At 45.4% G+C, this 60,948-nt stretch overlaps 1 protein-coding gene and 1 long non-coding RNA gene across 3 annotated transcripts; both read right to left on the bottom strand.

The window, feature by feature from the left end:
- Positions 1–3,317: 3,317 nt before the first annotated feature.
- Positions 3,318–32,342, bottom strand: FBXO32 (F-box protein 32). Of its 2 annotated transcripts, none has more exons than XM_090283396.1 (9): positions 31,974–32,342; positions 26,011–26,123; positions 25,129–25,178; positions 23,866–23,958; positions 12,193–12,286; positions 11,191–11,375; positions 6,591–6,773; positions 5,214–5,357; positions 3,318–4,807 (listed from the first exon to the last, which is right to left on the bottom strand). In XM_090283396.1, the coding sequence occupies exons 1-9, from the start codon at positions 32,087–32,089 to the stop codon at positions 4,718–4,720; spliced, it is 1,068 nt and encodes a 355-aa protein (XP_090139522.1). In that variant the 5' UTR covers positions 32,090–32,342; the 3' UTR covers positions 3,318–4,717. The 2 variants fall into 2 exon arrangements, with proteins under 2 accessions (XP_090139522.1, XP_090139523.1); XM_090283397.1 differs by lacking the exon at positions 31,974–32,342 and adding an exon at positions 26,730–26,771.
- A 16,467-nt stretch (positions 32,343–48,809) lies between these two features.
- LOC150004020 (uncharacterized) lies at positions 48,810–51,520 on the bottom strand. The gene is made up of 3 exons (XR_016512266.1): positions 51,354–51,520; positions 50,720–50,786; positions 48,810–49,026 (listed from the first exon to the last, which is right to left on the bottom strand). It is a non-coding gene; the product is annotated as an uncharacterized LOC150004020 (long non-coding RNA).
- Positions 51,521–60,948: the final 9,428 nt, after the last annotated feature.

Raw genomic sequence — 60,948 nt, 5'->3', positions numbered from 1 at the left:
TTTTCAGGAAGTTTTGTTTGCTGAGTGAGTTCAAGGACACTTTGAAAAATGTGCAGCACACAAAGTCTTGAATATCATGGTTCCTTGCTCCTTGCTGCCTCATGGAATAATCCCCCCCTTGCTTAGTAAAGATGAGGTTTAGCGGAGAGCAAACTTCTATGAGATAGAAGCTCATGGGATGGGGTCCACAGCAGGTACCCGAGGACAAGGAAAAGGAGGGGGTGAATTAAATGTACCTCTTAGTCTAAAGGGAGAGGAACTACCTGCTCGGTAATCATCAGAACCTCAGTTTCTAGAAAGCAAGCCTGGTGCTTCAGTCATTGTCTGTCTTAGGGCCACTTTTGTAATTAACAGGTTAAGTACCAGGGAAAAAGAATTTGTCAAACATGCTGCCTACTTTCTGGCCAGCAGGCTGCACTCACTAGAATACTGGACTCACAGCAGAGTCAGAGGTCTGTAAAAATATTATGTGGCTCCTTATTCCTTTAGGGAGAATCAGGGACTTAAAACGTGGGGAGACGTTAATGGCTAGATGCCTAACACTGGACCCTCGCGCTTGCCTTCCATAGTGAAGGTCTCGAGAAGAATCTCGTCGGTGTCATGTGTCTCCAGCCACACCAAAAAGTGTTGGGGTGGGGGCACAAAGTCAAGGCCTCAGAAAGTCCCAGGTTTATGCGCAGGTCCACCACTGGGTACCAGGTGGGCTGAGGTATGTCTCCTGAATGGTCTGGACTCATGACCTCATCTTGAAAGGCCAAGAGAGTGCCAGACTTCAACGTCTCTAACCTCCCTTCCAGCACGCAGGGCTGGGGGTAAAAGTTTCCCTCACATGGAAAACCACGGAGGGTTTACTTTCCTTAACAAAACAGAGAAGACAGCATCTATAGAAAACGTTGAGTTTAAAGGAATTATGATCTTGTTTGTGGAAGACATCAAGGGCCCAGGATATATCAAAGAGCCGCATGCCTGCTTTTGCCTAGAGGTTCAGGGTGTTTTTGAGGTCTGTTTAAACACTAATAGGATTTTAGGCCAGCATCCAGTCAGAAGGGATGGTTCACAGACTCAGAGAGTTGGAAACAGATAAAAAAAAAAACAAAACCAAAACACAGATGTCAACATAGAAACTAATGATATAGTTTAGTTAGAAAAAATTCACACATAAAATTACAGTTAAAAAATTCACACATAAAATAGAGTGTTTGCATAGCAAGACATTATTGCCCTACAGCCTGGCAGAAAAATATAAACTCAGGTGCATATTTTATGATAAACATTGTATTGAATGCTAAGGATGATATACTGTTGAACATGTCTTGAAATGATTGACCTTGTAAATCACACCACTTGCTTAGACAAACGAAATTCCAAACTCATTTTCTTCTTCCACATAAAAACAACAGCAACGAGGAGCCTCTGTTAATAGCAAGCTTGTCGTGAAAGTTTTTGAATCCACAGATGAGAACTGTGGCAGTAACGCAACACACACTCACTGCCTTACTCCACCATCGCCGAGTAAAGCCTGCTCTTGTGCTGAATTTTGCAGTATAAACCCAACTCATCTAAAGTATCTTCTCTGAGCCACTTCAATATAAAATTGATCATCACTAAACAAATGTCATCATCGCACAACTGACGCCTTGTAGTTTCTGCCTCTCGCCCTTCCACGTGACTGATCCATCTGCTCAAAGTAACAGCGCTGAGTAATAAAGCAATATAGTTTAAGATGTCCCTGGACTTTCTTCCGGATCTTGCCATAAAGTGAATGCTCCTAAACTTCGCATATTCTCCTCTCCTCAAATGCTATTGTCGTTCATGCTCGAGACTCTAGGCTCATTGCTCATAAGCCTTTCAGTCGGACCAAATGATAACACCCCTGTGGGTTTGCTCATAGTGCCTGGACAAAATGCTTTCCTTCTCTGTAAGTCCACATTTCACATCTGACATCAATTTCAAACGCTGCACCACAGGGTTGGGGTGGGGGCAGGTAAGTACAGCAGAGAGAGTTAAGAGTGTTCTACCTCTTCCAGCAATTTCCATTGTCCTGACCCTTCTGGCTTTTAGACCAGCAGTTCTGAGATGGGGAGTCTATGTTTTTGTTTTTGAGATCAAGGTGTCCCAGGAGGGCTTGCCAGTAGACATTCTGTAGATGATTAGTGCCCAAGGAACACGAATTTTCTTTTTATATCATGTTACTTACATGGGAGGCTCTGGCCACACTTCACAGCTACCGCGTGGGACCAACACAGATGCTCTGTGACCGCTATGCTTGATCCTCCTGCCCTCGCACAAACCACAGCTTCAAAGAGACGCCATTTCTAATTCTTTCCCTCTTCCTCTCCACCTGCCATTTCCTTCTCAGTCTCCTCTTTCAATGAAAGAAAACCACAAATGTCGGTTTCTTTTTGTTTTTTTTTTTTCCTTTAAAAAATGTCCTTGACTGTGTTACACACCACCTCCAATAAGGCCAGAGGAGACGGAAGAGCCCAGAGGCACCTTCTAGGGAAACATCTCAGAAAACGGGAGCCCTCTCACTTGTGGCCAGGGGTCCCTTGCGCACGTGCGGCTTGCTGCCTGTGGCAGTCATGAGCATTGTGGACAGTCTAACCAAGGCTGGTTTGCCGGCTTTGTGCTGACAGTCCAGAGCAGGTGACGTTTCTGGGACTGCAAACCTGAAGGTGCCCAGGAGCTTCCATCTCTTTGACCAACATGAAGGGGCGGAGGTCACAAGTTGGTGGAAAGATGTGGGAGGCCATGAACACCTAAACCTGAAGAGTCCATCCCAAATGTCAGAACACAGACATTTGAGAAAAGCTGTCCGAATTGTGGGAGCTTTTAAATTCGCCGTGTCACCTTGACAGGGGGAAGGGGAGGGGGAGGGGAGAGCAAAAAGCACCTCTCAGTATTACAGTGGTTTGTGGCCCTCCAAAGCTCAGCCTTACCCAACGAGATTTTATTGCTTAATATTTAATTTTTCTCATAAATTCACTTTACTTTTTTTCTTCTTGGGGGGTGATAATGAAAAAAATATTGAGAAACCCTGGTATAGGCACAGCCATTGCAAAGTGAGGGGCACTGACCAACAGTTGGCTTCTCTTGCAACCCTGAGTTGCAGGTTGAGGGAAGGGCTCAAAGAGGCCCTGCATCACTAGCTGGTCCCTCGGCTGGTTTCTCTTCAGCCAAATCATCTGTCCTCTCTTCAAATCACCCCACGTTCAACCTCTAAGGATTCGCTGATCCTCAGCATGAATGTGAACCAAGTTCCTTTTTGCTTCACTTATTTCCCAAGAACATGCAGGGTGGCAACTTTATTTACAAAAAAAAAAAAAAAAAAAAAAAAAGGCAAAGCAAATACAACAGCAAAATATGTACATTTTTGTAGAAAAGCCAAGTTCTATAAAAAGTAAAAAACCAAAACACTCCCCCCCACCCTACCAGGAATATTTGACAATAAACTCCTTACATCCTGAGACTTTTTTTCTCCCACATCGTTAGCTGCTGGGCTTGGCCTAGCAAGATACCCTGGGTACAGAGCATGTTTAGGATGAGCTCAGAGCACCTCTGTTCCCTATTTGGCTGGAACTTCAGGCTTTATTTTATCATCCTTGCAAGAAGCCCTAGCTCAGGTTGACCACATTTTGATGTGGGAAGTAAAGTCCTCAGCTCATCACACGTCAAGAGGAAGAGCAGCTGGTAAAATGCCTCACTGACACGGCAAACCTACTTTACAAGCCTTTATCAGCACTCTGGCTCCGACCAGTCCACAGAGATACGCTAATGCTTATCCGTGAAGATACCCCAGGAAGCAGACAAGCCAGGGTGTTCAACAGGAATAGGAAAGTCTTCACAGCTACGGGGTGACTTCATTCTGTCTTTTCTGGGACAGGGCATCCTCTGTGACGGTTTTTAATTGGCCATACGTTGTCCCAAATGAGCGACGGCATGAGAGAAAACAAGGCCTACATGTTTTGGGGGTTGTTCTAGAAGAGAGGCAAATCCAAGACTGCCCCATGCACCTCAAAAGGAACAATGAGGGCTGCCTCCAAGATCCCTTCCTATTTTAAATCGCCTTTTATCTGATGAGAAAACAAGAAAAACAGACACTGCCTACTGGACGACGCGCTTTGTCAGAGATCACATGTGCTTTCCGAGGTAGACTATTGTGTGATATCTTCGTAAGATAAGGCCCTACGTACGCCCATGCGCTTTAAGATGGGTGGTACTTTCCTTGCCTTCTTAAAACTAACCCAAAATCATAACCAAAAGCCCGGGGGTTTCTCATCTGTAGTTTTTCTTCTTCTTTTTAAAGCAAAATTTCACATTGTAAACAAAGCGTGTTCTATCTTGTATTCGAGTTTTGCCCTCTTCTTCTGCATTTCTAGGAACTACACAGGCGTTTCAGTGAACTTCGAGAGAATTCCATTTCCTCCGGCGACACAGAACTCCTGCCCTTATAGTCTTGCTGGCAAATCGTTAGGAAAAACGTTTATTTACAGTATGTCTGCTTTTCCACACCAATTCTAATGAGAAGTCTATATTCTTAAATTCCCAGCCAGCGACTGCGTCTCTCCCCTCCAAACGTCCTCTCCGTGACTTATCTCAGAAGCTTCGAGCCAATGTTTAAAATGTACACTATTTACAAATGAAGTGTCCAAACTCTGTATTCCCAGCCACCCCGTCAGCAGGGGAGCCCTTCTGAAGTGTTGTCATGTGCTGCGATTCAGAACTTGAACAAGTTGATAAAGTCCTGGGGAGAGAGTGAAATGGAGCAGCTCTCTGGATTATTGGCTGTGCACGGGTGGTCAGTGCCCTGGAAAGGAACATCAAGGTCAGGTTTGAGTTCTCAGAAGCATCTCTTTGGCTTGGAGCACCATAAGGCATTGCCCAACCTCAAAACAACATTTCTCGCCAAGAATGCCATAAATTCTGGAAAAGCTAAAGAGCTGTGCGCACATGCATGCATTTGTGCAGAGATGGGAGAATTTGGGGGTGAGTGGTTGGTAGAAAAAAATGAACCTAAGGTGGGGGAGGGGGGTGAAGAAAATTAAGGTCTTTGAAAGTTTCTCTCCCCAAGGACAGAATTGGTTTTGCCTCCACCTTCGGCTGGAGGTTGTAGTAGTGCAGATTAGGACAGGATTTGGTGCTGTCATGGCTGGTGCTATTGGCTCTTGGGGTCTGACCTAGGGGTTTGTGGCAGCCACCTCCGAGACACATACCTTCCAGGAAAGGATGTGACAGTGTTTGCAGAGCTGTAGGGTATCTCCATACTGCTCTTTCCGTGGGTAACATCGCACAAGTTTAAAATACATCTTCTTCCAATCCAGCTGTCCTTTGTCTGACAGAATTAATCGTTTGCGGATCTAAATAGCAAATAAAAGTCATTGCAGGAGAATTCAGCAAGAAGAGGGTGTGTGGCTTTCTGGTTCTGTTTTGCTCCCACCCCTTTCCCTCCTTTTTCATCTCTACCCTGCAACAGCTAGGGGAAAATAGCCAAGGTAAAAAGGAGTATCTTCTGATAAACAGTAGCTTTTAAGCAGTCTCTAAAAGGAACAGGCGGTCGATGCCATCTTTCTGGTGAGCTCTGCTGAACTGCATTTGGATGGTCCTTTGAAGTTTAGGTGATCTCAATAACCCACGTCAGTCTTTTCTTTGCTATAACTTGAGCGATCATTTCCAGGGAGATGCAGTAACTGCTTGGCATGGGGCTCTTTTTTTATGTCTAAATATTACAGGCTTCATGAGCAGAACTTGTTGAACTCACACTTCTATATAAAGAAGTTGGAAAAAAAACTGAGGCAGCATGGGGAGGGGGAAGAGCCTAGAACTGGCGTCAGAAGGCCCAACCAAATTCAAGGCCAGTTTCCTCAACTAGAGAACCCCTTCACTAATTTCAGTATATCCCTCTGCCATTTGTGGCCTCAGTCTTCTCAGCTGTTTAAAGTGGGTATCCTGATATCTACCCTTCCCTGGTCATTAAAATAAAATGAAGCCCTGGCTCGTGTGGCTCAGTGGATTGAGTGCCGGCCTGCTAACTGAAAAGTCGCCGGTTTGATTCCCAGTCAGGGCACATCCCTGGGTTGCAGGCCAGGTCCCTGGTTGGAATTGTGCGAGAGGCAAACCACAGGATGTATCTATCATATTGCTGTTCCTCTCCCTCTCTTTCGCTCTCTCTTCTCCTCTCTCTAAAAATAAATAAAATAAAATCTTAAAAAAAAGTGAAATAATATCTGTAAAAGTACTTTAGCTGTAAAATATAAAAATATAAGTTGCTTTGTTATAAAAAAGAAAAAGGCTGGTACCAATTTATAAAATTTTTTTGAGAAAGTTGTAAAATGTGGATAGGTTAAGAATGTGTGTGTGTGTGTTTCCATCAAAACCACCACCAAAAAATAAAAATAATAAGACAAAACAAAAAACAAAACCCAAAACCTCACACGCGTTATTTAGAAACTCCTTGGACTGCTGTTTTCCAGTCCAACCAGGAAGCTCTGGGGGGTGGGCACCCACACTTCAAGCATTGAGAAGATGCCCAGGAAGCCGAGGGTGGGGACAGAGGAGGGAGAGAAGGAAGGGGTGTCCACTGCCCCACTGACCTGCCTCTCGGAGAAGTGGTACAGGCAGAGCCTCTTCCACAGCAACCGGTCCTCGCTGAGCACGTGCAGGTTGGGGGCCACCTGGCCCAAGCTGACCAGGTCGCGCCCGTCGCTCAGCCTCTGCATGATGTTCAGTTGTAGGCACAAAGGCAAGTCGGTGAAGGTGAGGCCTTTGAAGGCAGGCTGCGGGGGAAAGCGTTATGTTAGGTCTTTGAGGGCAGCAGTCCACCAGGCGACACCCTCCAAGGGCATAGCTGTCTCCTCACCCTCCCTCTTTAAGCTGGTTTATTGATCAGAAATCAAAAGCAGCAATTCTCCCTGCCCTAAGCACAGACGCACGACCATGGCTAACACCACAAAGAACAGCCTGGACTGGCTGGGGCTCGATGGTGCCGGAGAGATTTTCCTGTTTCACAAAGCTTCATACTTTGACTCTTAAAGATCCCTCCAGTAGCACATGTTGGATTCTCCTGCTTTAGTCAGTTCACTTGGTTACGAGATTTTCTACCTTCTGGGAGGGCTCACTGCCCGGGACAGAGCACCCTCCCTGCTGCCACTTGCCTGCTGAGCACTGATCCCTCAAAGCACATTAGAGCCTGAACACACAGGATTCCCGGGGCGGGGGGTGGGGGGTGGGTTACGTGCAGTCTCAGCAATTCCATCCTGTGTCCCCTGCGAAGCAGGACAGGTGTGTAGAGGGAAGGTGGGCAGTGGCAGGAGGCCCTGGAAAGACGGACTATGGAGAAGACTGGGAATTGGCATGGGAGGGACGGGGTGGACAGGCAACAGATCTGGATCCCAGGTACCCTTGGAAGTCCAGGTCTCAGTTTCCCTGTGTCTGAAATGAATCGGTTTAGAAGATTCTGCAGATTCCTCCCAGCTCCAACAAGCTCAGATTTGGAGCAGTTTCAGCCTCCGTAACTCATCAGAAGTGTCTATGACTCGGCGATTTTTATCGCTGGGGCTGCTGGGCTGAACTTTCAATTGTTTGCAGAATTCAGGGCTTTGCTGGGCTGCAGAAGGCCCTAGGCCTATTTGTCGTTTATCATCTGCTGCTGATCATAGGAGCTAATAAAACTGCCAGGAGATATTCTTTTTGTTCCCAGCACTTCAAAGCATCTACTTTTTTGGTTAAAACTCCCAGGCCAATTATTATATGAACTCCTATTAAAGTCCACTTGGCAGAGTTCACTCTCAAATTTTCAAACCTGAACTTTTCCAAAATTCTTGCCCAGACCCCATGCCGAGAGCCCTTACTCCTGATAAATGGTTAACTGCCTGTGTGCCTTCTTCTTCTTTGAATATTAACATTTAAGAGAAAAATAAGTTACTCTTGCTCCTCCAATCAAGCATGTGGTTAAAATCCCTTATGTCTGACCTGTCCCATATGCTTCAAAGCCCTGCCTCACTCACAGCACACTGTGATTCTGTCTCATTCCTCCCTTCTACACACCAGTTCTCTTCACTTTTATCCTTTATTACATTAATTATTTTGCCAATAAAAAATTGGCTCCATAGAATTATGAAATTTTGAAGGAAAACAAGATCCTGATAGAACTTTGGCAACTAGGAAGCAATTACTATAAATGTCACCTTAACATTTTCATATCACATACTTTCTTTAATCCAAACTGTTAAAAGGTAAGCTTTTTAAATACAGTCTGGAGTGAAGTAATTAAGTTCCCCCCCATCTTCCTGTATCTTTTTTTTTTTTTTTCCCTCTGGAGAGCTGGGCATTTGTATGAAAAGCACTTCAGGGCTCCGTGGGCTCCCTGCTGTAAAATCATGCAGCTCAGAGCCAAAAAGGGCATGGGGAAGGTGAATAAATCACAGGCTCAACAGACAGGTCTGGTTCAATCCTCATGCTACATCTTACGGTGGAGAGATTCCCACCAGATTATTTCTAACTACTCAGTCATTTATAAAATGAGGAAAAGCGTATCTTACAGTGTTGCCGGGAGGAATGGAGGAGGCAATGCATGCGAGTCCTTACTTAGCACAGTGCCCAGTGAATATCACCTATTATAATGACTTCTACTGATAGTTATTCACTAGATGAGTTAATATACAGGGTGGGGCAAGAGTAGGTTTACAGTTGTTCATATTGAAAATAATATAATAATTAATAAGTAATGATCCAAGAGTAAACTCTGTGTTTCGTGTATGTATTCACAACTGTAAACCTACCCTGTACATAAAGGACTTAGAAGAGTGTCTGCCACAGGGAGAGCCCTTAATAATAACAACAGCCGGTGCATTTACAATACTTACTGCCCGTCAGGCACAGTTCCCAGTGCTTTCCATGTGTTAACTTTGTAAACTTCACACCAGGGCTATGAGATACACATTACTGCCCTGTTTTCCAAATGAGGAAATTGAGATATGAAGTGGCTGAATAACTTGCCCCAGACCCTGCAGTTGGTAAATTGTCATCATCACCCATAAGACAGGGCGATAGTTTCTTACTGTATTCCTCTGAACTTTGAACAAGTACTTAGGCAGGCAGTGAGAGGAAACTTCCCTTTAATCATTCATTTATTCAACTAAAATTTATCGACTGCCTTCTGCTCTGTGCCCGGTGGAGGGAACAGAGCAGGGAACAAGATGGCAATGTCCTTTCTCTGTGGAGCTGGTAAGCCAGTGGATGGAGACAGGAAAGGGAATCCTCGTCTGAGATTATATCAGATGGTTAAAAACTGATCTGAAGAAGGTGAGATGATAGTGGCTTCAACAGACTGGACGGTCAGGGGAGGGGACAAGCTTAAAAGGCCTGAGCCAGGACAAAGCTTAGAGTGTGCCTCAGTGAATAGCTTGGCCTAGCTGAAGTACCATGAAGAGAGGGAGGTGAACTTCAGTGTTTGATTGGGCATGTGTGGGATTTCTTTGGATTTAAAAGGCTTGCGAAAAGCTGAATCACTGAATAAATAGAAGAAAACTAGTTTGGAAAGAAAAAATGTTTGGAAACCATTGGTGTTAAGAAAGCTTTGCCATTTTAGGAATAAGGAGTCTAGGGTTCTGGCCCCAGCTCTGTCCCTAATTGTTGAGTTACTTGGGGGAAGTCACGGGGCTTCTCTGGTCCCACCCCATGAAGAAATAGCAACTATAATGGCTACCTCCAAAGAGTGTTTGTGGGTCAAGTAAAAGGGGCTCTGGGGGAAGTAAGCCCACGGATGTGCCAGGTGTGTGGGTGGATGTGGCCAAGGCGAGGACAGAGGCCAGCTCTGGGCAAGCGTGACCGTCCAGATTGGTGTCCCAAAGTTGCTGGAGGAAAAAATGCCTTTGGGACGGATGGGACTTGCTCCTTTATATCACTGGCTGGGTAATTCTCTTCTGGGCTTAGAAAAACAATAAGTATTAAGTCCAGGCTACAGAGAATGCCAGAAATCAGGGAGAGTGTAAGTGGGTTTTCTATGAGAGAGAAGCTGGAAATTTGGGTCTCAAAATCGCATTGCAATACTATGCCTACCTACACTTGAGAGATGGGACTGGAGTAAATTATTAAAATAAATCAGATAAATGTTCACTAGAAGATCTCATATTTTTTAATAATCGTCAGATAATTGAGGCGGCTTTTGAAAGATCACGTAGGCTTGTACCCTGCGTCGTGTATGCGCGCGTGTGTGTTAGTGTCAGTGATTCTGAGGAAGCCACAGAACTCTGAGGGCTGTTTCAGCATTTCAGAAACTAAGGCACAGAGAGGTTATTCACAGTCATGTCAAGAACATTGCATTTTGAAAACTTTATAGAATAAAAAAAATTATTGAAAAGAGGCCAAAGAGGTTCTTTTCACATTACTTTCTTGAGAGGCGGGCAGACCCAAACTTAATCAGCTCGGATCCCAGAACCACAGAAAACAGTCGTGGTCCATGATGAGAGATAAGTGAGCCCAGGGCTCCGTGAGCCGCCTGAGCGCCTGTCCGTGGCTGAGCCGCAGGAGATTATCCCAGCGTCCTTCTCACAGCTTTTGTGAGCCTCGGCCTCCTGCTCACTGGTAAGAGGACAGGAGCTGAGGGCCAGGTTGAAGCCTAAAGGAAACTGCTGATAGCAGTTAAGCCAGTTACTATAGGACTTATTTTTTTCCACTTTGAGTTTGACTGCTCATGCCTTTTCTGACATGTATGTACACAGTCTTTAATCAAAGGCTTCCTTTGTCATAACTACTGAAAATCGGAAGTAGGATTTTAAAAGGCTGGCACCCGTTTTCCCAGCCACTGCTATCATAGCTCCGTTGTACCCAAGGCAGTGTCCCAAAGCTGCAGACAACACATGCCTTTGGAGGATCGGCCAAGGGGAGAGACCTGCAAGGTGCACTGAAGATCTCAGGGGTAGAGCCCACATCTTTCCCAAAGCCGACTTTCTGGTTTTCCCATCATGCTTCACCTTTCACATACCCTGAGCCTGGTTTGCCACGTTCTTCTTCCCACCCTCCTTTTATCAGGAAGCCCCCATCCAGCACTCAGTATAAAGCATCAGAACAGAACGGTCTAGGCTCCTCCATCACCAGAGTGGAGATAAAGTCCTGGCGAGGCTGCCTGGCATCTCGGCAGAGGAGCTGATGGGAACCCTTCCTGCCTGGACGAAGCCGGGCGGTCCTGCTTACCCTGGTGATCTGGATGTTGTTCAGCTGTTGCTGCCAGTGGAGAATCGTCTCCATTCGGTACACCCACATGTTAATGTTCCCGACCAGCACACACTTGCCGACTCTTTGGACCAGTGTACATAAGGATGTGTAGAGGGTCTGGAGCAGTTCTCTTATTAGTCTAATGTTTTGTTGGTCTTCAAGGACTTGGGTGGGGAAGACAAAAAGAAGTAATAGTTAGGCCACTGGAACACTCTACCTTGTATAAGTGGGCCTTTCTTCTTCTCTATCCTGCTCCAGTTACCTGGGTATTGCCTCTGGGGATCTGGTTTTCTTTCTTCCCGGTGTTTCTTCGCTACTTGGCCAGCCTCTGCCCTCGAGGTTACTGGGTAGGGTTTCCATTATCTAGGTCCCTCTTTGTTCTCCTCTCCCTAGTTTTCCACAAAGACTTTCTCTTTTTCATTGTTCCAGCAGCACCCGTGGCTCACCTGATTTGAAAGCAGTTGCTTTTGCTCAGCCGTGCCATCCCTTTTAGGTGGTCAGTGGTAGGAGCATAGGGGAGTTGGGAGCTTGGGTTCTAATCCTATGGGTGACTCTGTGTGATTATGGACACATCACTCTTTCTCATGAGTCAGTTGATTCAAAAACCTAAGGTTCCTTCTGGCTCAGAGAGTCTATGAATCTCTTCTGCCTTGTACACAGCTCAATTTTCCAGGAATTTGGGATCTAGAGGCTCAGTAGCCTACGTGGGGACATGTGTTTACGCTGTGAAGCCTGAGAGGCTTACAGCAGGAGAGAAGATTTCAGTAAAAGGAAGGGAGGGTGATGCTCTTACTCTTTGCCATGGGCATAAGTTGTACCTTTTTCTGAACAGGGATCTGGCACTACTGAGCAGCATCTGGAGTTATTCATGTCCATCCACCCACACTCCCTTAAATCTAATGACATGTCCACTCTATTGGAAAATCCATCTGTCTGTCCCCATGCCTATAAAAAGGAGCGAGAGAGTGAAAGAGAGCTCACCTTTCAGTACCACTTTTTCCAAAATGTTCATGAAGTTCTTTTGAGCAATGCCACTCAGGGATGTGAGCTGTGACTTTGCTATCAGTTCCAACAGCTGTGGACAAAAATAGAAGTTGTCAGGCTTAGAATACGGAGATATTTTTTCTCCTCTAATCTTCGCGTTTGAGTCACATGACACACAGATACAGACTGAGGGGGAGAGAGAAACAGCAGGCAGGGCCACGATGCAATAAAAAGCAGATGCTCGAAGTGAAAGACAAATGGGGGCAATTCAAAACCCAGGAATCAGGCTGAACATTTAATTGCTTTTTTCTTTTACATATAAAGAGTTTGGCTACAGCCGGGGCTAATTCATTCTGCTTGTCCTACTTCAGCAAGTGCAGCTGATGTACTCTGAAGGGAACAAAACCTCCTATGACCTGCGAGTGTTTGAGTTCTGTATGATCCCTCCAAGCAGGGATGCTTCTCCCCCAACTTGAACTTCTTCCCCACCGGCACCGACTGCTCTCAAGGCACCTAAAAGCTCACTTTTCAAGGAAGTGGCCTTTTTATCAGGATGTCCCCTGCTTATGCAGCAGTCAATAAAAATCCTATTCACTGCGCTCACATTCTATAGGAAGAATCCAGTCACTGGAAGAGAGAGAATTTCAGGGACACAGAGTATCTATTTCTCCTGAGACTAGGACCCTTGCAGCTCTAGGGTTAGGTTCAAGTCTTGGTTGACTGCTTATTGTCTCTGTGACTATGGGCAAATGACTGAATTTCCTGGTGCCTCAGTTTCTTCATCTGTACTACTAATACCACTGAAAGTCACCAAGGCTGTTGAGCGCTTTAAATGAGGGCATGTACCTACAGCCCTGAGCGCAGGGGCTGGCACTAATCAGGTGGGAAATAAAGGTGCATCTGTTCATTGAAGGGGTACGTCACATCCCCACCAGCCCCATTATCATCAAATTCGAAGAAATAAAGATAATAAATTAAGTTGGTCCATCCTCAGCCCAATCTTTCTTCCCTCCTATAGCAAAGTTCTTTACAGATGTGGCAAGATCTTGAAAAATTCAAAGATTCTATTGTTGAAAACTGAAACCTGAGACCGGAGTGACCCATTTAACAGATGGCAACACGAGGCTGGAGAAACGAAACCTTACCAGTTACCCCACAAGCAGTGAGAGGCCTCGGCAGAGTCCTTCTCAACACACTCCGTGCCCTCCCAGTGATCAAACAGAAGAGGTTCATGTCAAGTGAAAATCATCTCCCCAGAACCCACCGGGCCCCCAAGAAAAACTAGCCTTAGACTTAAAAAGTAAACTCGGGTTAGCAAACCAAGATCTCCGCTGTACTTTAAAGCTTGAATCTCTGCTCCTAGGAAACCTTCCAAGGGAGTGTCACCTCCCGGCCAGGCCCCAGCCCAACTTTTCTTCAGGTCAGTAAACACTGAGCCTGACACTGCGCTGGGTGCTGGAATCAAGGCTGAGGGGACTTGCAAAGTGACATTCTAAAAATTGGGCTGCAGGGGAGAACTGAAACTTCTGGATCAAAGCCCCAAGCATTTCAAAAAAACCTCTGCTTCCAAAGCATTTGCTTAAAAATGCTGTCCTGTGGAGCCCCTTGGGAGCCTGTCAAACCACGTACAGACTTTTAATTTCCTGAGCATAATTTTACTTTAAGTTAAAAACTAAACACCCGCAAGCCTTTTCCCTGCCTGGCTTATATTCTTCTCACACATGCTGGCAAAGATGCCGTCATCCGACTGGGAGAAGGTGGTGAGAAGAGGCTGCAGCCAGTCTGTTAAGATTAGTGCCGGTGATCCTGGGTTGGAGGTCAAGGCCACGCTTATGGGCAGTGGCCACACTGGATGCCCTCTGCCTGTCTGGCTCAGCTCTGTCACCAACCAGCACATGAGAGTCGAAAGAGGAGTGAAAAATGGCACAAAGGGACTGGCAAAGCTGTTCACTTATCTCCCAGACCAATAAGATTCAGAAGGCCAAGCCGATGGTCTATTAATACCCGAGCCTCACATGACCAGCACAAAGCATGATGAAAGAAAACAAAGCCTTGAGTCGCTCTTGGAAGGGCAGTCGGCTGTGCACTGTGACTCATCAGGGGGTTGGAGGTGGGTCAGGTGGGTGGGAGGAAGGCGGGCACGGCTGGGTCTGAAATTCATCCCAAACCAGATTCCATGTGACTACCATCTCATGAGGGTGTCACTTTTAATCTTGTCTAAAAATGCACGAATCACAAGGACAAGAACACTCTCAGAGGTCTGACTATGCATTTGAGGGAAAAGAAAAACCCTTTGGTCCAGCTGAGGTCTCTCAGGAGGCAGAATGCAGCAGCAAAAATCTGTCCATGGACAGCCCAACGACATGTTAACTACACTGTGTTTAATCCTTTCTCGGGGGAAAGTCCCTCTTCTCACCTCCAGGGCATCTGTGGGGTCAGGAGGAGACCCAGACTCTAGCTGGGTGACCTTTACAACTGCCACTCATTTAGCAAGTATTTTGAGTGGCCACTCGGTCCCAGTGTTGTGGTAGGTGACGTGGAGATCAGGATACAGACACATGATCCTTCAACTCATGGAGTTTATCATCTAGTTTATGATGTAAGTCATTTAACCTCCCAGAACCCCAGTTTCTCTATTTCTAAAATGGAAATTAAAGGACTACTTATATCAGGCTTAGCAAATGTTTTTCTATAAAGGGCCAGATAGTAAATATAGTCTTTCTGGGCCAGATGGTCTCTATTGCAATTTCTCAGTTCAGCAGTTGTAGTATAAAAGCAGCTGTAGACAATATGTAAATGAATAGGTGGGCCTGTGTTCCAATAAAACTTTATTTACAAAAACAGGTCAGGGGGCCATATTTGGCCCTTGTGCCATAATTTGCCAACTTCTGCTGTATATACCATAGAATTCAAGAGTGAGGGCTGCAGAGTCATACTGCCTGCCTCAGTTTCCCCATCTGCAAAACATGCATCATAATATTACTTATTTCAGAGTTGCTGTGAAGATTAAATGTGTTCATAAAGCACTCACAGCACTTATAAAAGTGCCTGGTACTAAGAATATACTCAGTAAATATTATTAGTTTTTATCATAATACAGAGAATGTGACTGGTAAAATTACTGCCAGAGAGGACATAGTGAATTAGGGTAAAGTACAGTTGATTTAAAGACTTTCAGAACTCCTGTATTTCAGTTTTATGTATTGTCAACCAAATGCTTAAATGCTTTCAAAGTTTAATACTGCTTTCAGTCATTTTTATTATGCTTGGGATATAGTTAATACCTCTCTATCTGTTGATAAAAGTTAATGTTGATAAATTTTATGACTTATGTAGGTGCATCTACCATGAAGTCTTATTTTGCTAATAATAATGGGTATGTAGTACAAGAGAGTAACTGTGCTAAGCACTTTACATGTGGGGACTTGTTCAGTCTTCAGTGGCAACCCAATGGGGGTGGGCTCTCCATTTGACAAAAGAGGCTACTGCAGCTCAGAGAAGTCAAGTTACTCACCTAAGGCATACCAGCAGTAGGAAGTGGTGGATCCAGAACTGGAGCCCAGATATGTCTAACAGAAAACACGTATTTTGATAGCTTCCAAACTTCAGTTTCTCAAGGCCAATCAAATTAGCATCTAGGGCCAAACTTTACTCTAAAAATAGCAGCAGTACCATAGATTGTTATGTTCTGGGAAACAGTGTCTGGAAATTGCATATCAATATTACCTTGTGATAGGTAATCAGCTTTTGACATAAGGGATAAATAACAAACAGAAAGTGTTAATAACACGTTCAGGATGAGGCAATTGCCTTGGGTGAGCCATTTAGGCCCATCTTCCTTATTAGCATAATGCTATAGACCCAGAACCAACCAGTAAGTAGGATTGTGTGAAATTCATGGTCAAGAGGACAGAATTCATTAATTTTATTTCTGTGTCAAGAGAGCTGTGTGCCTAGGAGGCTAGAATTGTATCTAGCAAATTATTTACCAAGATGGCTTAACCCATTGGATTCTTCGCCCCTAACCACCAGGCAAAAAAAAGAGAGCAGAGGGAAATGTCTCTTTTGGAAGTGGCTGTTTTCTGCTGGGCAAATTTGTAGCCCAGATGCCAGTAATTTGCAGCTGTGTTTCAGGAGGGTGCAGCCATGGTGTCATGCCCATGTGGGCAGCCAGGGTGTGCAGCATGATCTGCAGTGACTAGCTATGCAGCGACAGGGATGGTTCTGGGCTCCGGGAGGAAGGCGTGGTGGTCACCACATACCGAAACCACATCCTGCCCTTCAGCGTCAGCTCATGCTCATTTGGGGCACACTGAGGAGCAGAAAATTCTAGTTGCAAGCAACATCGTCTAGTGAATCTCAGAGCGGATGTCAGTCACAGCTGGAAGGTGAACGGGCAGGAGGGAGCCTTCCCTCCTACCTCACGTCACCCACAGAAAACGCAGGCTTCCTATCTCTGCTTCCCTTCAGTTCATCTGCCACAAATAAATCAGCTCACGTCACTTCTCCGCTTGAAACCCTCAGATGGCTTCCCTTTTCACTTAGAAAAAAAAATCTGATCTCCTTACTGAGAATGGCAGGGCCTCCCTGGTCTGCTTCTTGCTCCTTCTCCAGCCTCGTTTTGCACAGTGCTCCCCCCACTTATCCTGCTCTGGCCACACGGTCTGTCGCTGGGTCCCTGAACAGGCTCAGCTCATCACCTCCTCCCAGCCTTTGCCCTTGTCATATCATCGCTGGCTCTGTCCCACCCCTCGGGTCTCAATTCAAATGTCACATGCTCAGAGAGACCTTCTCCCACCATCCTGTATGGAAACCTCTTCGTCTTACTATGGTTTCATTGTTCTTCATTGTTCCATTTTTACATATCTGAAATGATCTTGTTTACTCACTTGCTGATTGTTTAACTGGAATACGAACCTTGAGACAACAGGCATTGTTTTGTTTATCCCTCTGCCTCAACCTGGAACATGGTAGGTACTCAACCAATATTTCTTTGTTAATGCGTTAGATTAGAATCATGGAGTGGTACAGGCGGAAGGGACTTGGGATAAATATACCCAATTTTCTCCCGCTATAGAGGAGGAGGCTCCTCATGGTGGTCAAATGGCATAATCAAGTTCAATGGTAGATGATCTAAATGGTTAAGCTGCTATCCTTATGGGGTCTGGTCCCATATCGATGCCCCAGGAGTAAATTACTCACAGTGCAAACATATCACAAATAATTTCCAGAAGGGGAAGCAGATCAGATCTAGAGGGACACAAAATAATTGGGGCTTTGGAGGCATTAAAAAAATAGCAGCTGTCCTACCTGTTACTTTGAAACAAAACCACACCAAGGTTAACCACCAGGCTGTCACCCAAGCAATTCTATTTTGCATAGGATATTAAGAACATAATTTATCCCTAAATCCCTTTATCTCCTATGACAGGGTGCTCTGCAGTTTGAATTCTATGTCTGATTGGAAAACATGCCACAGGATTATTAAAAGTAGAAAAGGAGCTTCCAGAAAGCCCCTGCAATTTCTCACATGCTCAGTACCCACGCCAGGTGCCCATAGGAAGATTACATCTCTTGCAATAAGCCCTTGGTTACATCAGGCAGTGCCGCTGCCCGCACCGGGTGCTCTGCACTTACAAGACCCTTATTTATTCAATGGATAAATAAAATTTAAAACAAATTAAAAACCTGGAGAGTTTTGTCCTGACTTTGAGCTTGAACACTGACAGGTTGGAAGAGGGAAAATTTCAGTTACATTAATAATCTTCAGGCATGTCAAGATTGGGTAAATATTATTTGCAAGTGAAACAGCTCTCTAACTGAGGGCGTTAAAATCCTAAGAAGGAGGGCCAAGTTTACATGAATTAATTGTATTCTCAGCCGAGAGAAACCTGCCTCTGTCTTCCATCCATCCCAGATATTTCTGAACTTGCATGGTGCCCTCCTCTCCGTTGCATCAGTCTGAGCAGCTCTGTTGGACTCAATGGTCCTGCCTAAACTGGGCTCCCTGTCTACTCCTGCACTCCGCACCTCTACCCTGTGACCTTGCGGATGGCTCTCAGCCCTTAGCCCACCATCTCTCCCTTCCACTGCTGTTCTTTCCCATCTCAGGCTTCTCTTCAGGGCATTTGTCCCTGCAAAGCCCTGCACCTTCCTCTCCACCTAGCCCAATCCTGGCCGTCCTTGAAGGAAGGAGGCACTCAGGTTCTACCTCTTCCAGCATGCCATCTCCCAGGCTCCTTCCTCCACCCTCCAAACAGGGCCAAACTGAACCTGACACTTCCGTAGTTGTACCTGTTCCCCCAAAGTAGCCCAGAAGCTCCTGACAAGCAGTGGCCAGGTCTTACATGATTCTCAAGTGGCTATGGCAGCGGTAGGTGTATGGCATGTGTTAATACAGAAGTACTGGTTTAGGGAGGCAAAAGTATTTGCCCCAAGCAATTTGCTCTGTATGCGGACCTAGCAGCAGGATGCTGCCGGCTCCTTGCCATTGGAGAGTTCTTCCTTTAGTGGGTCCCTGGGGGCTTTCGGATCCTAGGTCACAGGGACTTAAAATAAACCTCTGTCTTACCCTCAACCTCAGCAACTAGGGGCATGGTGTGAAATGCTCTTAAGGACCACCCTCCTTGAATGGGAAAAAGTCTGTTGAACTGGCACTTAAAACTCCGCTCACCTGTCTAGTTTAGCATACCCTCCTGTATTAAGCACCCGACTTAGCCTAGAAACCTAGGTAGACTTTTAGCATAAAATATATTTCTGGGCCTGTGGTTAGATTCTGAGTCCTCGAGAAAAAAAGTTATACAAGATGGGCACACCTTTGATCCAGAGGTCTCCAAAGTGGGATGGGAAAGAAAGTCATTAAAAAAAAATTCTATCTCTGTATTTTACTTCATCTTTAATTTCCATTTTTGAGTGTTTTCTAATGCCTGAAAATAAGACCCTAAAGATAATAGTAACAGCAACAACTGATACTCATTGAGTGTTTACCATGTAACAGGCACTGTGTAAAAGTGTTTGATGTGTTTATATCCAGTTTAATTCTCATAGCAACACAATGGAGTAAGTACCATTATTAGCACCTTTCAAAGGCATGTGGTTTGCAAATGAATGTATGAATATACATACATTGACAGCACATGTTTTAATTAGTTTCTACTGTTAGGAGTCCATGGTCAAAAACACCACTATCTGGTCTCTCAGCCTGCCCCTGTTTCTTTGAGGCCCCACATCTGTGGGAACCCTTCTACTTCTGCAATGACTCCATCACTTCTGTGGTTGTGTGGGCAACCCCTCACTTCTTCAGGTAGCCCCCCACTTCTGCATGCACTCCTTTACTTCTGTCACCATATCCTTGTGTCTGTGAGTGTCCCCACTTCTATGGGCACCCAGACATTGCAGGATCTGCTTATCTAAAATGCTTAATAAGACTCAGAAGGCTAGGAATTCCGAGAGAGGCAGACTTTTGTCCTGTAAGTCACTAGCAGCCTGCTCGGCATTCACTGGCAGACCTGCCCTGCACCCTCACTGTTAGTGCCCTGCAGTGGGTTCCCACAATGCCCTACCATCTCTGCAGCCATTTTCAAATGGGCTCAGGGCTCTGCTCTTTTGACTTTGTTGCCACTGAGGTGGCTGGCCACCTTCCCTTCATCCCAGCTTCTCAGTCCCAATGGCAAAAGACAGCACCAGTTTTATGACCCTAGTGGCAGAGGCCACTGTCCATCAAAGGAAGGCCACCAACTGTGTGCAGCACCAAATGAATGCAAGGTCACTGTGGCAGAGGGGCCAGGCTGCTCATGCACATCACGGCCCGCAGGAGCTTGGCAACAGCTCGCCCTTAATTGCAGGCATTGGGTTTGCGCCTGAGTCATAGTGCCATATTTCAGCCTTTGTTTGCCAAACCGCCAGTCCACTTAAACTAAAACATGTTTTTGGAAAAGACTTTTCGGGGTGGCAGGAATGCAGAACTTGCTGGAAATGTTCAAATGGACTCAGAGTGGTAATGCAGAAAAAAATTAAGAAGCGCCTTGGTTAGGTTGTGACGTTCTCTGCTGCAGAAGGACAGGGGCGTGGGGGTGCAAGCTTTCGCTTGTCCTTCCTGATCTGCTAGCTATGGGGGGTGGGGGCGAGGGGGTCCGTCCATCCCAGTCAGGAAACCGGTACTTCGGGTTCTCCAGGACCTTCCTGGTATGAACATGGTCTCTATGGTTACTATCATGTGGCCACATTCTCATTCCATAGAGAGAGCTGGGAGGACCAGGTCAAAGGCCATCCTGGCCCGAAAGCACTAAAGCCCTAAGGCCTTCTCCTGTGGGCCTCAGTGTCTGGTTTAAAAACTTAGCATGCAAAATATAATATCTGGGCCCCCGAGTAGTTTCTGAGCTGGTTTGCGGACTTGAGAACACCCTGGGATCACCTGGGAGATAAACTTCAGTAGCAGTGCCTGGGCACCGCTTCAGTGAATTAAATCCGTCACCATAGAGGTGGACTCTGTAGACCAGCCTCACGGGCCATTCTCTTCACAGAGCCATGCGCAGCATGCGGCCTCTGAAACCTTCCTCTTTACTGGGGACTCACTTTCTCTGCTGGCCTCCTGTGTTCTGGGTGAGACAGTCAGCGCTTCTCTCCTGCGGTTCCCAAGTTCGAGTCCCAGTACCAGCCCAGTCCCGGCAACCCCAGGGGAATTTCCAAAATGTGTTGGTCTTGAGGCACGGTGCAAACAACTTTTTAAAAAAATGACCATTCATAAACGAGTAAGCTGCTGCTCTTAAAGATTTTAAATAATCTTTAAAGCCCACAGGTAAAATTGTATTTAAGCCACTGTGGGGGGCGGGGGTGTGAGGAAGGGGTAGCAGCAGTGAGTGTAGCCTTCTGAAGACAGCTTAGGTACAAATGCTGCATAAAACCCCTGCGATGGATATTCAGATATTTTGATACTCAAAATTCCACAAAATGTTTGTGCTTACTGATAAAAATGATAACATGTTGCATAACAGTGTGGGCCATCCCTTTTATTCCCTCTGCATGCCTCCTTTTCTGGGGATGACAGCCTGCAGGAACACATTTTGAAAAAAATGTACTTTGCCTTTAAAGAGATTAAAAAAAATTTTAAAGGTCTTCCAGTTTCTTACTGGAACTAAGGAGTCGTTGTAGCATTAAGAAACCATTAGGTCAAAGTAGTAAGATGTGGATAACATGCTGGCAAGCAACTTTGCAAAGTTGGTTTAAGGATAAGAAGAATATATGAGAAGTGTATTGAGTTCCTCAGGAGAAAAGCCTCAAAATGTGGTGCCTATCATTAAAATGTTTTAAGCTCTTCATAAAAATAACATATTATTTCTCAAATTACAGAGGGCACTAACAGTGAAGGGGGGAAAAAAAGACTGTTCTTTCCAAAACAGAACGATTCTTCCACTACTTCTGAACTTAACAGATCTGAAAGCATGCAGCAGTTTCTCACACTTAAAAATCATTTGGAAGTGCTCATGATGCAGTTTGCAGTTAGACGCTATCAGGACAAGTTCTCTGTGCTGAGTCTTCATCAACTGCAAGATTTCCTGGTTAATCATTATTATTATTTTTTTTAAAGTAGAAAAACATTGGTATCAACTAAATTAAAAGGTATTTTAGGAGGACTCAGTGGTAATTTTGGTATCTAGGTAATAAATATCAGCAGCTGACTTTGCACAATAGCTTCGGGTCTGCAGAGTATTTCCACACAGAATATATTGCTGAGTTTCCCCGCCACCCAGTACGGCTGAGATTAGTCTAAGTCCGTCTTACAAAGGGCAAAACTGAGTCTTAGAGAGGCTGAAACAGTGAAGGTAGTGGGGCTGGGAACCTGACCCCAGGACATTTGACTATCAGACGTCTGCTTGCAGAGAACTTATTGTCGCAATTAAGAGTGTAGACTCTATGCCTGCCTGCATTTCAGAGCCTCCTTCTGTACTTATGTAGCTTCATGACCTTGGACAAGTCATTGTACCTTGCTGTACACCTCCCTTTCTTTAAACAGAGACGGTAAAAGTACCTACGCTTTGTGGGGTTATTGAAAGGATAAAGGAGGATAATGCATATGATTGCATAAAACGGATTTTTGCTATCATGATCCTTGTTTCTTTCTTGAATTTTATTTCTTGTGAAAGGCATGACAGGTGGGAAGGAGAACCATCTAAAAACGGTCCATGTTGCTGACCAGTTTGTAATCAAGATGCCAGAGCTGGGTGTCTGGCTCTCACACTTAGAGGATGGAAACTATTCATATTCTTAGCAACAGTTTCCAGATCTTCCTGGGCCTGTATCCAACCAGCCTGGACCGGGGTGCAGGCTGCAGTGACCTCCCTGAGGTGGCAGAGTCACACCGAATGACATGAACATTTCATCAAGACGGTCTCCTATCTGCCCTTTTGGACTGAAATAAGGGTTCAGCTGAGGAGTAGGCAGCTCTGCTCATGCGGTCACAGGCTCAGCGTAGAGTTTCTAATCCATAAGGGGCCTGGGTTTTCATCAGGTCAGTTGGGATGGCTGCCTTGCATCTGCCCATATGACAGGTGAATGATCCAGGCCTCAAGGGGCCTGAATGTCATTGCTCTGGCCGAGCCTTTGCAATCATCTGACTCAATAACATGGCACGGAGAAGCACAACAACCCAGGAAGAAGAAAATAAAAACCAAACGAACCAACACCCACACGGGGAAAATTCCCTCCTACTTCTGAGTCTAAAACCCAAACAGCTGCTACCTCCCAGGTTGAACCACTGACAAAATCACACAAGGTTTCTTAGGGGGAGAAACACTCATAAACCAATTAAGAAGAATCCCTGACTTCAAAGTCATGGTTAGACTTATTTGCTTTACTATCTTCATCACTAATATTTTGCTAAAGCTCATTAAAAGCAAAGGGAAAGCAAGGGGCCCAAACATGTAGTTTCAAGTTTCAGGTAAACACAGGAGTGAATATTGTTATCACAGGGAGTGGAGGTGGAAGGGAGTCATGGGAAAGAAGCACTGAGGTGCTTTGAACTCATCCCGCGTTGTGGTCTAAACCCAGAATGCTTTGGGGTCACCTAGAGTCAGCTGCAGTAGGACAAGGAATTGGACAGTGAGAACAATCAGAGGTGCAGAAGTTTTTAAAAACAAGCCAAGGTGCTTTATGGCTTGTTTACTGCTGCGTTCTCTCTTGCTAATGTCGGTGCCAGAGCCTGTGCTGACTGCTACAGGCTCCCATTTATCCATGGGGGCTGGGAGCGGCTCACTTGAGGCATCTTGGCAGTCCTCATCTGCGGGGGCCAATTTCAGGGACATCTTAAAAAATTTTTTTTAAAAAATTTTTATTCATTTTAGAGAGAGAGGAAAGGAGAGCGAGAGTAAAACACCAACTCGTTGCTCCATCCATCCAAGCATTTATCGGTTGATTCTTATACGTGCCCTGACCAGGGATCAAACCCACAACCTTGGCAGATTGTGATGCTGCTCTAACCAACATCCTAAGGATCCACGTAAGAACTTGAAGTATACTGGGGGAGGGAGAAGTTGAGGAGTCCATTTGCTGCTCTCCTCAAAGCCCCCAGGGTCCTAAAAAGTTACTTCCTTGGGGAAACTACTTCTAGACAACCAAAAAAGACAATTCAACTTGAGAGAGGCTGGATAAGCCTTTTGGGTTCTTGAGACTTACCCGTACAACATAGTTAAATCTTCTGGAATCCAGAATGGCGGTTGAGAAGTCCAGCCTGTTGAAAGCTTCTCCCAATGTGCAATAACCATGGCGCTGAAAGTGAGGAGAGGGGTGCAGAGGTTACTACAGAACGATCCACCTGGACTGGACTGAACAAGCCTGATGCCTGTCTTAGGGAACCGAGACCACTTGCTCTTTTCTTGTGTTATGACATGCTTTTTCTGGGAACCCTCTGAAAGTCACAAATGTGGGGGGATGGAGCCGGCAGCTGCTTCAGCCAGTGACTCGTGGGTTAAACAAAGCTGTTCGTGACCTCTATCATTTGGGCCCTTGTCCTCTGCATGCAGTCGCTGGGGAAATTCATAAGTAGCTGCTCATCAAGGAAGGGCTGGGATATGTGATGCTTGAGACGATGGTGGCTGGTCATTGGAACGACTCCTGGGCAGAGAATCAGACCTGCCTGCCAACTCTGCTGGCTCCCTCGCCTCGCATCTCTAGTGCTTTCCTTAATTTGATCATCAGAAGCATTTTTAAGGCTTCATGAAGAAGCAAAAGAAGTTTTGATCTTTGACCTGTGAACCCACGAGGAACTGGGAGTAAGAGCTCTGCCTCATAGTCCCAGCTCAGGTCTGAGTATGCGGGTGGGCTCAGGTGCATCACTGACCCCCTCAAATCACACATGGAACTAGATGTTTCTATCCCTGACAGTGATAGAAATCTTATCCTTCTGTCCTACTGCTTTGTATCCTAGTTGTCGGAGCAAATAAATGCCTGTGCAGAGAGAAAATATACACAAAAGGGTTTTGTTAAGTGCCACACAAACGTAGCTATTACCGTGTCTTGTCCCCTTCTGCACCACACTGAGTGCCTCACACTGAACAGGCACTAAAACTTCTGCTATATTTAGTGACTAGCTTTTCCAGGGTAAACCTTAATAACTGAGTTGAAGTCTAAAGAGACCCTGGAACAAAAAGAAGGCATGGTCCTGAGGCAAAGGCCAGGGCTTTATAATAATATATTTGAGGTGGGCACTTTTATAAACGTTTTGTCAGATGTTATCTTCCTGAATGATTGGGGGTTCCACCTAGTGATTTTTGCTTCTTCTCTCTCTGTCTCTCTCTACTGGTTGGCTAGTTAGTGGGTTGCTCATCCCTACCACCCACGAAGGCAGTCATGATTTGAAATAACATTGCCTAGTTCCCCCTGCTCTGACAGGGAAGGCACAAAGCTGAGCATACTCTTTAATAAACACGTGATGCTCACCTCTTTAGTACTTCCTTTGTGAACATAGATCCATTTTTCTTGGTGAAAATCTACAGAGATGAAAAGAAAAAATACCGAGCTTTAACATGCCCAAGATTTTAAATTTGTTCCTTTTTCAATTGTTCCAAACTGTAAAAAGTTTCAACAAAAAAAATACCAAAACTCTCCTGGCAATCTAAGAGGATGCAAATGCCTAATTTCTGCACTGTATAAATACTGGAGTTATAGTTTACTCTGTCTGAAGCACTCTAAATCTTTGATACATAGATTTAGTATCTGATAGGTCCAAATTAAAAAAAACAAAACAAAACTAATACCCAAGTACAAGTTTGTCTTATATGCCAAGCCTACAGCTCATACAAGGCCATAAAAAGTAGAAATAAAACAGATAACATGAAGGAACCATGCAGGACAGACTGATTAAACTAAATATCTGTAATTCTTGCTTATTAATTTATACTCTGTTAATACTTACACAGAGCATCTAGAAATGTTACCAGTATTTATACAAGAGGGAGAAATCTATTTTCAAAGCCTCAAAACCAGTTTAAAATAAAAGTACATACTGGAATTGATTCAGCTGACCATATCACTGTATAAATAACTAAATTAACCATGCCAAATATAAGTGACAAGCAGGAAAAAAAACCACCCCAACTAGCAACTGACTTCTAAACAAGACTGTAAAGAACACGTTAATCTTGCTCATAAAATGCACAGCCAGATTTCTGAGTGCAAAGATCCCAGTATCCTCTGTCAATGACACAGCAAACACTGAAGCAGATAATCTGACATGCGAGGTGTGATTATTTTCTCCCCCAAACAACCAATCATAACAATCTCCAAACAGCTTTCTTCTGAAGTTCAAAACAAAGGGCTTACACTGAGTTTTGGTTTTGCTGTTCAGCATGTCCTTCTTTCTCTTCTTGGCTGCAACGTCATAGTTCAGGCTGTTGAAAAGGTTCTCCTTATTGTATACTTCCTTGTTGCAGTAACTAGGGAAAACAAGACAGGAGGGGGTGTGCTGTCGCAGCTAGACTTTAACATGAGCTGTTTCCCTAAATAACTGACTGGGTTATGAAACACGGACACACACGCTTCTCAAACCCAACAATAAAAATCCCTCAAAAGAAGTTTATCCAGGCACAGATGTCCCTCGCGGAGGATCAGATATTGTCACGTCTCTGTGGAAGGCAGGGATGGGGGCTTCTGCTTCTTTTGAATCCCCAACAGTGCCTGCCGTTGTATTGGACACACAGCCCTGCTCTCTCGCGCGAAGGGCCGTACGGGGTGCCACAGTATTACTTTCAGCAGAAAGAATGAATGGAGGGAGTGGGAGACGGCCCCTTGCTGGTAGCCCTGAAACGCACAAGGCCCTCATTTTGCAAAAGCACCCACCCCACGCTGCTTTTTAAAAAGATATAATTCACCTACCACACAATTCTCCTATTTAAAGTATACCCAAGCTTTTTTTAACCAGCATGCTTCTATCAAGCCTTTAAAACACAATCACATTTACAAAAATCCGACTTGCAAACTCCATTTCTAGGAGATGTCCCATGACCCAAGCTAGTTGTTTAGTTTCCATGTAATGGACGAACACGAGGCATCACGCTGCGAGGTGAAGACCTTGGGTCCCAGAGGGAACAAGCTGAGCTCACAATTCATAAATTTATAAGGACTGAAAATGCAGAACTGCCCAATTACCATGTCACTGGAGGGTGCGCAGGCTCAGCCTGGGTCACGTGGACTTTTCCCTCATAGGCTGAGCCATCATCTGGGGGGAATGACTAGTTCTAGCCTACTATACAATGTCATTTCAAAGTCAATCCACAGCGTGTCCACAGAAGGGATGCAGGAGAAACACTGAGGTAGAATCAGAAAGTGTGTTCCCAACTCTCCCGACTCCGAAGGGGCATGTATGTATATGTAAAGCAGGTGTTAGAATGCCAACTAGTAACACATAAATTAGGTTTTAAAAAAATTAACCACCAATATATTAGAGTACTTTCATTTTCTGAGTTCCTCTGCTGCATTTAAAATGTGATTTGATTTCTATCTTTTCTGGACATACAACTATTGGCTAAAATCAGACACAACTGTATTTCTCCAATCCATGGGCACGGTGTAAAGGACAGAAAAGAGGGTTTGAAGCAAGGTCCAGTACCCTGCTGCTGCAACGGTCTCTCAAGCAGCACTTCAGAAAGTACAATGAGTAACTGGCCAAGATGCTTGCATGTGACATCACCAACAATATACTCAGCGTTTCTAGACCCATCAGGATAAGCTCGGTGGATAACCAATCGTTTGTTAACCTTTCCCCGGAAGGCCCTGCTGAAGACCATTTACTGGGCTTTCTGATATCTTTAGCCTTCTCTTTTTCATTCAGGGAGACGGGATATTTTTAGGTTTCAGAGAGGTTACTGCAGATATGTCCTCTCTTACTGCCTTCAGCAAGCCAAGGGTGAAGGCTTTGGGCCAGGCTTTGGGTCACACATGCGTGTGTGCTTGTCCACTTGCACAAGGATAGGGGTCCAAAACCACTAACCAGGCAATTATCTGCTCCAAGGTCAGCAGAGGAAGAGGGGCAGAAAAAGGTGGGGGGGGGGGACTGCACTCTGAGTCCTTAAAGCTAACTTAAGAGATTTCAATCAAAGTTGAGGAGAGGGGAAAAAAATGGAAGGTCACTTGACTGATCCATGAAGTACGAAGGCCGGGAACAGCTTTAGAAGGCAGTTAGGATATTTTGTGTGCAAAAATACCACAGGAAGGCTTATTTTTAAAGAAAACACACACATGCACCACGAACAAAACCCTACAGCCTATATTCCACACATAAGGAACCATAAAATGAAGCTGTCTTATTCTCTTCTGCTCATGTAAGGCACAGCAGAAAATTTTCAGAGTCCGGCCATAGACTGGAACCCTTCCTTAGAAATTGTAAATATTTATATTTCACCTTATTCTTTTCTAATTGGAAACATTCCTCCAGAACATGTGAGCCCCTGCCTTCCCCACAGGAACGACAATAACCTACTTTGAGCCCAAGCGACTCATCCTCAAAGCTAGTTTCAGAAGAATTCGACATAACTTACAACGCTCTCTCACTGTGGAATGCAGAAAAGCTTTAACCAAAGAGAAACCCTGCACTTTTCGCTTGGTTATTAGGTTCTGGACCCCAGAGGTAGCGGGCCTGGAAAGGAGGGTTATGGGGTTTATTTATGTTGCCTGCTTATATATTTTCTTTTATGCAATAATATGTTCAGTTAATGGCTATTTTGAGAGTGTAATTATGTCCATTTCAGGGAAATGCAAAGCCAATGGAAAATCACAACAAATTTTTTTTTAACATGAAAGGTCACCATCATCTAGGAACACGCGACCTTTATTTACTTATTTTAAAAAGCAAAATCATTTAAAGAGGTTGCTTTCTTCATGAAATGTAATCATAGCCAGTGGGCTGCTATTTTGTAGCAACTTCTTACTAACGCGGATTTGTATAGGCACAGGTCTAGTATAAGAAGAAAGGTCTCTCCTGGCCCAGTCACGCATTCCAAGGCACTCGAAGTCAACTTTAGAAAAGGTGGGAAGACCTGAAAGTAAGACCATTTTGGCAGCAGAGATAAAGGGAAGGAAGGAAAAAAACAACCCCATTTCTCATTTTTTGCAATAACAGGCCATTTAAGAAAGCCGCGGCTGCCCCAAAGGGCTCAGTTGAAGGTTATGGCCAATGAGATTTCTCCACTCATCTGTTTCATCGCATACCCAAACTGTCAAATTCACAGGGCTAGTACCCGGATGGCTTGGTAGAAATAACTGCTCAGTGTCTCAAGCTCTTAAAACAGAGCCGTGCTCACAGTAAGCACTCTTAAAAATCTTAACTATTATTTTTATTTTCTTATGCCCTACTCATCCAGTGCACCGAGGTAAACTTCCCGCTTCCTGGTTAGGCCTTAGCTATACTGGAAAGCAACATTAGACTTTTCAAAAGCAGGACTGGAGGCTTGAGAAGGGTGCCTGAGGCTCAGAGAACTGAGATGACTCAGCGGGAGGGGGGGCGGGGGCGAGGGCAGGGAGGGGGGTTGTTGGGAGAAGGGCTGTCCCAGGTGCCTTCAGCCATCACTTCCTTGAAGCGTTCTTGGGTCACCCCACCTCATTCTGAACTCTTTTCTTGACTTTTAAATCTGTCCCACCAAATTTGACACTTGTCATTTCTTCTCTGTCTTATGTAGTTTCAACTTTTTTTGAGAAGGGTCCCTGCTTTCAGCTGATCTGAGATCCTCCACGATCTCACTTCGGGGCACTTAGCGGCAGTGGGCTCCGTAACTTTCAGTGGCTGGAGGATACCAGGGCCTCGGATGGCAGAGAGAAATGCACAGCAGAGCCCAGAGAAGGTGTGCTGTACAGACATGCTCTGATCCACGCTCAGCACCAGCCCCCAGGCTGAAACACTCCAAATGCACTCTTCATCCCTGACTCTTGTTGGGGCAGCTCACAGAACAGCGCGTGGAATCAGAGAAGTGTACCATGTCTCTATAGTCCTCTGTTTTATACCACCCCCCCTTTTTTTGAAAGGGCCTGCCTTTTGTTTTTTCCTAACAGGAGAGGCATTCAGCTTCACCTGTGCAGGCAGGCACTCAGCCCAAAGCTGACATCACAGAGAAACATCACCAAGACTGAAAACAGTGGGGATATTTGAGACTACAAACCCAGGTCTCAGAAGGCCGACTGCTTTTGAGAAGTTGGCCGACTTCTCCTGCTAACTAAGGAAGGGATTGTTTACAGTTGCTGGGGGGGAAAAAAATTACAGGACTCCACAAACAAACAGCCAGCTGCTTTGCTGGGAGCTACCAAACGATTCCTAAACTCTGACTCATCAAAGAACCAGAGGCAGTTGCTATATTGATCACCATTTGTGATAATGATGGTGAATCTGACAGCTCTAACTCAGAAGGTATGAAATGGGAGGAAGGAAAGGAGAATCATGAAGGGGACAAAGGGGATGGGAAGCTACAGATCTCCGTCTAGGTTAAACTTCTGTGCCAAATTAAAACCATCTTCAGGTCTCCCATACTGTGGAGAGAGAGGTACCACTATTTACTTCAAAAGGAGAGTGATACTGTCTTATCTCCTGGAGCAGGTACAGTGGGAATATTTACATGAACCAGAGGCTCTGGATTTTGAATCCTCTCCCGCTGAACCCAATGGTCTGCTTCCCACTGAGGAACATCCTACAATTATATTTGGATGAGTCACTGCGACACAGCTCAGCAGATCACTGCTGCACCTCTCTAGAAAGAATGTGAACTGTTATACAGAAATAAAGTACCAAACTCTAATATCATCGTTCCTTAGGAATGAGGAAGAAGGAAGGAAGCTTGTACTCTACTAGGACAGAATAACTTAAATGTAATTGGTAACTTGAGCTCCCAAAAGACAGTCTGGTAACAGCAGGTGATCTTTTTATTTTTATATGAGCAAATTTTCTGATTTTCCACAAATAAAATTTCTTTGCGGTGCTCCCCAAACTGCCCAGGATCTGCCTAAAAGTATCTTTAGCATAGAGGTCAGTATGTTCTTGTCTCTTTTGGACATGCCTTCAAGATTAAATACTAGGTCCCACCCCCCATTGGGAGACAGAGTTTGATGCTTTACAAATCACAAACAGATGGGGGGCTCTGGAGGTCAAGTGTCAAAATAATCATATTTTCTTGATAGCTTTCTTAAAATTAATTGTCAAGAGGTCAGCCAAGAGGTCCCATGGATGTCTCTGTAAGTGGGAACCTGGCTATTATTGATAGAAAACTCTCCACTGAAGTCAATTTGAGGAGGCGAGGGGCAGGGGTTTTAAACCAAAGTAGGAGGAAAAAGGCACCCAAGGGTGACCCGTGTGCCCCACTTTACTGATCTCAGCTGGGCCAAATGCCAGGGATCTGGAAGTCAACAGTTAAGAACTGACAGATTCTAGACGACCTAACTTGGTGCTTCTGTGCAGTGAACCAAGTGGACTCCCGGCTCAGCGGACGTCTGATTTCCCACCACACAGGGCTCAGCCCAGCCAGGTGGGCTTTCTGCCTTTGATAAGCACCAACTGAAATAGGGGTGCACTCACTATACAAAGAAAATTAACCTAAAGCGTCACCCAGGAAACAGGTGCAAATATTAGGTCCTCCCCAAAGCAGAAGACTTGTGGGTTTCACCCTCCTCCCTGCCTCCTCAGCTCTGCAAATCCCACTCCTGACCACCGCTTCGAAAGTCCGCCCTGCAAGCGCGGATGCCCCAGGGCCATCTGGCCGCCCCTTCCTGGTTACTCATCATTCCTGCCCACTCTGTGGTCGCCTGTGCGTGGGAAGAGCCTGGCGGCGCTCCGGACGGAACCCGCACTCAATGCCGTCACCTGACTCACCCCACAGTGCTGGGGCGCTTGGAACCCCGCCACCCTAGCGGTGAAAGGCGCGCGGCCCACTCGCCCGCGCCCCCACATTTGCAAACTGCGCGACTCCGGTGTCCTTAAGGCAGGGGACCCCTCAAGTTGTGTTCTTCAGTTTGTTTGTGGACAATATCCGCATTTGTCGTCAGATTCTCAGAGGGACCTGAGGTTCTGTAAGGAGTCGTGCTCACTTGGAGACGCTGACCTTGAACAAGAGAAATCAAATTCCCCGAATCCTGTGCTCTGGTGACCTCTGCAGAAACCAGACAACCCACTTCACTCCCATCTACCGGGTCAGGGTCTCCCTCCTCCCCCTACTGCAACCTCGCCTGACTCCCATTCACCTGCCTCGCGCCCCCGAAACCAGCCTGGGTCTATTTCGCGGGGGCTGGAAGTTGGTGGCGGATCCGCTCACCTGCTGAGGTCGCTCACCAAGCTGCCGCTCTTCTCATCCAGGAAGCGCTTCCAGCCGTCGGCCGTCTTTACCCAGCTCTGCCCCGGGGACCTCCAGTCCTGTCCAAGGAACGGCATGGCACCGCGAGCCAACGCCACCGATGTACGCGATAGACCGGCTCGGCGGCCTCGGGGACGCGCCGCCCTGGGCGGACGTTCGGGGTGCGGGGGCGGGCGAAGGGGCTGGCTGCAGGGAACCGGCGTGTAGGGCTGCGGGTTTCGGGGTGAGAGCGGAGTGCCTGTGCGGGCCGAGGGCGCTGCGCTGGGGAGGGTGGCCCGGCGCGCGGAGCTCGCAGAACGCTGCTGCGCCGCTTTCTCGGTCGCAGTATTTATCCTGGGCCGCTGGCTGCCGCTCGTTGTTGCCGGAAGAGCCGCCTGCTCTTAGCCCGGCCCCCACCCCACCCCCTTGGCTCGGAGGCCACGTGGCTTTGTTTATGGGCTTGTCTTGTTTTCCGACGTGCCCGTGGCTCCTGCTCCTCTGGCTGCTGCAACCTGGCGCGGGTGGAAACTTGAAGCCGAGTTGCGAGGCCCGGGAGGCCCGGGAGGCCCGGGCTCCCACTGTCCTTACGCTTCTGTCCCCTCTGCGCTCCCTCCCCGCCCCCAGGGCGCAGCTGCCACCGCCCGGGGAGCAAGGCCCGGCGCTCGGGAAGCCGCGTCCCATCCTCCCACAACTCCCGGGCTGGCGAGGAGCAATTGAAGGAGGCCAGAGAGGCGTCTGGGTCACTGCGGGGCGGGGTGGGGAGGGGGAGCAGCTCCCCTTTCACCCCCGAGCTGTCATACTCGAGATCGGTAGTCAAGAGGCAGAGCAGCCCTCTGGGAGCCCTGCCGGCACAGCCCCGCCGGAGCAAGGTGGGCGGGGCGCGGCCTCGTGACCCCTCTCAGTGCCTAGACCCCATGCTTGGACCGAGGACGGACAGCCAGCACCCCACTCTGCCCCCGAACTGCCGTAACCGGGTCCCGGATTCGCTCCCAGGCCTGTTTCCCCGGGTGGCAAAGGAACGAGGAGCGGCAGGCCCCCAGCCCACCCTGAGCGTCCTAAGCCAGCAGTGCCGGCATCCGTGGCGCCCGGCCCAGCAAACCGCCGCCAGGAAGCAAAATAAGGCTGACCTCGCCCTGCTCACTGTCCGAACCTCCTCCAGGGCGCTGGGGCTCAGGCCTTGGCTTTTTTTTTTTTTTTCATTTTTTAATTTTGGTTTTTCAATTACAGTTGTCCCCTTTTCCCCCAATTTCTCTCCCCCACCCAACCCACCCCCAGGCCTTGGCTTTTAAGGACCGTTGTACCCCGCTCCCCTTCCCGCAGTTCGGCATCCTTTGGGCTATGAAGTCCTGTCTGGGAAATAATGGGGCAAGAGTTTTAGTTCTGGTGAGCTCATTAAAAAAAAAAAAAAAAAAAAAAATCAAAATTAAATACCCTGCATGCAATCTAGGCAATCTGTGCATGAAGCTATTCGGGATTAGGCGGCAGCTCGGTGTCCATGTGATGGAGCTCACGGTCATTGTGCCCACATTGTGTGCACCGCTCAGACCGCCAGGCCAAGCTGGTCCTCCCCGTTCAGTGCCTTCAGAAAATCTCAGAGGGTCCTCCGACTCTGTATCTTCAGTCCAAAGCTATGACACATACTTGCTTCTGTGATTCTCACATGCTCAGCCATGATAGGGCTTCCCGTCACAGAGAAAACCAAGGTTCAGAAAAGTTAAGTAGCCTGTTTAAGAATGCCCAGCGAGTGTGTGGTGGAGCCCAAGCTCATTTCCATGTCTATTGCTAATTCCACCTGGAGACGGATGACTAGGTTCAAATCATATTTCCCCACTTAAATAGCCATGTGACCTTGGACAAGTTACTTACAAGCTCTGAATAGTGATAGTACTTACTTTAAGGGGTGTGGAGATTTGAGGTCATCTGTATAAAGTACCTATAATGATGCTGACATCAATGGTAAGTCATTATTATGTAAAGTTGGCACTTCCATCTTTGACTTTCTTAAGGCCCTGTCTGTCTTCCCCATCAAATTTTAACTTTTGAAGTCATGCAGCATAGCTCACTCAGCTAATTTCCAGGTATGAGAAAATGTGTCGATTGGAGCAAATTGTACAATGAAATGATAGTTTTCATATTATTAGTTACTATTTATTATACTTGAACTACAGAAATGAGTCTTACTCAGTTCAGAAAACTAGACTTTCCAAAGGTAGACTTGGTACAATTTTAGTTTCCCTCATAAGGCTGTCTAGAGAAATGGCAGAAAGGACTGAGGAACTTGATAAATATGAAGTGCTTTGCTGCTTCTAAACCAAAATGACATTCACTTATAGCTTTGGTGGAGGGACTGACTACTTTTCACTGAATTGTGATGTTTTGTTTTTTCAGAGTTTCTCTTTCTGAAAGGGTATTTGTGTGTGTGTGGTGAAAAATACTTATCAGCAGTAGTTGTAAGTTAAAAATAACTTTGGCTGTTGGGTGGGGCAGGAGCTGGAATCAACCAAATTTGTTGGCTCACCCTGTCCAAGTTAGAGCAACTTTTATGAAGGAAAAGCTGGAGGAACTTAGTACCTAAATTCAAGTTGTCAGCATTGTCACAAGGAATGCATGTTGAATGCCACAACAATTTGCATATGACCTTACACCCAGTCTGTCTAGGGTGGAGCATCCTTGAAACAGTGTGAAATACATCTGTTAGGTGTGTTTGAGCAGGAACTGCCAGCTGTGTGTTATTTTTGGGTCTCTGGCTGCCATGAATCGGTCAAACACATGTCACCAAAAATATGCTCATTACTTTAATGAGAATCATTTGGTATTCCTTAAATGTGGCCCTGGTTCTGTTTTTGAGAGAGGGTCAAGGACATTGTGCTATAATCCTCCTTCTTTCATAGCCCAACTGTTCAATTTTAATAAAAGTTCTTTTTCCTTTTTGATGAGTAATAAAAATGATTTGGAGACTAGATGGCTAACTTTTGTATGATATAGGGAAATGAATGAAGCCACAACTTTACATCAGTAACCCTAACTTCCAATATCTTTTTTTAAAAACATAAGTTTTAAAATGAGGATGTTAAGTTTGTTATAGTAAATTTGTATGTTAAGTACCTTATGGATGTAAAGCTTTAAATACTGTGTTAGTGCCTGAAATTGGTTAAAACAAAGCCTACCTACAATCCTTCAAATGGTATCTTGAATGGTTGAGTAGAGAATTTTAGTGCTGAGATTTCTCAAATGCAAAAATAGCTCAGACTAAAATTCATCCAGACATTGTATCTGGTGGTTTACTCATGATTACTAATGCTCATGTCACTTTGCAAAGCAGGTATTTTTTTCCGCATTTTACAGATGAAGAGACTGAGGCTCAGATATGTTTATCCACTTACTAAAAGGTCTGCTTAAAATCCAAGACAAACTTTTTGAAGTTTTCTAGTTTACTTCCCTCCTTTTACCCATGACTAGGCTACGACCCAAAGAAGAGAGAGTTACTGGAACACAGAGCTGGTTAGGAGCAGTCCTGGGAACTGGGCACCATGAGATCAGATCCAAAGTGTTAGAATATTCCATGAATCTTGTTGTACTGACCAATGTCCCTGAGAAATGTAAATTTCAAAGTAAAATTCAAATCCTATGATTCACATATTCCAGTGATTGGATTTTATCAGAACTTCTATCAATAAGTTTGGTCCAAAGAGTACAAGAAGAACAGTAATGGGTATTTTGACCCCTAAAGAGGCAACTATTCAGTGTCAGCCGGGATCCTAGAGAAATAGCAGAATTGAACAAGTAGGTGCTTTTAAGTCCTTACCTGACCATCAGACCGAATGCAGATCTGCAGCTTGTTATATTTTGACAAATTGTAATCACTGCTTGTTTTGACTTGTTAATGCCAGTGATTGGAGAAGTGGTTTGTGAGTCATGTTACATGTGTTTCCTCATATGTGTCAGCTACTGATTTGTCAAGTTTTGGAGAAGTCACTTAACCTGTTCAGTTTTTACATTCACACACACACACTTGTTATAGAGATGGTTGTATGCTTCTATGGCATCACTGGTTGAAGGGGGATAATGAACAATAATTATAAATTTTCATTGGGAAATTGAAAAATACAATTCTCTCCTGATCTTTTCCTTGGGTGGTCTGCATATCTCTGCTTGTCTTAAACCCATCATACCCCCTCCCCCCAATGCAAGTCTGTAGCTGTATTCTGCTCACTGCTCTATGCTTGACGTCTGGCAGTGTGTATACAATTGAATTTCTAAGTTGAAGCCTAGAAACAATGGACCATAAACTGAAAACCATTTTACTGTTTGTCTTAGCTGATTCAATAAAAATAAAAATAAGAAGAGCCCATGATTTCTTTTAAACAACAGTACATTCATTCCAAGAAGAAGAAGGGAATTTAAAAAGAAGTACAGAACGTTCATCTTTTTTCCCATTCCGACTACTGCCTGAGAAATTCAGTCCCTTAAGGGACATAATATTTTCAGCCAGGATTTATTTACTGTTGATAGTAATTTAAGAAATAATTTAGTGTTTTAAACATCTGCTTTGCTAAAAATGGTATTCCATAAAAGCCTTTGCTAAAATAAAGGTCATCAAATTGTGTACATATTGAAGAGATGGAACATAAATTACATTTCCCCTCCTCTGTCAACTAAGCAAAAGGAGTGGTTATCTTTAGTTTTGTTTTTAAAATCATTTTACAGGCTGTAGAATTTATTATAGGCTTTCAGTTATTCATTCATTTATTCATTGTCTCAACAGAGATACATCACACCTTTGCTGTGTTTTTGGTACTCTTCTGAAGCATCCCAGGGAACGCAAACACAAACATTTACTCTCGGAGTGTATAGACCACAGGGAGAGATAGGGACCTGAACATGGACCAAAATTGTGACGTGTGCAGGTGAGGCTTCCTGGAGTTGGTCTTCAGCTGGGTCTTAAGAGATAAGGAGGAACTGATTAAACTAATGAAGATACAGATGGGAGTGGGGCAGCCACCCAGGTATAGGAGACGCAGAACAACGGATGAGCATAGGGTGTGGCGAAGGACAGAATGTGAGGCAGGAAGTACAGAGAGCTGGGGATGAAGAGGGGCAGGGGGCAGATGGCAGAGGACTCTGTGAGCCTTGTGACAAAGCTTTTCAGAAGTGGTGGTCGCCATGGAAGAGCTGTAAGCGGGGAAAGTACGCTGGTCTGTTGTGCTGTAGGCAGGTATCTCAGGGCGGGGAGAGCGGATGGATGGGGGAAACGCCCGAGAGGAGGCAGGAGACAGGAGACAAGTTAGGAGGATGCCCCTGTTTTCAGGCAGCCGCTGATGAGTGCCAGAGCCCGGGGAGTGGTTGCTGGGGATGGGAGGGGCAGGGGACGAACCTGAGGCATGTGTAGGAGGCAAACACTGCGGGACCTGGTGCTTAATCAGATGCAAGGGGTGACAGACGAAAGGGAAGTGCCACGGGGGCCTTCCAGATTCTAGTTGAGGTGGGAGAAGAAAGGAATGGGAGGATGAAGGCTGAGGAGTCTCCATGTTCTCAGTGAGACCTCACCTTGCCTGGTTTTAGGGCCAAGAACAGAACAAAGTCTGTGCTTCCTCCACCTGGGGCGGGGGGCTGGGATGGCGGGGTGGCCTGTGTTGCTGGAAGGACTTCTTCCTAACTGCCCAGGCCTGCTCAGAGAGGAGGCGGGAGCTCCGCTGGGAACAATGTTCAGGAGGAGCGTCTCTTCTTGCCCTCCCCTAACTGACCCAGCTTGAAGATGCTTTTTCTCTGCCAGTGGTGATAGCACCCAGGCCTGTACCATGACACGACATGTTCCATTTTCGCATGCCTTAAAAAATGCTGTAAATATATAGTGCTGTTTCTCACTATAAATCAGATGTAAAAAACTTACTTTTAAACAAATAAGCAGAGGATGAACTTGCCTAAAATTGACAAATGAACGGGTGTGTGATTCAGGTAGTAGGGTGCCTTACTGTGTCTCGGTGGAAGATTGTGCTTCTTCCCAAATACAGGACTCATAGGGAGGTGATCTTCTCCCTCCCTGCTGTGGTCCTGCCAGGGGCAGGCGTGTGATTTAGGCTTGAGGGATTACACACTCCCCTGGGGCCGTGACAGGAAGTCCTTGCTGGAGGGCGTTCCTGGCCATTGTGTTGGGAGGGGTCCTGGCCCCAGATGGTCTGCTGCAGCATATTTGCCATAGGCCTCGCTGTCTGCTCTTAGGCTTAGTTCCCACCTCGGTTTCCCACACCCATTCCCTTAGCCTCCTGACGATGCCATGGACCCTGATAGTCTTCCAGTAAAATATTTGTGCTTAGGGGTGTCAGGGCTGGTTTCTGTTGCTTGTAATCAGTGTGGAACTTCCATGTGGGAAAGGTGTTCAGAGACTGGGTCCCACACAAACACATAATGTCTCTTTCACCCATTGCTCCTCTAAGCTCCTGAGTCTCATGTGCTTATGTGTGTATTCAGGCCAAGGGGTGAATTAGACCACAGAGGATGATTTGTAGGTATTAGGACTTACCAGAGAAATCATCTGCTGAGAAGACTGGACTCAAGCCTGGACAGGGGATTTTAGCTTGCACAAAATTGGCAGAATTAGAAATATTGAGGCAAGAAAGAATGTTGGTCTATCAATGTGTGAAAGCAAAAGATGAGGAACTGAAAAACTTAGAGCAATATTAGGGCAGCAAAGCTAAGCCCAGAGAGAGTTCAACTGGTGATGTTTTATTCATTTTCTTAAGGTACCACTTTGGTTATAAACGATTTCTAAAACCGATGCTTCAGGAGTGGACTTCGTTTGAAGGCAGGAGGAAGGCAGTCACATTTCTTGAGTGCCTGTCCTGTCCCTGCCTTTTATCTATATTGGTTATTTAACTCACCCCCAAACCCTGCATGATAGGTATAATACCTTCGTTTTATTCACAAGGACACTATGTAGGTGGTCACACAGCTCACAACTGGCAGAGCTGGAATTTGAATCCAGAACTTTGGACTCCAAAGCTTGGTCTCTTCCTATGACACCGTCCTGCCTTCTGAAGGGTTACATGAGGGCAACAGGGAGAATAAAAACACAGAGAGTAGACTGTTAGACCTTAGGAAGAAAATTCTCCTTCCATATACATGACTCAGGACCGGAGACGTGGCTGACTGGTTAATAACACAGCTGCCATTGTGTAATCTGAAGGGACCTTGATTGTCTTGGCATCAAGCACAATATCACCTCCAAGTAACAGAGGAACTCACTTTATGGCAAAAGAAGTTTAGTGCTGGGTTCGTGCTGACAAAATTAGCTGATTTCGTTGTGTATGCCATCATGCGGAAGCTTAACAGAACCTCTAAACCTCTCAAGAGTGCTGGGAAATAATGTCCTAAAAGTTTGGAGCACCTGCCCTCCAGAATTCAGTAAATACTCGTACGGTGTTCTCCGCATATCCAGAATGCCTGGTCTTGGAACCAAGGGAGGAGATGGGAGAAGCCCCATCTCACTTTAGACTATTACACCTAGCAGTTCACGGAGAGCATTTTGGCTTCCCGTCCCTGCAGTCTTGGGTTGGTGGGCTTGGAGGTCCGCCAGGAAGCACAGGCATGGTTCCGCTAAACTTGGAGCTGAAATCGTCCCTTATTATTTGTAACTGAATGAACAAGCAGACAGCAGGTTACGGTATTGAGTAGGGCAGTTGATCCTCGTTATTAGGGGAAGTTAAGTTACTGCTACCCAACGAAGGCAAGAAAAACCCTGTCTAGAGTCCAGAGGACTCGCTGGGTCACTTCTTGGTACTCTCCTATGCAGTAACAATGGTTAGTGGGAAAGTGTGACAATTCAGTAAGTGCAGAGTCGCTAGGGGCTCTGGTCCTGTGGAAATGAAGGGCTGACTCATCCCATCAGGAGACAAAATGCCAGGCGTTTGAGGCGCTGAGGGTAGGGAGAAGGTGGAATGGTGGTGGACGAAGGATTTTGTATTTTTGTCTCATGACCAGCAATTGCGGTATAGACTACAGCATGTCTTGACTGGTTGATTATAATTTTCTTTTTCTGCTTGCCTCTCTGCTACCTTGTGTGGAGAGCGTGTTAAAATTTAGATTATGAGTGATATCTCATAATTGATATCTGCTTACCATGAGATGGCAGTTTATGGGACCTTGGTCACAATAATATTGGGGACTAGAGTCTCTTCATTTAAGATGGTTGTTGAGTAGATGCAAACGTGGTGGGTCATGCAGGTTACTCTCAGCATCCTCCAGGGAGGCCGACCCCTCCAGGCCGCCTCACCTGGCCACTCTTGTCCTCTGGTTTCCCATTGGGTTTAGTCAATGAATGTTCCCTGCAGCAGATCAGAGAACGAGAGAAGTCAGAGCGTTTCTTCCTCTCTCCCTCTTTGCCTCAGCCCCCTAGGTGTGGCCTGTCCACGCCTTCAGTTCCTGCCAGGCAGCATCTCCCCCCTATTCTGAGCTCTCATTGGATTCTGCAAAGTCTCTTTCTTTGTCTTGCCCCTTCCACCCAGGAGTAGCAACAGCTTCCTGCTGCCCTCATCTCTTGTAGGCTCCCTTTAACTCTGTCTGCACCTCTGTAACTGATCCTGTCACTAAAACCTCTTAAGTGAAACCATTTGAGCAGAGTTGGGGAACCTGCTGGGCCTCTGTGTGAAACAAATTGAGAGCTCATTCATTTTATTGAAGCATAAAATGTCCATTTTACATACTTTATTGAAGCAGTCTTTATTTTTCCAAAGGATATGTAGTGGTGTTTCTTGAAAAAGCAAGGATTCATAATATTTAAACCAATTCCATCTACAAATGTTTGATTTACATGCAGTCTTCCAGGAAGAAGCCATGCCAGGAATAATATAAAATAAGAGGAGGGAGCTACTTTAAAAGTCTTTTTTACCTAAGAAACTAAGGCAAATATACTTTCTTTCTAGCATTACTTACGGCACATTATATCATTTCTATGTCATATGTGAGAATGTTGATTTCTACAGATCTGTAGTAAATTTTGCTGTTACTCTACCTTTTTCAGCTGGCTGTCATCAAGTGATAATCCTTTGGGATATGCAGTAACCAAACATTTATTTATTTCTCTCCAAGCTTTTAGCTGGTCCTTACTGAATGCCCCCAAAGTCCTGCGATGGGTGAGAAAAAGATGAATAAGGTGTGGATCTTGCCCATCAGGCGCAGACTGGGCTCAGTGTAAGAGTCACGGGCAGGCCCGTTCAGGTCTTTGCTTTTGAGTGTCCCCATGAGTAAAAATAATACTAACTTGCACTCACTCAGTAAGCGTTTGTTGAATACTTGCTATGTGCCAGTGCTAGGCACTGGAAGTACAAGAGTGAAAGAAAAAATGCGAAACAAAAAGAAAAAAACGTTCCAAAATGCAAGCAAAAACAATCCCCTCAAAACAAACAAGCAAACGAACAAACAAAACCAAAGCCAAAACAAAACAACCCCCCACCCCCTGCCCCAAACCCAGCACTCCAAAACATACTCAGATGGTGTCTGGAGTTACGGCATTTACAGTTTAGGGGCCTGTCACAGAGTTGTGAGAATTAAATGGGATGTTTATGGAGCAGCAAGCACATGGTAAGTGCTTGATAAATTCTAGAGACTTGAAACCATATCCTAGGGACACCTTCAGTCCTGGGCGTATGGAAGGAGAGACTGTGTCTTGATGACATCATTTGAGCCCCTAGATCCAGCCCTGCCCGTGGACTTTTCATTGGCTTCTGTTCTTTGCAGTCAAGTACGTCCTAAGACAGAAACAGGCAGCGTAGGGGACAGGAGCATCTGTGTAGCTTTGACCAAGGCACTCAAGTCTCCTGTACTCCTTGACTTCCCCATCTTTGAGATGAGCGGGTAGGTGACTTTTATGTTCTCTTTCAGCCCCGTAAAATCTATGCATCTGTGTCGGTCCAGTCTTGCAAACTCCTCCTCTCCCTATTTAAAATGAAAACAAAACAAACCTGCTGTGCAGTGTTTCAAAGTGCAAGCAATGGGCTTGAGCTGGACTGTTGAAATATCTGTTTGCAACTTTTAAGGGAAGTTTCTTTCATTGGGAAGAGGGTGGGAACACTAGGCATGACATAGGACAATCATGAGCTGCTTAATGATGGGGATACCTTCTGAGAAATACATTGTTAGGTGATGTTATTCTTTGAACGTCACAATGTGCTTATATAGACGTAGATGGTATAGCCCACTACACACCGACGCTATAAGGTATATGGTCCATTGCTCCTAGGCTATAAACCTGTAGAGCACGCCATTGTACTGAATACTGTAGGCAATTGTAATACAAGTTTAAGTGCTTGGGCACCTAAACCTATCTAAACATAGAAAAGGTACAGTAAAAATATGGTGGAAAAGGTAAAAAATGGTACACCTGTACAGGGCACTTACCATGAATGGAGCTTGCAGGGCTGGGAGTTGCTCTGGGAGAGTCAGTGGTGGACGATGAGTGTATGCGAAGGTCTGGGACGTGACTGTACACTATTGTGCTTTCTACACTGTACGCTTAGGCCACGCTACATTTATAAAACAACACAAGATTAAATCAAGTACAAGAGAAAATGATGCAATCAAAAGAAATGCAGTAAATACGAGATGGACGATGCTGATGATGGTGTAATTCATACTATTTTGCATCAATTTTTTTTTATAAGTAGAAGAGTTGTTTATTATCATTATGTACTCTAGGACATTGTATGTGCTGTGCTTTCACACTGCCGGCAGCACAGTAGGTTTGTTTACACCAGCATCACCGCAAATACGGGACCAACACATTGCACGGGGGTGTCATGGTGCTGGGGTGTAAGGGTGTAAGGATGACTGGGACATCACGGTGGCCCAGACGTCAGGGCGGCTGGGGCATCGCTAGGCAACAGGAATTTTTCAGTTCCTTTGGGATCTTACAGGACTGCTGTCCATATATGTGGCCCCTCGCTGACCTAAAGATCATTATGCATCGCAAGATTGTATTTATTTTGCTTGTGATAGAAGACAGCCGGAGAGTCTTCAAGAATCAGGTAAGTTGCTCACTGGCAGGGACAGCTCTCAGAGTATAGCTTCCACAGGCAGCCAGAGGCAGGTGGGTTCCAAGTCACAGCTTTCCAGGGCAAAGACACATAGTCTGAGGGTCAGGATTCCTGGGTCCTAGAAAATTAACTGAATCACTTAGTGGTTTAGAGTTGCTGATGCTCGTCTACTCCCTTCTGTGAGCTGCTCCCTCCACCTGCAGCATTCTTCCTCAGGTACTGGCTTTTATTTCACTAGTTCACCCCTTCCTCTTTAGGTCTTACCTTGAATGTCCTTGAGGGAGGCCTTTGTGGCACCCTTGGGACAGCTTGATTTCTGTAGCAATCACAGTGAAGCAGGATAGATGTCAGCTGTTAAGCACACCATCTTGTACAACCCTCTTTTGATAACAGCCTCTCCTTTCCTTTGGGGGAAAACTTCCCCCTTTCTGTGTGGTTCTGGTGGGACTGTTAATCACAGTGCCAGCCTCCTTCCCCACAGGGGTTGCCCAGTAACTAGGCTGAGCCAATCACAGTCACTCCCCATGGCACAGTGATTAATCCGTAGAGAAGCATGTGGGCCGATCAGGTCATCTCTGGAATTCATCTGGAGAGACTTTGAGAGAGGAAGGGTCTTTCTCTTGGGGCTGCCAAGCCCGAAGCCTGTGCACCTGGGGGTGCCGCCAGAGGCTATCTTTCTTAGCAGCATTGAGGGAAGCTCTCAGCATTAGGAGAAAAAGAAGGCACAGCACAGAGGGAAGCAGTGATGAGGAATGGAATAAGAATGAGAGACCTCTTTAGAAATACAGTGGTACCTCAGTACTCGTCAGTTTCAGAACTTGTCAAACCTGATACTCATCGAATTTTGACAAGAAAAACTGTTTCAGCTCTTGGCACTTGCTCATCACTCATCACACTCGCTAGAACTTGTACGAGTCATGATGCCACCCCACAAGAGAAAACGCTTCATTGATTGTGGCTCGCTTGCCACTCGTTGGAATGAATTAACAAGTACTGAGGTACCACTGTATACCCTATATACCGTAAGTGGACCCTTTTAAAGGGTGCAATTCAGTGGTTCTTATTTTATTCATGGATTTGCGCAACCATCACTATTATCTAATTCCAGAACACTTTGATCACCCCAAAAAGGAACTGCTCTCACCTTAAGCAGCTACTTCCAACTCCCACGTTTCCTGGCCCTTGGAAACCACTAATCTGCTTTCTGTCTCTATACATTTGCCAATGCTGGACATTTCAAACGAATGAAATCATATAATATGTGGCCTTTGGGTCCTGCCTCCTTTCACTTAGTATAATGTTTTCAAGGCTCATCCATATTGCAGCATGTATCAGTACTTTATTCCTTTTATGATCGAGTAATATTTTATTGTATGGATATAGCACATTTTCTTTCTCCATCATCAGCTGGTAGACATTGCCTTGTTTCTAGCTATGGCGAATGACGCTGTTTAAATTTTTCATGGAATCTTATACAATTATAATAGATTATTTCCATGATAATTTTTTAATTCCTGTCTTTCCCATCAGCCTATAAGTCTCTGAGTACGGGAGAGCTTAGACAGTGCCTAATAGCTAGTAGACGTTCAATGATTACATGTTTGCTGAGTGAATAAATAAAAGACCTAGGCGTATGATCCTCAGTTTACGGAGAAGGGGCTGAGGCTCAGGGAGATTAAGTAACTTGCCCAAATCACATAACTAGCACGTCCATCAGACTTCCTAATTATAAACAACAGAAACCAACTCTGGCTGATTCGAGAAGAAAAGCAATGTATTGAAAGACTTCCGGGGAACTCACAGGCTCACCAGGGAGACCCAGGCTTAGAAAATGAGCTGGAACAAGGGAGGCAAGGTGGCTGCCAAAACTGAGGCCAGAGTCGTGTCTGCGAAGCAGTCGGGCGAGGACACTGCTGACACCTCCCCTGCCCACAGGACACCAGCACTGCGCCTTCTCTGTCCCTGGATATCAGACATTGCTGCTACTGCTGCTGGCCTCACCAGAATGCCTTTTCCATTGGCCCCAGTTCTTGGCATCACCAGCTTCTGATTGAAAGCTTATGGGCCCCTCCGATTGGCTGTGAGTTGGCTGTGAGGGGAGCTGGGAAGGTGAGTACCTGGCCTTTTAAACTTCTGTACTGGAAGGGGGCTCTGCCTTACCCCACCGCTCGTACTGGGGAAAGTTCTCTAGACCAGGAAGGTTTAGTGTTGGGTAGAAAACAATAATTTTCACTCTTGCAATAGGTGGAAAGCCAGGTCTCCAGACTGAATACATTGCAGCTGTTTGATAGCTTCTGAGAAAACGCCCAGTTCTCTGAACCTTCTGAGTCGGTGATAGCCTTGCTGTGCTATTTTCCATCTACTCCCCACTCTCCAAGTGTCAGGTGTCACAGCTATGACAGGTCGTTACGTACTCAAGAGGCCTATTAATTTCTTTTCTCTCTCCCACCTTTTATTTTAAAAGCAAATCCTGCCAGAACACAGTGCCTTTTTGATGTAAGCAGAGTTGAATGCCTTAAAAAAAAAAAGAGAGAGTAATAAAAACAAAAATATCCAGAAAAACACGAGGGCTTCAGCCTTTGATCTTGCCATGCACATGTGAGTGGGGAGCTTCTTTGTTGATTGGGAGCTTCTTTGTTGCTGTCATGTCGAGAGGACTGCCCTGATGGCCACACCCATCTGCCACCCTTTGTACTAAAGGGAATATATTGAGAAACATGTGGCTTCTTCCTCGGATGATGTCCCCAGGACTTTTCATGGTGAACTCCCCCAACATAACCTCAAGGGAAGCTGGCCCCACACCATGCATCTGGTGCTCATGGAAATAGAGATGTTCTTCCACATGAGAGGCCTCAACGTGAATTAACCAGCCATCAGTTAGATCTGTGGAAAAATGCACCCTCTCTCCTTTGCCCTTGGGCGCGTGGATAATTAAGCTGCATGGTTATTCAGAACCACTAAGGAGATGCCAACCTCCCAGTATTTAGCCAAGAGATCTCAGGTTTGTTAGACTCTAGAGGAAGGCCATTCCAGAGAACAAGACAACCTCCCTTCACCTTGCATAATCCAGCTGGAGGGTTCTTAGAGAGAGTGCAGTTCCACTCACAACCATTTTACAGAAACTGGGGCCTCGAGAGGTCAAGAGCCTTCTCAAGGTTACATAGCTTAAAAGTGGCATGGTCAAGTCAATGCTTTGGTTCTCCATCTCTAAAACAGAGGTGATAAAAATAATAAAATAGTCACCCGGGAATCATAAGCTTGCTCTGACATCAAATAAAAAAATGTATTTGGAAGCATTATTATACAAATATTAGGAAAATTTAGCAGAGTGCTTAATCTCTCCATGCCTCAATATTATCACTTGTGAAATGGGAATAATATTATTAGTCTCCTTTCATCAAGTTGTGTGAGGATTAACTAAGTTAAAACATGTAAATGATGTGGAATAGAACTTGGCACATTAATTGCCAAGTTTATTGGTTTATTTACTCTAATTCTCAAAGGAAATTTCAATTAGGTCCTGCTCCTTGACTGATAAGTTAAAAAGTTAACAAAACGAGTAACTTACTCTCCTCCAAATTTTTTTCTTGGAAATTTGTCCAAAAGCTAAGGTCTCACTGTCCTATTTTAATGAGCTCTAGTAACAGTAGAGTGGGCTGTCTTGGAAACTGAGGAACTTAGCAGTCATCTTTCTGAGCATGCAACCTCTGGGTACTGTCCTGCGGTACTTGTTTTAAATCCTGGCTCTGCCACTTGCTGGCTGGGTGTCCACAGGATGGCCCCTCCCTTTCTTAGGGCTTCCATTTCCTTGACTGTTGTTCTTGGTGTCTCTGTACAAGATGTAGGCATTGGAACCTGAATTAATTGATTTCCTAGAAGAAGGTGGTATAAGTCAAGCCTGTGGATTCTTGAGCCAGAGTCCTTGGTTCAAGGGCAATCTTCTGTGACTGGGCAAATTATTTAACCACTCTAAGCCTCAGTTTTCCGATCTGTAAAACAGGGGCAATAAGAGTACTTCCTTTAAGAGTTGTTGTAAGGATTAAATTAGATAATAATTTAAATGTAAGCTACTCAGTCCAAAGTCTAGTACCCTGTAAGCTCCTACTGCAGTATTGGCTATAAATAACTGGAAGATGTTTGTTTCTAAAGCTAACCTCCCAGTATTGGCTTCTTTCCTCCATGTTCTTAGTCTTTTCCTTTGAAGCTAAGTACAAAGGTTTGGTTAACTGAGAGTTCTGGTTGATTGAAGGCTGCTTAATCAAGAGTTGGCTTCCTTCCCATTCTGCGGTTCATGCATATTGACGATAAACTTTTCATGGGGCGCGTTGAACATCAGATGGCACTTGTCTTGAGCATATTCATTCTGAAGGAAGAAAACTTATGTAGATTCCCACAAAATGGCCACTACTCTGACTCCCTTAAGGCAAGCTGGCCTCTGGGAGATTTGCGCTAGACAACCCAGAAGTAGAAGCAGCTTCTTTAGAAAAGTAAAAATATATCTAATATCATGTTTTGTCAGGGTGCATCAGGGAATATATTTTTCTTGGAGGTAAATAAAAAGGAAGCAACCGCCCCGTTTATACGAAAGTAATAAATGGTAATAAAATCTCCTGTGAACAGCCACTTCTTAGTAATCTAGTCAAGGGTGGAACAGTATTAGATGCATCACATAAAAGCACAAAGAATGTGGGGAACTGGTTATGGACTTATGACACATTTATGAGGCTGAATATTTGCTTTTTAAGAGCCTCCTTCTCATGGATTTGCAAGGAGAGGCAGCTCTAGAGAATGTTTCCACTCGGCCTCCTGGAAACAGATGAGGGAGGAGGTGGGGAGGAGGCAGAGGGGTTGTTTATCTGGTGACTGACGAGCAGAACAGGTGAACTCGCTCAAGAGTCTCAGCTCCTTTGCACAGGAAGTCAACGGAAGGGTTTTGGTGTTAGATCAGCATCTGAGCAAACGATCCCTCTGGGAGAGAGGCCTTAGGAGGGGCTTCTGACTCCAGTCAGCCTGTGGGTGCTAGGCCACAGAGTCCTTGGTGCCATTGGCAATAGAACCATTTGCCTTTTGTGGCTGTCCATCCTCCTTCCGCAGCATCCGGCCCACTCTGTAACCTCCCTGTCCCTCCCACCTTGCTGTCTGGTGACCTCTGCCCTTGCCGCCCTCACGGTCCCTCTCCCAGGCCTTCTTTCAGGAGGTTCTCTGCCCTTACCATCTTGCCATTCATTGGGTCTGTCCCTCTGTCTCAGATCTATCAATTATAGTCCCTGACTACTACTACCACTGGGCTTTTAGCACTGGCTCGGAGCTTGTGGTAGGTACTTCCCCAAGATTCTCTAAAATCTGTAGCTCCGTTCTTCAGAAAACTGAAGCTCAACTTGGTTCTTTGACTCATCCAAAGATACACAGCTAGTTAGTGGCAGAGCCAGAATTTAATCCCAGACTCAACTCTCTCTCTTCAAGATCTGAGCTCTTTCTGCAACCCCAGTGGTCTTCTAACTATGTGTCATTGTGGGACTCTTCTTATAACAGGGTCATATAAAAGATTGATAAAGGTTGAGCTGTCCTCTGGGAAGAAGAGATGGGTACTCTCGTCATATGTTGATAGGCATTTGTTTTGAGTTAACTGCTAGGTAAAATTACTTCAGTGGGATTGAAGTGTTTTTTTTAATTTTTATATTTTAGCACATACTTTCTTGTTGTAAGCGAGTCCCTGGCAACTAATTTTCCCGCTGTGGGTTACTAAGGTGGGGATGATAAGATACCCTGGTAGGCTGTAGTTAGGTTTAGAGGCGATAATGACATAAAATGATACCTGGGAGGCACCCTGTAGCTTCCAGTAGTTACTATGATGTCACACTTGATTTTATTCAAAATCCCAAGATTACAAAGATGAATTTCTCATTTAAAGAATGACTTAAGAGGCTGCTGCTTTCTTCAGAAGCACCAGAATCCAGATGTGTCTCATGGGCTCTCCAGCCCTGCACAGCAGAGAAGGTCCCATCCACCTGGAAAACGTAAAGGGTGCTGGTAGGTGTTTAAGTCTGGGAACAGATGTATATGGCTGCTCTTGGGGTTCAGGCACGCTGCTGGCAGGGGATTTTGAAGTAGGACACTTACATTAGCAAAGCAGCTTTCCCAGGTGCTTGTAAACTTTGTAAAATTCTTTACTTCAGTTGCACCGTATGGCAACTCAGAAGGACTCTGATTCTGACATCAGCCTGGACGGTGGATGACTAGGAATATTTAGTTATTTCTCTTAAATTTCTTTCTCGATGGCCACACTCCCTGGAGGTAGTATTCCTGCTTCAGATTACATTGTAAGGAGTGTTGTTTACTCAGAACAGAGTCAAGAATGGGGCTCAGGCTGGGGTGGGGGCACTTCGGGTAGGGAAACACTGTTCTGGGGATGGGGATGGGGGAGAGGAAGGAACTGCAGGCTCTTGCAGCTGCCACTCAAAGAAAGCTGCTCTTTTTTCTCCATCCTCTCTTCCTCCCGCCACCTTGGGTATCCCTGTGGAAGTTCTACAACAGCCATGGAGGTCTCTAGTTACCCCCAGAGTGTTTGCTAGAGTTCCCAGCAGATGCAAAAAGAAAAGAGAAGTTGGCTTGCCAGGAAGGGCCATTGGTTACACGGGGTGTTTTTCATGCAAAATAAGTGATGTGGGGAAGTTGTCTATGCCTTTGGCTGAACGAGGCCTGGTGAGGCCAGCGGGTTTGAACGTAGGTGATGGTATGTATACAGCAGCTGGAAGGGTCTCCTGGGTCCCAGTCATTGACTCGGAGTCAGAGCCTGTGAGAGCCGAGACACTACAGCCTCTTGGACATTGTAACTTGCCCTGGCAGGTGTTTCTGGAGTATATTAGTCAAGGCACTTGGCTGCAAGTGGCAGAAACTCAAATGAGTTTAAAGAAAAATAAAACGGCAGAGGGAATTTATTGCCCCACAGGCGTGAGAAGCCCAGGGCTGGCTCTCGGGTGTGGGCGTGGCTGGAGGTCTCCTGTGCCTCTGTTTCTCTGCCTTTCACGACCTCGCTCACCTCGGCTCTGGCTACCACTCCAGGCAGGCTTTACTCAGTGGTGCCCTCCCAGCTTCTATTGTCCTCAAAGCTGGTGATCCTAGAAATAAGGGAGATGATCAGTCCCAAAATTCCAGCCCAGGAATGGCAGGATTGACCAGGTTTGGGTGACAGGACCACTTCCTGAAGCAATTGCTCTGTCCGGGAGAACTAAGATTGGCATCCCCTGAAGCTGAGAGGATGGGGGCTGCCCCACCTGAACCGCATGCAGGGGGAGGATCCTTCAGGGGTGCTGGGCAGACAAGGGACTTATCTCCTTCACCATGAGCACGGCATCACGAGGCTCTGGGTGACCGGGACACCCACTCTCTGAGAGGGGTGTGTGGCACGTCCTTCGGCCTTTCTTTTATAGTGATAGAATTTTTGCCATGGTTGCCTGTGGTAGGTAGAATAATGCCCCCAAAGATGTCCACATCCCAATTTCCAGAACCTATGAATATGTTATGTTATATAGCAAGGGGAAATTAAGGTTACAGAATAAATTAAGGATGCTGATCAGAAGGCATTAAAATAAGGAGATTAACCTGAATGGTTCAGGTGGGTCTAATGTCATCACACGAGTCTTTAAATGCGGAAGAAGGTGACAGAAGAGTCAGAACAGAGGGATGGATTGGGAGACTCACCTGGCCAGTGCTGGCTTTGAAGATGGAAGGAAGTCCTGACTTCAGGAACATCTGTGGCCTCTAGAAGCTGGAAAAGGCAAGACATGATTCTCTCCTAAACCCTGCAGAAGGGGACCCAGTCCTGGTGACCTCTTGATGCTAGCCCAGTGGGACCCATTTTACACTTCTGACCTGCAGAACTATAAGATCATAAGTTATTGTTGTGTTAAATCATTAAGTTTGTGGTTATTTGTTACAGCAGCAATAGGAAACCAATACATTACCCAGAACAAAATGGACATGATACAGCCTTTTTGGCATCTACGTGTGGCTCTGCATTCTGGGTGTAGATGGAGCAGTTGTGTGGAGGTCCCTGGGAATCTCAGGCAGCTAGCAGCACCCCTTCTTTCTTCACCACTTCCATCCTGCTGCCTGGCTCTGGATGCCAACTGGACCGTGAGGATGAGGCCACACCCTACCGAGGTGCAGGCATGCGCTGGAAGGAGCAGAGCCACAGGCCAGCCTTGGGACTTCTACACTTTGACTTCAGTGAAAAATAAATTCATATCTTGTTCAAGCCACTGTTACATGTTTTCAAAACTCATAGCTGGAGCCAATACTAATTATTGAAGAAAGAATAGGTGTTAACCCTGACCTTTCAGGAGATCCAACAGACCTCGAGTCCACAAGGCGAGAGCATCCCACGGGCGTTCCAGCAAGGATTCAGAGCTCCTCCCTGATCTGGAGTCGCCCCACTTAGTGTCCTTTTCATTATCTGCTGCAGTCTGGGCAGCACGGTCCCCGTCTCCTTCCTGTCTCTTGCTTTAGCTGTTGCTGTCTATTTCTAGGCAGCAGCCTTAACCAACCCTGATTCAGCTGGATGCTCTGGCTCTCTGAACCCTGTGCTGCCTTGGTGAGCACCCATGATCCAGTCTGGCAGTGCGGAACTCACCCCTACCCTGGCTGGCCTCCCCTAACACCCTCCCCAGATAAAGCTAAATAAGAATGTAAAATTTAATTAGCATTGAATATCTTGTCTCTAGATCTCTGTGTGTGACTTCAGAGGAAATCATAGTTAGAATAATTAGCATTTATTGAGCACTTACCATGGGACAGAAAATTGGTTAAGTACTCTATATTTTAACTTCATTTAATCCTCAGAACAACACCAGGGAGTAGGTACTAGTGTTATCTTATTTTACAGGTAAAGGAACTGAAGCAGTGTTAACAGAGAAGTTAAATCGTTTGAGGTCATTTAACTGCTAAGTGGCGGGACCAGAGTGTAAGCCAGGCAGTGTGGTTTCAGAGCCCACACTGGGACACATTGGGGGCACTGCCTCCCAAGCCCAGGTATTGCCATCTTCTGAGCAGCACTCACTCCGCGCAATGTGGAGAAGATCATGACGATGGCTCAGGACACCAGGCAGGGCTGCCATGTGTGGCAGCGTGGATTGCGCACTGCCCAGCTCAGGGGGTGTCATCCATAGTGTCATCTGTGTTCACTGTAACCCCTGGAATTGCACAGTGGTCAACCTGCACAAATATATGTGGCCACGCTGAGGCCTTGGGACCTGCCAAGCTGATAGCGAGAAGTCACATGGAAATGCCAGGAGCTCAGCTGGGGAGCTATTTAAAAAGTTTGCCTGGGAGTTGGTGTTGAAGATCAAGAATCAGGAAAACAAGCCAAGGTAATGGGAGACAGAAACGCAGGGACTTTCGCTGGGGCCATGCGGCCAGTTCTGCTGGAAGGTTTCCTTCACGCCCAGACCTGCACTAGATGACTCTTTAGAAAACAAAAGGGGGAGGAGTTAGTTTTGTTGTTGTATCATAAAAATAATGCATGCTCATGACAGATGTTTGAAAAATACAGAAAAGGTTAAATAAGAAAATAGTAGTCATCCATTGTCCATGACCCAGAGGAAACCACTGCTAATATTTTATTGTATTTTCTTCAGGCTCTCCTCTCTCTGTTTCTGGATGGATGAGATCTAGATAAATGAGTAGATAGATATAGATATAGTCACAGAGCTCTGACTCCCTCTCTTTATCTCTGTCTCTCTATACATACCAGGTCTGTCTAGAAGGTGTCCAGCCATGTAATATGAAAAATCGACATTTATTGAAAAAGATACAAGATATAAGAAACATTGCACATTGGATAATGACGCATTAGTCCCCTTCAAAGTAGGCACCTTGGGACCTCACACAGTTCTCCCAATCGCCATCAGCTGCCCCATCAGATTTTCCTGAATCTGATTGACGGTCTGAAATCTCTTTCCTTTCAAAGGTTATTTTAGTTTTGGGAAAAGCCACAAGTCACAGGGCACCAAATCTGGGCTGTAGAGGGGCTTAGTCACCCGGGTGATTTGACATTTTGCCAAAAACTCTGCACGAGATGTGATGCGTAAGCGGGCGAGTTGTCGTGATGAAGCTGTTAATCACCAGCTGCCCATAGTTGCGGCCTTCTGAATCATCAGAATAGTTTCTGCGGAGGAATGTTCAAGCTTAACGCAAAATTTGATGTAGATTCATTGTTCTACTCACTCAGTCATTTTGAATACAATGACCACACAGTACACATGCTCACTTATTGGCAGCTACTATCCCCACTGACTCGTACAGTGAAGTCGTCATTGTCCACGCATGCACATTTCAGTCCACGCTCCTTGGCTGCCAGGCTACATTGATGTTGCGCAAACCATTCTTGTTATATTAACAATGGCTGGACTCTTTCCGGACAGACCTCTATGTATCTATCATTCCTCATTGGGCTAACGTCACTATATATATATTAACTGATACCATTTGTATAATTTTCACTCCGTCCTCTAGAAATGGTCAGAAGGGATTGGGCTCACTTTTTCTTGTCCTGGAGCACCTTTAAGACCCCACCTGACTGTTAACATAAGCTATTGAGCAATTCTTTCAAGAACTGCTGGGCCATAGGAAAAAAAGGCTGTTAATAGGATTGAAGGAAATAAGTGGGAGTGATCCTTGGGACAGACAAAGACTGCATCGCATTTAAACCAGCGGGTCTGGAGTGTGGAGGGACCACTAGAACACATGAGCCTGTTTCCACGCTAGGGAGCCTGGTGACCTTCCAAATGATAAACTGGCTCTCCTGAAAAAGAGACCTGTGAGGTGATGTGGTCCAGCATCCTTCCTCCTCTTCCTCACTCTCCTGCCCCACCTGAACAGCACGAATACATTTTCTAGATGAGGAAACGAAGATCTAGGGCGGTAACTTCTTGACCTGCCTGAGGTCGTAGAGTAAGGCAGTGGCATATGGGGTCCAAAACTTGGGGCTCCTGACTTCTTTCCAAGAGTCCAGCATGTCTGAAAATGTGTGTTTAGCAAGGTCAGATGTGCCATATACTCCAGAATAAAGAAGTGTTCCATGGTCAAAGCAAAACTTTGGTCAAAGGTTTCGCACTGTAATCCTCTCTGAGACTCACAAGTACCTTAGCTTCCTAAAAACTCTAAGAAGGCCTGCAACAAAGAAATCTATAGAACTTGGTTCATTCCCTTGCCTCTTGAACTTGTGTGGGCAAGGAACTCTTTTCTCATTGATCACTAGTCATGTCTTGAGGAACATATTTAAGGAGAGAGAGGCTGCGTTACATTGTCCACTCAGGTAAGAAAGGCTACCTGAGGACATAAGAGGTGTGTCACACTGAGTCAGAGCTCCAGTCTTTCTAGCACGGGAAAGGGCTCTCTGATAGGCCCATCAATAAAAGTATTGCAAGTGTGTGTGGCTGCCCTTCCCTGAGGCCAGGCTGAGTGAATTTAAATTTTTGAAAAATTCAAATAGCTTACACTAAATAAATTCCATGGGAGCAAGTTCTTGCGTCTCTTATTCACGTCTTTTTCCTTGGTGCCTAGAAAAATGCCTGGCGTATAGTAGGCACTCTATAAAGACGTGCATGAATAAATGGAATTACATTTCTAATTACTTTTGAGGGTTGCAGAATTCCAAAATCATTTCCTCTGAGTGACATTAAATCTTTAACTTCCCCCTCCCGGCTACTGAGACTTACAAGTCATGGTTCAGATTTAACAAATGTGTGTTGAATGCTTAAAGTATGCAAACCCTTTTCAGTCACCCTGTAAGGTATTATAATCTCCATTTTCCAGGTGAGGAGACTGAGGCTTAGGGGTGTTAGGTGACTTAACCATGGCGATGTTCTTAATAAGTGGCAAAACTGAGATTTATGACCCCATGGCCAGAGCTGGGTGTAGTTTATTAATGGGCTGATCAAGGCAGACTTGTGATGAATCAAGAAGAGGCAGGCTCCAGAGGAAGACTCCTCCAGGAGAAGTCTCCTCCAGCTTATAAAAGAAGGCACTTCCTCTTCTGAAAAGTTGTCTGCAGCAAGGCCTGGTCATTACGGCTGTCCTGGGTGCTAAGTGGGGACCCCAGGCCACCTGTCATGTGTCTTGGAAAATAGTTCTGCCTAAGGCAGAGTAACTTTCCCCAGCTGATAGAACAGCTGAAGCACTAAGCCTCCCAAGCCTTGGTTACGGCAACACAGTGCCATACAGAATGCACCGGCGTGACTTCCAATGGCCCTGCCCATGCAGCAGGTGGATAGTTCTTTTCCCATCCAAGTCTTTGAATGCCTAGGCATTGATCCTAAGAGCGCCAGAGCAAATTTTTCAGTTTAAGAATGAAATAAAGACAACCATTTTAACACCTGGTTTCCCTCTGAAAACCATATCTGTTCTTTGAGCTAGTGCACAGAGTGGTTAATTAAACTGTATTCAAGAAAATATGTGTAGTTTGATGGGAGGATTGGTGGATGGAAGATTATGTCACGGTAGAGTCACAGGATGTCAGAGATGGGAGGAGTCCTGGAGATCATCTTGTTCCTCACTTAAAGAGGAAGAAACTGAGGCTCTAAGGTTTCCCAAGATCATGTAGATATTGACAGGTAAAGCTGGGTTTCAAACTCAGGTCTCTTGGTTATTGGTGTAGAGTTCTTTATTTCCTGCTATCTTGAATAGACCCTTTGCATCATTCATGCTGTGTGGCCTTACACAAGTGTTTGACCTCTCTGTTCTTTGCTCTTGTAAAATGCAGGCAAATACAGTTACCTACTTCATAGAGTTATAGAGTTATGGTAAGGAATGAATGAGATTTTGCCTAAAGTGCTTTCCCAAGTGCCTGGAACACATCATTGCTTAGTAAATTAAAGATTAACAAAATTAAAAAAAAAAAAACATTAACAAAATTCTTAAACAACATAGTCACTATCCTTCTATATTTTAGAACAGCATAATCTCTCTAGTTGGGGGAACTGGCTTATGAGAAAGAAGGGACATCTCTGTCTATCTGCTCCTGACACGTTGGGAAGGTGGCAAAGACACATTGATGATGCTTGTATTGGGGGCCTTCCTGCATGTTAGATTCCATGTCATGCCAGACATACAGTGTTCTTGTAAAACACTGGGTTTTTCTTGCCACTGAGAAAATTAATCAGATAAAGCCACTTACATTAAATTAATGATGATAATGTTCTACTCGTTTCAGAATACTTAATGCCTTCTCAGGTAACCTTGCCAGGTGGATGGGAGGGAGAAGTTGGACCTTGAAGCTTAATCTTCCTGGAGCCCTATGGTCAAACTAGAGGAGGTGGTTATGTACTTGGCCCAAATCCAGGGCTCACCTCACCCGCTCCCCACCCTCCTGATAATGCGATATGCCTTCTCATGAAGGACTTCCTCTGAGGGAATCTGCTTCTCTGGCGATTAGTGAAGTTGAGCACCTTTTCATATGCCTGGTGCCCGTTTGCATGTTTTCCTTGGAGAAATATCTATTTGGGTGCTACAGCCCATATGTTCTCCAGGAGAAGCCTGGTTATGGATTACATTGCATGGTTTTAATTAAATGAAATTTCATAAAGTGGACAAGCAACTTAAAAGAATTCCTGCATTGCATTTGTAGCTTGAAGATAACACTAAAGGCCAGTAAACGGGAACAACACACAGATGGCTGAGCTGTTCTGCCTCCTAGAATGAGTAAAGACAATGAGGAACTAATCATGTCTGACACTAGGTTGGCCCCCCAAAGTCAGAGTGATCAAAAATATCAGGTGAAATAGGGACAAACACCCACTGTTGTTGGTAACAAACCTCACCGTAAGTGTGTTTTGTGCTTTGAGATATTTACTGGTGATAGCATGCAGTCATCATTTTCAAAAATGCACAAAACAGAAAATATGATAATGGAATCCCATCGGCCTATCACTCAGCTTCAACAATTATCAGCACTTTGTCAGAACAAGGCTTTAAAAACTTTCTTTTGTCGTTAACGCCTGTAAAAATTTTTTGTTTTATAATGTACATGAAATCTACAGTGTACACATGAGTATACAAATACACAATACATAAAATTACATACATCAGAAAAGATACATAAATTAAAGGTGGGTGTGTAAGGACCCGCCTGAGTCTCTTGTCCTGCTCTCCCTTATTTCCCTTTGCTCTCTCTGGTTTGGCCCCAGTGCTGGGTTACAGAGAAAACCTTTGCAGAGTGCACATCCTTTGCACAGTGCACATCCTTTGCACATTCTTTCTCTGCTTCCCATCTCAGCTCTGATTCTACTTTCTTCGGAAATCCTTCCCTTCCTTCCAGTTCACGTCTGGATTTCTGAATGTAATCCTTTCTCATGGATCTCGATTCTTTTTCTTCGTCGCCCCTGCCTCAATCTGCAATGTATACCTATAGGCTCCTATGAGTGAGACTTAATGTCTGTCTCTCTCTGTAGACTGAAATCTCCAAGAATGTTACCTTCCTGGTGTCTAATGCAGTGCCCAGCACATAGTAGGCATTCAACAGATTGTGGACTAAATGAAGGCTGTGTTATAGTGCAAGGTTAAAACAGCACGAGGGTGTGAGGTGATCCCCGTAACCCCGTGGTAGATGAGTCATCATTGCATGAGAAGTTCGACAGTGCAAGGGATAAGGAACAGCGCAAGACAACAGTTTGAGTTCATGGACAGTGCGTGGTCCATTGCCAAACAAGCACAGTGGATGTCAAATGCATCAAGTTCAAAAAGAGAACCCTCTCCGTGGGGTGGGCTGAGCTGGCTTCGGATGGTATCATCTTTTGAAATATAAAAGCCACATGTGAACAAACACATATTGACATCCTGGAAGCTGAGATCCTTGTTTGTGAAAGTGTAATTTAATTTTGATTAACAAAGAGTCTCCAATTCAACCGTGAAGTCCTAACAATCATGTCGTCTTCCCAGATTATTCCAGCGCTGAACGCATCTGCCCTTTTCTTAGGCTCTGGATCCATATGGCCTTGAAGACGGAGCTGCAGTTTATTAGCAATAACCTCTCCTTAGGTCTCCCAACAGCCCATTCCAGTTTGACTTTTGACTGGGCTCTCATGTAATGTTTTTCATGGTCTTCTAATAAAGGGACTTTTTAAAAAAGTATTATCTGCTAAGTAGAGAACTCTTGGTATTAATTTAGAAGACTGTAGGCTGATTTTTGAAGCTCAGCTTGACATTCATGTGATCCGAGCTTGCCTTTGCCCAAGAGAAACTGTTTGCATCTGTTTAGTTTCAACACACACTTGTTAATTTATTTTGCCAGTTTCTTGTTGGTCTCTTTGAGCACATGAGCTGCCTGAGGGCGAGAGCCTTACCTGTTCCGACCTCATTGTAACCTCAGTACCTAGGACAGGGCCTGGCACAGAGTGGGTACTCAATAAATGTTTGTTGAATGAATGAATGTAGGGTGAAGTTCTGAAGGAGAGTGGAGTTCATGGTTGAATTTGAAACCACATAAGCCAAAAGACGCTGTACTGTTATTTCAGAATCACTCAAGCTTGGGAGTAACCTGAGGGGAGATGACATTTTCCCCCCATCTCCTTATTGCCTACGACATTGCCTGTTACAGTAGATTGCTGAGAGGATCTCGACTCACTGACGTCAAAGAGAATTCTGATTGAGCGTCGGCCTGCAAGCCAAGTGTCGCTGGTTCGATTCCCAGTCAGGGCACATGACTAGGTTGCACATCAGGTCCCCAGTTGGGGGCGCGAGTGAGAGGCAACCACACAGTGATGTTTCTCTCCCTCTCTTTCTCCTCTCCCCTCTCTCTAAAAATAAATTCAAATAAATAAATAATTTTTTTTAAAAAAAGAGAATTCTGGATAGTCGTTTGATCCTAGTAGTGGAGAAGAAGGCGGGAGAGGATTGGCTTTAAAATGAGTAGACTTGGAGTGAACTTGGAGTGAATCATTGGATTTCTCAGCCTCAGTTTACTCATCTGTGTAACGGGAATATTAACAGCAGCCTTCCTTGTCCCGGGGCCATTGTGAGGCATTCTGTCTGGGAAGAGCTCTGTAAACAGTGGAATACCTAGAGATATGAGTTGTGGTGGCCTCTGGCCAAGGCAGTTAGGAAATTCTGGAGATTCCCATAGGGCTGTTGGCGGTGGTGCCCTTGGCCTTCAGAAGAACACTGGCTCAGAGGCTGAATTTGCTGGGTCCAGATTTCCAGGTCTTCGCCTCCAGAAGCTCCTGGTGTCGTTACCGTTTTCCCTTCTGCTCTCTCCCCCGTGGCTCCTTCCTCCTGCCGCACCTGCTCTCTCCCTTTACGCTGGCTCACCCGGCCCGTCTGGGTTGCCTGATGAAATGTAATGTGATAGCATGAGTCATCTAGGGTTACAGTCCAAACACATCTCCGCATTTCCTCAGGGCAGGAAGGACAGCATGGAGCAGGGCACAAGAGGCCAGGAGGACACTCTAGCCATGTTCTATCTCCTCCTTTATGGAACATGGCCTATGATTTCTTAAAGAAATTTCCACAGCCCAGGCCAGCCCTATAGGTGGAGTAAGGAGTCTCCTACGGGGTGTGATTGAGGGGAATTGGAAGACTCTGCCCCAGTCTCTCCCATTGGCCTGCAATTTTGCCATTACCTACACTTTTTGTTTCTAAGCCAGCATATTCCCATTGAAGATCATAATTAACCATTATTACCTGAGCTCGGATTAGGGTCCTCTCAGACACCAAAGGCCTGGAGCACAGAGGGGACAACTTTTGATATGGAGTCTCAAGAACTGAGCCAGGGGAAGGATGGAAGAATATAGATGGGGAGCAGGAGGAAGCAGTGGAGGTACTTACAAAGCCATGCAGAGTATGCTCAGCCTTTAAAATTTTAAGCCTCAAGGAACCAGTTAATTTATTAATTACTACAATTAAGGTCAAAGGAAGTATGGTTATGTTTATTTAAACTTTAAGGTGCTTTTTATTTTGTCACAATTAAAATAGTGCTGGTGACTTTTCAGATATTCATAAGAACTTTATTATCGCTATATCCTGGCTTTGTTATAATAAAACAATGCGAAGAAGACTGTGAGCTCCCTGAGAACGGCATCTGATTTCTGTGCCTCGTGCTACCTCCTTGTGCCCATGGTCCCACTCCTTGCCCTGGTCTATGCCACCTCTGCCCCTTTGCTTGAGCTTTTCCCTCACCTCCAAATGCCCTCCTTCTCTACCTGTGCCTGTGAGGACCCCTCAAAGCCGAGCCCCAACGTTATCAGCCCATGAATTTTCTCATGGTTGATGTGCCCCTCTCCAGCACAGAGCTGAGGTCATACTTGCTTTTCCATTCCACTTCCCGTGCCCTCTGCCTGGCTGGGCGAGATGCATCAGACTGTCATCCTCATCTCTGTAGCCCTCAAAGGGTGCTTAATAACATCTGTTGAATGGAATTACATGCAGCCAGTGTACAAAGCATTTCTGTTACGATTTCAGGAGCCCCAGGAAGAAAATATCCAACTCCCCAGCAGATGCCTGAACCACCTGTTACAGGTAAGGCTTCCATTTCACTTCAAACAGCTTACCGAAAGTTGATCAGGTTTCCAGCTCTCCTGGAAATATCTGAATTATAGATTAAGCATCCTAACCACAAAGATCAAAGGCTTTCTGTATTGAAATATATACTGTTTATAAAACAACAACAACACTACACTGAGAGGTCTTATAGTGTGATAATTAATCAAGCCCGCAGGCCCTGGAACTAGCCTGTCTGGGTTCAGATCAATTGCTAATCTGTCTAATTGCTACCACATAGGGCTATCATGAGATTCAAGGGGCTGGTATTCATAAAGCGAGTTAAGCAGTGCCAGGCAAGTTGGGTTGTTAACATTATTGTGTTTTTATTGTTATTTCCTTTCTAATCTAAATGCAACTATGACCCTTTGGGCAGACCCTTCTCTCACTCTGTATCCACC

The sequence above is a fragment of the Furipterus horrens genome, unplaced genomic scaffold (assembly GCF_987537825.1).
Source record: "Furipterus horrens unplaced genomic scaffold, mFurHor1.1.pri manual_scaffold_7, whole genome shotgun sequence".
Classification (NCBI taxonomy): Eukaryota; Metazoa; Chordata; class Mammalia; order Chiroptera; family Furipteridae; genus Furipterus; species Furipterus horrens.
The sequence above is the reverse complement of the archived record's forward strand: the minus strand, read 5'-3'. Positions and strand labels throughout refer to the sequence as shown.

Bases quoted from the DNA above. Each gene is read 5' to 3' on its own strand.
- FBXO32 (XM_090283396.1), bottom strand. From the start codon at position 32,089: ATGCCGTTCCTTGGACAGGACTGGAGGTCCCCGGGGCAGAGCTGGGTA. The intron at 26,124-31,973 runs GTGAGCGGATCC...TGTTTTCCCTAG, and splicing joins TTGGTGAGCGACCTCAGCAG to TTACTGCAACAAGGAAGTAT. The intron at 23,959-25,128 runs GTGAGCATCACG...CCTCACTTTCAG, and splicing joins ACAAAGGAAGTACTAAAGAG to CGCCATGGTTATTGCACATT.